The sequence below is a fragment of the Somniosus microcephalus genome, chromosome 1, assembly GCF_052327205.1.
Source record: "Somniosus microcephalus isolate GS21.2 chromosome 1, FLI_Smic_1.0, whole genome shotgun sequence".
NCBI lineage: Eukaryota > Metazoa > Chordata > Chondrichthyes > Squaliformes > Somniosidae > Somniosus > Somniosus microcephalus.
This window is the reverse complement of record NC_140987.1, coordinates 392,128,448-392,200,536: the sequence shown is the minus strand read 5'-3', so window position 1 is coordinate 392,200,536 and position 72,089 is coordinate 392,128,448. Positions and strand designations below refer to the sequence as shown.

Sequence of the window (72,089 nt, the reverse complement as noted above, 5' to 3'; positions counted from 1 at the left end):
ACCCGCCCCTTTAAGAGCCGGCCGGCGCCTGTAGGTCTCGTGCTTTCCCGTAATTGAGTTCACCTGCGCTGCGCCCGCCCGCGTCGATATTGAGTAGCGCCTGACCTTTTGTGCCTTAAGAGCACCGTGCAACGGCTGATTTAGCGCCTCAATCCCCTTTGGGGGCGATGCAACCCAATATCGCGCCAGGCGGCGATAAGTTTCGTCTGGCTATAAACTTTGCGCATCGCCAGTTCTAACGCCTCAAGCGGGGCTATACCCAATTTCTAGGCCTCAATGTTTTCAAGGGGAGACTGGATCGGCACTTGAGGGATATAATCCTGCAGGGCTACGGGGATAGAACGGGGGAATGGGACTGATTGGATTGCTCTACAGAGAGCCGGCACAGACTCGATGGGCCAAATGGCCTCCTTCTGTGCTGTATGACTCTATGGGGGATAAATTCGGTTGATTTGTGCCTCCCATTAAGAGGGCGCTAACGGGGCGCAAAGCAACTAGTGCCTGGCTGCGGCGCCACTAACACCTCCTGCGAAATTCAGTGGGAGGTTAGCGGCGGCGGTAACCGTTAGCACCCTGTGGCGCTGCGCCTCCGGCGATGACGTCATCATCGTGCGCAGCGCCCCGCTCACGCCCCGGCCGCGATCTTCAGTATCGCCCCCTGTCTTACCGCCAGATGCTACCTGCGGCCGGGGCGGTGCAAATTAAAGGGGAGGTGCCGGGCGGCCATTTTTGTTGCTGGCCGCCTGCCAGCACCTGCCCCCGTTGCTGTCCCCAGCCTCCTGTGTAGCCCCCCCACGGGGTGCCGGCTGCCTTCCGTGAGCCCGGCACTTCTCTTGAGTGCCGGGCTCCTTAGCTGGCACTCCGATCCCTGGTGGCCCAGCTGGGCCCCGGGTCGTGCTGCACTAGGCCGCTCCCCTTTAATAAAGGAAGGAAGGCCTGCAGTACTGCAGTGCGATGTGCCGCAGCGCATGGCGCTGCTGTATGTAGCGCCATGATATTCACTTGCAGCACCCCAAGAGGGAGGCGGGGCGCTTCCAGTAACGCCCCGTCTCCCTCTTGGTGCGCTACCAGTGAATTTCAGGCGCGGGGGCGCTAACTTTTTGGGGGTGCTAAAAGTAGTGCCCCGGCGAAGTTAGCGCCCCAAAGGGGGGCGCGACACAATTTTGCCCCCTATACCTCTATAAACCCGGCAATTACAGGCCAATCAGCCTAGAGAGTGATGGGGAAACCGCTCCCAACCCGCCTCCAACCAATCTTCCCAGAAGTTGGGTACCCGATTTGCGCAGGGACCCGACTCCTAGTGGCGGGAAGAGGATTATAGCCACTTAACTGTCTTATACAGGTAGTTAACAGGCAGTTAAGAGGCTTTTCCCATTTTGAGACTTCTGCTGCGGGCTTCCCGACGTCGATGAACCCCGCCAGGGTAAGTGAGGCGTGCTGTGGGTCTGTTGTAATGTTTGTGTATAGATGACAACTGCAGAAGTGGTGTGAAGGATGCAATGGGACACTGGTGAATATCAGAGGTAAGGAAATGTTGGGAAAGTCATTTTTAATGTGTTTTTCTGTAGGTGACAAGCTTTAAAGTGTTTGTGTGGCCTCACCTAATTGGGAGAAGTGACAGATTGCTTCTGTACCCTCACCTGCAGCTGCCAACTGTTTTATCCTAAGGAGAGAGTCATTGGAGAGCCTGGGTGCAAGGGCTGACCTTTGTACAGTAATTGTCAGTGTTTGACAGCACCTCAATGCTGTCAAACACTGTCAAATCATCTGCCAAAAATTTATGGTTCATGTGCCTTTAAGAAAACTGGCAGATGAAGCGTCATCAACCGACTTTCCCTTAATTGGCCAGCAAGCCCACAGGGCGGGCTTAACAAGGAAAATCAGGGGAAAATAGTGTCTGTGCATCGGATGTCGCTGGGGGCGGGACTAGAACCTGGAAGGCAGCAATCACGCCCTCAACTCCTCTTGGCAAGTAAAATCCAGCCCGTTAATCTGGGACAAAATGAATTGGCACTTATGGGTTAATTAATGAAAGCCAGCACGGATTTGTTAAAGAAAATCATGTTTGACTAACTTGGTTGAGTTCTTTGATGAAATAACAGAGAGGGTGGATGAGAGTAATTCAGTTGATGTGTATATGGACTTTCAAAAGGCGTTTGATGAAGTACCATATAATAGACTTGTTAGGAAAGTTGAAATCCATGGGATTAAAGGGGCAGTAGCTGTGTGGATACAAAACTGGCTAAGGGACAGAAAGCAGAACGTAGTGGTGAATGGTTGTTTTTCAGACTGGAGGAAAGTGTGAAGTGCTGTACCCCAGGGGTCAGTGTTGGGACCACTTTTTTTGATATATATTAATGACCTGGACTTGGGTATACAGGGCATAATTTCAAAGCTTGCAGATGACATGAAATTTGGAAATGTAGTAAACCGTGAGGAGGATAGTAACAGACTTCAGGAGGACATAGACAGACAGTCTAGTAAATTGGGCAGACACATGACAGATGAAATTAATGCAGAGAAATGTGAAGTGATTCAATTTGGTCAGAAGAATGAGGAGAGGTAATATAAATTAAATGGTACAATTTTAAAGGGGGCGCAGGAACAGAGAGACCTGGGGGTGTATGTGCACAAGTCTTTGAAGGTGACAGGACAAGTTGAGAAGGCTGTTAAAAGGGCATACGGGATCCTTGGTTTTATAAATAGAGGAATAGAATACAAAAGCAAGGAAATTATGCTAAACCTTTATAAAACACTGGTTAGGCCCCAACTGGAATATTGTGGCCAATTCTGGGAACCACACTTTAGAAATGCTTTAGATAGGGTGCAGAGGAGATTTACTAGAATGGTACCAGAAATGCTTCAGTTACGTGGAGAGACTGGAGAAACTGGTTGTTCCCCTTAGAGCAGAGAAGCTTAAGGGGAAATTTAGTAGAGCTGTTCAAAATCATGAATGGTTTTGAGAGAGTAAATAAGGAAAAACTGATTCCAGTGGCAGAAGGGTCGGTAAGCAGAGGGTAGATTTAAGGTTGTTTGCAAAATAATTTGAGGCGAGATGAGGAGAATTTTTTTTACGCAGTGAATTATGATCTGGAATGCACTGCCTGAAAGGGTGGTGGAAGCAGATTCAATAATAACTTTCAAAGGGGAATTGGATAAATACTTGAAAAGGAAAAAAATGCTGGGTTATGGGGAAAGAGCAGGTAAGTGGAACTAATTGGATAGCTCTTTCAAAGAGCTGGCACAGGCACGATGGGTCGAATGACCTCCCTCTGTGCTGTATCATTCTACGATTCTATGACTCAGTGTGTAAATTCACTTCTGAGTAAGGGACATAGGAAGGCCCTAGTTCCATCCCTGCTCTATGCTCAGTTAGCAAATCTCAGCCAGCACACCAATGGGCACCACAATTGGCTTTAGTGTCCTTGGGCTACAGAGGGGAGAAAAATCAAACCGGTTTCCCATTCCTGATCACTGTCCAATGATCCTTAGTAGAAAAGTATGTTTGTGTAAATGAACATGAGGTGAGATAACATTAGGCTTGTCTTCCCTATGTCAGTCAAATAGCCTGCTGTTAGAAGAAGAACTGGTATACATTTAATAAAAAACACTAAAATATTGATTGAAATGTGCTTGTAGGTATACTGTTTGATATGTACAGTATATGTGTCACGTAGGGAGTAGCTGCTGTTTTCTGATATCCATTGGCCCTTTTTTGCAGGAGTAGTTTGGTGAACAACATAAAGGAGCATCATTGCTGTTTTGAGAAGGGAAATGAAATTACTCAGCTTTGAAAGAGCAGAGCATCTTTTTCATTGACATGACAATGTCAAGTGCAAGTGACTCAATATTAGTTACGTGAGACGAATTACATGCTTGCAAGGATGTCATCACGTTGAATATTTTTAAACTGAATTGTAAAGTTTTTACTAATGCCTTTACAGAAGTGATGTTGTCCCTTTAAGTTTAAAAAATAAGTCACAAGAGTAGGACGAGTGATTTGGTGTAACGCGACATCCCGTGACAAATCCCGTGAATGTCTACACTTGCCACGTGTAGTGTGATTTTCTGCCTGAGGATTGCAATTTTGATTAAAGTTCCCGGAGACCGTGAAAATGACAGCTTTTAAGTGAATCTCAGCATTTACACATCACCTGCTCTAGACACAAGCTGTCAGTTAAGGGGAACAAAGGTAGGCCAGTAGGGGAATAATGGGATGTGGAGGGACACACTAGGGCCGCGATTTCGCCAACCGTGGCGAGTCCGGTCCAGCTGGAGTAGGTGGCGGCTTCAAACCCCACTCCCATCTTCATCCGCCTCCTCCAAATGATTTTGCTCTGACTGGGCTGAGAGGTTCCCGGCCAATTAGAAGGAAGCTGGTCTGATGACATCATCTGATGACTCGTTATGTGCCGGTTTCCTTAAAGGGGCCACGTCCACATTCATTTTGACAGTTGTGCTGTCAGTGTTCTACAGCATTGAGGTGCTGCAAACACTGACAAGCACTGCACAAAGGTGCAGGGCTACACCCAGGCTCTCCCATGACTCCCTCCATATGCTATGGAGGGAGTCACAGCACGTAAGGAGGTTCTCTTCCCTTCCCATGGGCGGAAGAGACCTCCCCAGGACACCAACGCAACCTGGTTGCACATTGCACAGGAGGGCACAAGCAGGGATGTCATCAGGAGGCCCAGGCTGCAGTGGTGCAAACCTTTCAATGATCACAGATCACAAAATGTTACTGCAAAGCCACACTCAACCTCGTCCTGCTGTGCCACTCATCACATCCCCATCACTCTGCCTTCGCTACCCTACTCCTGCACATCCTTACTCATACCAACTTACCTTGTACCTCCACCCATCCCTCTCTATCTACATTATCACTTCCCCATCTCACTAGCCACACCTCACATTCACCTTCATCCTAGTTCAATCATCCCAACTAACAACACACAAGGGTAGGCACTTGTGTGTTTTAGCCAATGTTCATGTGAAGTTTCTCTTAATGTGCTGTCAAACATTGAAATCTTTATTTTCAACACTTTGCGTTCTTGGACAAATTTTTGTGCACCTTTGGAAGTGGCTTAGTGAGTTGCAGTGAATGGTGAGACATAACGGTCTCCCCCACCCCCCCAATGGTGATGAGTGTGAAAGGAATGGCTTGGACATTGTAGGGATGCTTTATGGTGCTAGTGTTAGGTGGTGCCAACCTGGTGCATCATGTGGCAGCCAGGGTGTACAGCATCAAGTGAAATAAATCTGGCCATGGTGAGGCCATCCCTGGCGTCCCGGGCAGCAATGTGGTCGGGTGCTGATGCCGTGTGTCCTGTGCAGCATCACGTGATTGCGGAGAAGGTTGGTGTTGTTATTGGCGCTGCTGGTGTACCTGGTGATGTTGGTGTTGGGGCTGATCGTGGTGGGATTCTGAGGACCAAGGTGGGATTTTTTCAAGGGCACCGATGCTGCTGGAATAGATGGCAGGTGAAGTAGAGATGACAGAAGCGATCTGTTCATGGTGAGAGACGTTGCTCCAAGGGGGTGACAGTGGATAGAGAGTTTACTCCAAACACTTCCAAACTGCACATAGCTCAAAAGTGTCTTCTTTTTATTTGTTTATGGGATGTGGGCGTCGCTGGCAAGGCCAGCATTTATTGCCCATCCCTAATTGCCCTTGAGAAGGTGGTCAGCTGCCTTCTTGAACCGCTGCAGTCCGTGTGGTGAAGGTGCTCCCACAGTGCTGTTAGGGAGTTTCAGGATTTTGACCCAGTGATGGTGAAGAGTTGGCGATATACTTCTAAGTCAGAAGAGAACTTGGAGGTGGTGGTGTTCCCATATGCCTTCTGCCCTTGTCCTTCTAGGTGGAAGAGGTCGCGGGTTTGGGAGATGCTGCCGAAGAAGCCTTGGCGAGTTGCTGCAGTGCATCTTGTAGATGGTACACACTGCAGCCACGGTACGCCGGTGGTGGAGGGAGTGAGGGCTAAAAATTGAGTAGCGCCCCAATTGGGGCGCTAACTTCACCGGGGCGTTAAAAGTAGCGCCCTGGAAAAATTAGCGTCCCCTTGCCGGAAATTGAGTGGTTGCACCCCAAGAGGGAAGCGGGGCGCTACTGGAAGCGCCCCGCATCCCTCTTGGGGCGCTGTGAGTCAATATTGCGGCGTTATGTGCGGTATTGCAGGCCTTCCTCCCCTTCTTAAAAGGAAGGGGTCTTGTGCTGCGCGACCTGTGGCCCAGCTGAGCCCCCGGGGATCAGGAGTGCAGGCAAAAGAGCTCGGCACTCAAGAGAAGTGCCTGCTCTTGGAGCGCAGCCAGCACTCCGCGGGGGGGGGCATTTCAGGAGGTCTGGGACAGGAGCGCAGGCAGGTGTTGGCAGGCGGCCAGCAACAAAAATGGCCGCCCCGCACCTCGCCTTTAAATTGCGCCTCCCCGGCCGCAGGTACGCCCCCCTGACCCCGTCGGACATAGCGTCCGGTGGTAAGTCAGGGGGCGCTCCCGAAGATCGTGGCCGGGGCGTGAGCGGGGCGCTGCGCACGCCAATGACATCATCGCCAGCGGCGCAGCACCGCAGGGTGCTACCAATTAGCGCCACCACTAACCTCCCGCTGAATTTTGCGGGAGGCATGGGCAGTGCTGCGCCCGGGCGCTAGTTGATTTGCGTCCCGTTAGCGCCCTCTTAAGGCGCTAATGGGAGGCGCAACCAACTGAATTTTTCCCCCTGAATGTTTAAGGTGGTGGATGGGGTGCTAATCAAGTGGGCTGCTTTGCCCTGTATGGCTCTGACATTGGAAAGTGAACAGCTGTGAAATGATAGCTTTTATACCACTTTTGCAGCTGTCACCTATTCACAGCAATGGAGAGTCATAGAGAACCCGACCCACTTACCTGACGTGATCCCCGAGCGACGGGAACCTCGTGGAAAAGTTGAAAAAAATGGCTAGAAGGTGGTAAAATGCTGTTCAATTACCTTTAATGACCCTCTTAACTACCTCAATTGGCTGACCCGCTGCTTAGTGCCGGGTTTGCAAAGCGCAGGCAGACCCCGCACTTGGGAAACTGACACGGAGGCGGGTTCAGAGCGAGATCCTGACCTACTGTCAATCTTTTAGATTTTGACAGCGGATCCACCTCCGACCCCACCCTCTGAGCGCCAGAAAAATTTTGGCATAGGAGTGACAGTTGCTTTTCAGTTATTTAAAGGGGATTATAATATAGGAGTAACTACTAAGAACCGTAAGTACTTATCCCTAGATATCTTGCTGGAAATTGCTCTTTAAAAAAAAAACTGTCATTGTGGTAATAATTGTAGTTATAGGCTTTTCTTCATTTTTAGTAATTGAATTTTCAATCGTTAAATGCAGATACATATTTTGGTAAACCATTGTATATTTTGATATCACAATGCTTGCTGGGAGATTATATTGGTACATCTGGCTTGTTAGCTTGTTTAAGGGTTGAAGCAATTTGTTTGGTCTTGGTCCAAGGGGCTCACTTGGGTTAGTGCTGCCCAACTCATTGTTGAGATCCCTATTGCTGGATTATTTATTTTCGTGAAGGGTGGCTTAAAGCTTTTTCTAATTTCTCTTGAAGGAATAGGTATGTTGGAATGGTGTGGGGTACAGAGGCTGCCTTGCAACATATCTGCTTGGTACAAACAGAGTTGAGGAATTTACTTGTTTATAGATGGATCATAGGCTGTTTTCCATTTCCCTCAGTGGTAATGAGTGGCATTGTCAACTGGAAGTTCTAGCTTGATGGTTGGAAATATATGGATGTAAAGAGCAGTAAGTGTGATGGTGGCAGGCTTGTGAGTCTGCTACAATATTTATTATTTGCTTTTGGACTGCTGTATATTAGGGGAATCAAGGGATATGGGGATAGTGCAGGAAAGTGGAGATGAGGTAGAAGATCAGCCATGATCTTACTGAATGGCGGAGCAGGCTCGAAGGCCCAAATGGCCTACTCCTGCTCCTATTTCTTAAGTAGAATGTTATGTTTAAATTTAAGAGCTTTTTAGTAAAAGTTCTGCCATTTTGAACTAGTCAAAATATCTGAATAGTAATAGTAACAGTGGACTTGTGTCTTAGGTATTCAAACTCTGAATTCTTGTTGACTGTTAACAATTTGAAGTTTTTAAAATTTCCATTACTCTCTATGGAGGTCTTGCACCACCTGCGACTTCCAGAATCAAACTTCCTACCTCAACTTAACAAGGGAGGCAGTCGCTGAACTATGTACCAACCACAGCCCAGCACCAGGGCACACATATCACTGCCTGTGGTTATAAAGGTGACTGTGGCCATGAAGTTCTATGCCTCAGGGTCATTCCAGGCTAAAACAGGTGGCATCGGCAACATAAGTCAATTTGCAGCCCATTGCTGCATCAGGCAGGTCACAGATGCCCTCTTCGCTAAGCACAATCAATTTATTACCTTTCCAATGGAGGCAGCAAGACAAGAGGAAAGAGCTCTGGGCTTCATCAGAATTACAGACTCTCCACAGTTGCAGGGCAACATTGATTATACCCACATAATCTTGTGTGCTCCATATGAAGACACCAACATCTTTGTTAACAGAAAGGGCTTCCGCTCTTTGAATATCCAGTTGATATGTGGTCACAGGCAGCGCATCATGCAGATCTATTTCCGGTATTCCAACAATAGTCATGATACCTTTATCCTGCGCCAGTCCTCAATCTTCTCCCCTTCTCTTCTACCCAGACCATTGGGTGACAGGCTGGCTGCTTGTGGACAAGGAGTATCCCCTGACCACCTGGGTCATGACTCCTGCCAGGAACCCGAGTACAGACGCTGAGGAACGCTGCAATGAAAGCCATGCCGCAGTCAGAGCTCTGATTGAGTAAACAATTGGCATCTTGAAACAGAGGTTCCTCTGCCTGGCTAGATCTGGAGGCATCCTTCGGTACAGCAGACTACACTTCTAATGGGGACAGGAGATGGATGCTTGGTGGCCCTCCTCCTGTCTGCTCCCTACTGTTGTGTCCCAACTGCTCCTGCAAGAAGAAAGGAATTACGTCAATGGGAAGCCTGGTAAAAGAGTGTGAAGAGGTGCCTGTCAGAGTAGAATAGTGTTGCTTGTGCATGAAAGATAGCAGAGGTATGGGGAAGTGAGGGGAGTAATTGTGAGCTCAGCAGCAGGGGCAGAGTGTGGCAGTAGCAGCAGAAAGAGGTTGTGTGAAGAGTGCTGCTGTGATTGAAGAAAAGTGATGGGAAATCGGGCTGGGAAGGCTTGTGAGTGCTGTGGCTACAGGTGGTGCTGGGCTAAGCAGAGAGTAAGAGAGATGTGAGTAGGCGCTTTGCGTTAGCAGCTTTAGTCAGATTATTAATTTTCTGGCATTGCCGCCAGAGCCTGGCCACTATGCTCCTCTCATTCGCCTGCCAGGCCACCTCTGCTTGCTGGGGATGGGCAACTTGCCTTGGATCCCTTCTCCCATCAGCTGGAAAAAGCAGCTCCCCCTCCTAGTCACCACCTCCATAGCAGTCATTTCTAGTGTTGAACTGTAATTCCAATGACAGCAGCTAAAGTGTACCTCCCCTTTAAGAGGAGCAAGCTGTAACGTCCGTGTGTAATTGAGACACGGACTGCAGGAGTTGGTTATAACAGGTGTTTACTGAATGGAGGCAAAACTGGAACTACTATACAAAGTTACTACACAGGCTTATATACAGGGGTGGTCACTACTGGTACTGCAGTATACAGGGGCTGCAGAATATAGTTCCTTCTTCAAAGTACATACACTACAATTCCTCCCCTTTTAGCTAAACAGTACATAACATTAGATTAATAATTAAATAACATATTTATAATTACAGTTGCTATACACATTAGCTGAAGTTAAGCAATTATAAATTCAGTCTTTGAGGAGGCTTCCTGATTCTGTCCGGATAACGCCTCTTTGGGGTATCAGGTTCTTCTGGCAAAGTTGATTCGGGATCAACGTCGTTGTTTGGTTCATCTGCTTCCAATATCACCGATTCTGAGGTAGATGCAATTGGTACTTCGGTTTCATCACCAGGTGTATCGGATCGTGGTGTGGATTTGACGTTTTCCAGTGACTCTAGAATCTGGTCAGCATGGTGTCTTACAATGCTTTCTCCAACGTCCACGGTATACATTAGAGGTCCTTGCCGTGTGCAGATCGTTCCTGGCTGCCATTTCTCTGTGCGGTAGTCCCGGGCCAAAACTGGTTGACCTATCTTGAAACTCCTGGTTGGCCTTTCATTCATATTCTGAAACTGCCTGTTCTCCACATCTCTTCTGATGTTTGGCTTAACCAAATCCAAGCGGCATCTTAGTCTTCGATTGAAGAACATCATGGCTGGAGTTTGGTTGGTAACCGCATGTGTCGCATTCCGGTAGGCAAACAAGAAGTTATCCACCTTGTGTTGTAGGGGTATGTCTTCATTACACATTGCCTTGATAGCCTTCTTGAATGTTTTAACGAACCTCTCAGCCAATCCATTGGTGGCTGAATGATATGGGGCTGATGTGTAATGTTTAACACCATTGTTCTTTAGTCTAGTGAGCACCTGCTCTAGGTTGGCAAGGTGTTCACTATCATTTTCACCTGTCACTAGGATGTCGTCCAAGTAACACTGAGTCCCCGGAATCCCTTGCAGGACTTGTTCCATCGCTCTTTGCCATATCGCCGGAGCTGATGCTACTCCGAATACCAGTCGATTATACTGGTAAAGACCTTTGTGAGTGTTTATCGTGAGATATTTCCCAGAGGATTCTTCAACCTCCATCTGCAAATATGCTTGTGCTAGGTCAATTTTTGTAAAACGCTTCCTTCCAGATAGTGAGGCGAAAATATCTTCTATCCTCGGAAGAGGATACTGTACTGTGTGAAGGACTGGGTTCACAGTCACCTTGAAGTCCCCACAGATGCGAACCTTCCTTGGCTCCTCAGACTTATTGTTTAACGTTTTCTTCATGACAGGAACGATGGGTGTCGCCCACTCGCTCCAGTCTACCTTAGTTAGCACGCCTGCATTCTCCAGATTCTCCAGCTCTGCCTCGACGGCTGGGCGAATTGCATACGGTACCGGTCTTGCTTTGAAAAACTTGGGAATTGCATTCTCTCCTATTTTTATCGAGGCGGTTATGCCTTTAAGAGTTCCCAGTCCTTGTTGAAATACCTCTTTAGCGTTAGCTAAGATTTTTGACAATCGTCCAGGTGTGACGTCGTCATCCTTTTTACCAGCCACAGTCAGTGCCCGAATGGAGTGCCAGTCTAAACTTATCTTTCTGATCCATTCACGTCCCAATAACGGTGGTCCACCATCTTGCAGTATGTACAGATACAATTTCTGTATTTCCTTGCCGTTGTATTCAACAGGCACCCTTATTTTCCCTCTGGGGTATACTTTCTGCCCCGTATACGTCTTCAAGACAATGGATGTGTCTTTCAAGGGTATGTGTGAGAATAGCCGCTCGTAGTCTCGTCGATTCATGACGGTCAGGGCTGATCCTGTATCCAATTCCATTTTGACTTGGGACCCTACTATCGTGAGGGTGACCCAAATGGTTCGGTGATCCTCTTTTGCGATTACGTTGTGTAGTTTGAGACAGCTTAGTCTCTTGTTCCCGGATTCACTATCGCTCTTCTGGTCTTCGGAACTACTGTCCGTCATCTTTTGTACTTTCCTGTACTGTTCCTTAGTAGCCTTTTTGTTGTCGTTAGTCTTCTTCCCGGACCTGCAAACTCGTGCAATGTGTCCCATCTTTCCGCATTACCTGCATGTTTTGTCCTTGGACCAGCAGTCCTTCTGGTCATGGGTTGTTCTGCCGCAGCGATAACATTTTTCAAATCCCCGTGTCATTTCATGGGTGCCGTATTCCTGTGGCTTTTGCTGTATTTCTGCAGCTCCCCTTGCTGCTGCTTCGTACGATACTGCCACGCTGAAAGCCTTATCTAGCATCAGCTCTTTCTCTGAGAGTAACCTCTTCTGGGTTCCTTCACTCAGGAGTCCACAGACAAATTTGTCCCGTAGGGTATCTGCCAGTCCTGCTCCGAACTGGCAGTGCTTTGACAGCTTGCATAGTTCCGTAAGGTAATCAGCATTGCTCTCATCTTTATGCTGATTTCTCTTGTGGAATTTAAATCTTTCTGCTATCAGCAGCGGTGTAGGATTTAGGTGTTCCTGTAGGATATCAACAATTTCGTTAAAACTCTTCGCCATCGTTTTGACTGGAGTGATCAGGTTCCGCAATAGGCCGTACGTTCTTGCGCCCATTAAGTTTAGTAGTACCGATGCCTTTTTCTCATCGGCTACTTCATTTGCCTTGCAGTATACTTCGACTCTTTCCACATACGTGGTCCAGTCTTCTATTGCATTATCGAAGGCAGTGATATTGCCAGTCTTTGGCATCTTGGAGATCTAAGATAGCGCCTCCCGCGCTTTGCCTTCTTCCCCGATTGAACAAAATGGCGCCTCCCACGCTTTGCCTTCTTCCCCGCTGGATTAAGATGGCGCCTCCCGCGCTTTCTGTCTTTTCCGCTGCTGGTAGCGCTGTTGCTGGCGTTTTTATGCCTTGATGGCGACGCCCTATGGTCTTCGTGCACTTTCCCTCCGCGCTGCTGCCAACGCCGCTCTCCGCGGTCCCCGTGGCAAACTGCAGCTCCTCGCGGCTTTCTGCGCTTCTGATTTCTTTTATTTTAATTACTGTTCCCGTCGTCAGAGCAGACCTTATGGGACACTTTCCTCCCTCTTCTCGGGTCTGTACGCTGCCCGGCTTCGTAGCACCGGCCGCGCCCTGTGTGCTCCACCCTCTCTCTCTCTCTCCTCTTCCCGACAACGCTGCTCGGCCCCATTGAAAAGCCACCCGATCGAGCTCTAGCCCGCCGCAGCCCAGGAAGGATCAGTGTACTACCTGCCACCAGCCCGATTAGCTGGAACACCATAGACTGGATAACCAAGCCCAGCTCTTGACAGCCTCTCCTGCAAATCTTTGAATTCGATGAATCAGAGGGCGGTTGCCCACGGTCGACGCCTGTTTCTTCTGTTTGTTCTTTTCTTTCTTTTTTTTTTGGATTTCTTCCTTCTGGCCTCGACCTCTAACAACTTTGCTTCAGGGATGGATCCCCGTGAGGTGGTGCAGAACTGTAGGTAAGTTCAGATCTGTTCGTCGCCAGTGTAACGTCCGTGTGTAATTGAGACACGGACTGCAGGAGTTGGTTATAACAGGTGTTTACTGAATGGAGGCAAAACTGGAACTACTATACAAAGTTACTACACAGGCTTATATACAGGGGTGGTCACTACTGGTACTGCAGTATACAGGGGCTGCAGAATATAGTTCCTTCTTCCAAGTACATACACTACACAGGCTACCTTTAAATGGTGTCCCTCCCAAATCAGTGAGCTGGCAATAAACAGCACGAGTATTACTGGCAGCTCATCAATCATAATCAAATGAGAAATGGACTCCAATTTTGCGCGTGCCCCTCGTCGACATCATCGGGTATGTGTTACGATCGCGCGCTCATTTTGCAGCAATGTCCAGCGCTAGTTGAATTTCTCCCCCAGTCTCATGATTTGTGATCTCGGTCACTACAAAATTTTGCTTCATATATACAGTTCACCCAGAAACACAAATATCTACTATCTACACGTAAGTGGACAATAATACCTTAAAATCTAGGCTGACACTCCAGTGCTGTACTGAGGGAGTGCTGCATTGTCTGAGGTGATGTCTTTCAGATGAGATGTTAAACCAAGGCCCTGAATATCCTTTCAGGGGGATGTAAAAGACTCCATGGCACTATTTCAAAGATGAGCAGGGGAGTTCTCACTAGTGGCCAATATTTATCTCTCAACCAACGTCACTAAAACAGATTATCTGGTCATTTATCTAATTGCTGTTTGTGGGACCTTGCTGTGTGCCGTTTGGCTGCCATGTTTCCTACTGCACTTCATTGACTGTGAAGCACTTTGGGACATACTGTGGTTGTGAAGGTGCTATATAAATGCAAGTTATTTCTTTATTTCTAAAGTCAGTGACGCCCCCTTTCCCATTTGAGAACGAAGGGGGGAACCTTCTGAGATCTGCTGGTTGCTTTGTTAGATTCAAAGATAGCCTTACATGAAATATTTTCAGCATTTTTTGCATTGACAGTGGCCCATTATTAAACCAGACTCCTGGGTTTTGTTTCTGTGACTTGGGTGTGTGATGAACCTTTTTTATGTACGTCTAGAGTAGCTCGCCAGTGAACAGCAAATGTCGGGGGAGGGAGGAATCAAGCACAGGTGTGAAGACTGCTAAACTCTCAAACTGTGTTAGGATAAATGTACAGGAGAATAAGAAATTAAAGGAGTATTGTTCTTATGATAAGACGTTTGTTAAACCTTTTTTTAGAAACACTTGATACAATTACATAACTTCATCACAATGTATCACCACTTTTTGCCATTGTGACAATGAATGATGCATGGCTGTTCTCAAATATTTTCTCATAAGGATAATGTTTTTCTTAAAGAAATTGGCTAAAAGCACAGACAGATTGCTTAAGCCTGAGCTTGCAGATTTTCAAATGTCTGTAGGTGGTACTTGTAATGGTGGTTTGATTTGTTTTTAATAATTGTTCCATCTTTAAGTTCCTATTACACATACACACTACTGACAGTCTTTATTGTTGGAGATTTCTTTTTTCATCTCCTCCCTCTTTCTTATGGGGGAGTGCTTGGCCTCCACTCACTGTCTCTTCCCTGATGGCAAGGCTGAGGTCAGGAATTCCCTCCCTCGAGAATTGCAGGGGGTGAACCAATATCTTTCTGTGGCACAGCAGCCTGGAGCTCCACAGTGCAATGCTGCAGCTTGATATTTCTCATGTAATAACCCTTTGTTTCTTACATGTGTAATGTGCTTTGTGATCAGATTGAAATTATGAGAAATGAACCTCAAATAATCAATTCTAACAGCAAGAGAACTACAGACTGTCCCAATATATACATACAAAGACTGATTGAACAATTAAACAAGAATTTAATTTGGAAAAAAAAATTTAAAAAAGGAAAATTAACTAGAGGGAAAAACCGATTGTGAGATATTAAAATCACCTTACACTATTTATGTAGGCCTCGCTGATGTGATTGGTTAAAATTATTCTACTGCATCGCTGTTCACATCTGCCAATACAAATCTTCCTACCTGGTGAAAAAATTAAAACAACATGGAATGGTTTCCTGTACAATTTTTTTGAAGTAGCCAAAATGGTTATGTTAAATTTGCAGAGCTCTCTGGAACTGAGGCAATTGGAAAATTCCTCAATCTGGTGGTTATGATTTTTTTGGGGGTTAATCGGTAAATGTGGGTAGCATTCCAAGACCTCTGAGCCACAGTCTCAGCCTAATGCTAGGAGCACAAGACCAATTACCTGGGACCCAACCAGTCCCTAAACAGGAGGATACCCAGCTGAGCAAATGGTGGGAGATCTATAGGGATCAATGTCACCCATTCAGTTTCAGATAGGACAGTCTGGTTTTTGAGTGGACTGTCTGAAAAATTCTGAAATATAAAACAGGCTCCAACAATCTGGTTTATAAAAGACAAAAGCAAAATACTGCAGATGCGGGAAATCTGAAATAAGAACAGAAAAAGCTGGAAATACTCAACAGGTCAGAACTCCTGGTGAAAGGTCATTGACCTGAATCATAGAATGGTTACAGCACGGAAGGCAGCCATTCAGCCCGTCGAGCCCATGCTGGCTCTCTGCAAGAGCACTTCAGCTAGCCCCACTCCCCCGCCCTTTCCCTGTAGCTTTGCAATTTTTTTCCTTCAAGTACTTATCCAATTCCCTTTGAAAGCAGTAATTGAGTCTGCCTCCACCACCCTTTCAGGCATTGCATTCCAGATCCTAACCACTCACTGAGTAAAAAAGTTTTTCCTCATGTCGTCTTTGGTTCTTCTGCCAATCACCTTAAATCTGTGTCCTCTGGTTCTCGACCCTTCTGCCAATGGGAACAACTTCTCTCTATCTACTCTGTCTAGGCCCCTCATGATTTTGAACACCTCTACCTGAAACGTTAACTCTGTTTCTGTCTCCACAGATGCTGCCTGACCTGCTGAGTATTTCCAGCATTTTCTGGTTTATAAAAGTGTATTTTTTCTGCTGCTGTGTTACATCATGTAGAAGATATTGAGATTACCAAAGTTTCCAAAGAAATTTAATATGAAGAAAGAAAGAAGCAAGAACTTGAATTGGTATAGTGCATTTCATGACCTCAGCACGCCCCAAAGCGCTTTACAGCCAGTGAAGTACTGTTGAATGTAGCCACTGTTGAATGTAGAAAACGCAGCAGCTAATTTGCGCACAGCAAGTTCCCACAAACAGCAATGTGATAATGTCCAGATAATCTGTCTTAGTGATGTTGATTGAGGGATAAAAATTGGCCAAGGCACCGGGGATAACTGCCGTGTTCTTACTCAAAATAGTGCCATGGGAGCTTTTTCGTCCACCTGAGAGAGCAGACGGGGCTTTGGTGTAATGCCGCATCCGAAAGACGGCGCCTCCGACAGCGCAGCCCTCCCTCAGTATTACACTGGAGTGTCAGCTTGGATTATGTGCTCAACTCTCTGGAGTGGGACTCAAACCCACAACATTCTGACTCAGAGGCGAGCGTGCTACCACTAAGCCATGGCTGACCCCATAGCCATCATAAGAAGATAATTAAATACATATTTTTACTTTTTTTCATTGAGAAACTTGGTGAAGGGCCACAGCTCATAGTGCAGGGCACCAGCAAGGTTGAAAAGAATAGAAAGTGAATATAAATTGGGAAGCAGTGATGAGATGACAATAAGCTTCAGTTTTAGAAGCTTTAATATTAGAGGAAGAAGGGAATTACATAGAAATTACAACATAGAAACAAGCTGTTCAGCCCAACCACTCCAATTGGTTGTTTATCTTCCACATGAGCAGTATTCCTAATCCCATGTGCCCATTCTGTTCCCATATCACTTTATTTCCCCTTCCTTCATCCACCTATCTAACCTATTCTTAAAATTTCATATGCTTCAATCACTACTCCGATAGTGCATTCCACAGTCTCACAACCCTCTGTGAAAAAATGTTTCTCCTGCTTTCTGGCTTATATCTTGTATCTTACACCCTCTTGTTATAGACCTCTCAGCCACCCAAAACAGTCTGTTTCTATCTGCTCTATCCCATCTCTTCAATTTTAAACACCTCTATCAAATCATCCTGTAATGTCCCCTAACAAAAATAGCCCCAATTTTTCAAATCTAAGGGAGTTGAGGGGTTCCACAATTTTGAAATCATGGGGGAAACAATGACTTTAGAACAGAATCAAGCTGATGACTCCTTGCTGCAGTATGGTTCCATAATTGCCAGTTGCTTGTCCATGTATTACCCTTGACATTGAATGTTGGCATGCTTTTCAACTGAAGGATATCATGTGCAGGCCACATTGTATACTTGTGTTCATGCATGTGTGCACTTTGAGAGGGGTTACTGGATAGCAATCAGGAATGGGAACCTGGCCAATTTTCCTCTCCTTAACCCAGTGCAACTGTAGACAGTTGGGGCACCCCTTCGGCTGCCCTGGCTGGAATCAACTCGATCAACAAAGACCAGGGAAATCCCAGGTTTTATTACTTTACCACTGGCAGAATTTGGGCAATTGGGGACTAGAAAATTTGGCTGTTCGCACCTCCATTCAATCCCCACTGAAAATGCATCCTACCACGATTTTCTCTTGGGCTGTATGTGCATAATTCATTCATGTTGATTTTGAGCAGGAGCCTAATTAAACATACATCTAGCACACTAAGAAAGATCCTGCTACTTTTTCTAATGTTTGGACAGAAGTGCTGCCTAGTGGTATTTTGGCCCATTAAAACCAGGCATTAAAGGGAAGCTGGTTAAAGTCCAAGGAACAAAAGAAAACCATTTTAATGTATTTTTAAAACTATATATATATTTCAGCTAATGTTTTGTTTTTATTTTTCCAACTTGTCTTTTCATTTTGTCCCCCTGTATTTTCTGGATCAGGCTATAGGGGAATTATTATATAATGAGTTACTGCTATTACAGAAAAAACTACTGTACAAAAGCTTGTTCCAAGACTCTTGCAGGACTGTAAGATCCTTAAAGAAGATATCTGTAAAGTGTCTTCCACAATACCAGTGCTTATACTGCCTCAGAGTGTGCCACTACATATATACCAAGGGCAGCGCCCTTTGATGAGTCGCTGTTATTTTACTGCTGGAGGGGCCTTTGAAAGCATTCCAAACACAGCATTTCATACTTGAAGTGTTACAAGATGAAAGAAGGCATTACAGGGAGATCAGCTGGAACCATATCTAGTTTTGCTGAGCCTGGTGTCACCAACCAATCAGACTCTGGCACACCTATTTAGCAATATCCATGGGGAGCTGCACAGACTAAGGCTCAGAAAGAAACCAGTTGTAGAACAGTGCCACCCACTGCAAGGACACCTGCAGCCAACCTACACCATAGGATTGACATTACCAGTCAAGGCCACCAGTGACCAACGTTCCCTTTAAGCTGTGCAGCCGTGTGACCGCGCAGCGCTCTAGAGGTCCCACGCAGCCAGTGAGCCGGCTTTTAAATAGAAAATCCGCACGTGCGCCCAATTTTGAATGGCTCGCGCTGCCTGTTAAAGGGGCCGCGTGGGCCAATCAAAAATTAGAGGGAACATTGCCAGTGACTCAACTTTTCTGTCTCTGTTTTCTTCCAGGCTAATATAGGAACATAGGTATCACATGGATGTAAAGAACTCATTTAGTACCTCAGCCACACCTTCTGCCTCCACCAATAGATCTCCTTTTTGGTCCTTAATCGGCCCCACCGCTCCTCTGACAACCCTTTTACTGTGTACTGTGTACCTGGTAAATATAAATACCTGGTAAATATCCAATCTGCTCTAGTGATTAGGATTCCTGATTTTCACCCAGACAGCCAGTGTCTGACTCCCAGTATGGGAATTATATATTGCCAGCTTAGCTCAGAGGGCGCACAACCCACCTCTGAATCAAAGGGTCCTCGGTTCAAGCCCCCACTGTAGGACTTGAGTATGTTATCTAGGCTGACACTTCAATGCAGTACTGAGAGTGTGCTGTATTGTCGGAGGTGCTGTCTATTGGACGAGTTATTAAACCAAGGTCTTGTCCGCTTGTTCAAATGGATGCAAAAGATCCCATGACATTATTTGAAAAAAAGGGAGGAGGCCTGCCTCTGGTGACCTGGCCAACATTTATACCTCAACCAATTCCACTAAAAGACATTAACTGGTCATTTATCTCATTGTTGTTTGTGGGACCTTGCTGTGTGCTAATTGCCGATCGTGTTTGATTACATAACAACAGTGACTATGGGATAGACCTTGGTCGCACCCATGACCAGTGCACACCTGAACCAGGAGGCCTAAGGATCAATGAAAATTGACCTTCGGGCTTCATCAGCATACTCCGCGTGAGCTGTTGCCGCTGGTCACGTCTCTACAGGCAGCTCGCCTGAGCGAAGAGATCAATGTCTGGTCGCCAGCCATGCCGGCAGTAGTCCACAGGTATGTACTGGGAGGGGGGATTGGAGCGGGCTACGGAAGGGTGGTCGGGAGATTGTAACTCCTCTGGAGTCAGAGGAGGACTCCTGTCTCTCCTGACTCCACAGGAACGTTTCTTTTAAGAGAAAAAGATTTCAATTTACCTGTTGTTGGTGGCTGTGGGGGCAGCTGAAAAATCCTGAGCCAGGCCCGACGTTTGACCAGCTCATGGGCAAATTTCTTAATGCGGTCCTTCAACAAGCGTTAGGCCCCTAATTTCCATATTTAAGTCATCCGCTCAGGACATCTAAAAGGGCCTCACTAATTTAGCAGTGGGACAATGCCTGTGTAGATTGGGTGCAGCCAGTTCCATTTCTAAATTGGTATGTTTTGTATCTATTTTACGCCCCAAAAAAACAGGCGCAATGCATACTAGTTTCTAACCCTATGTTTTAAAAGTAATTCACTGGCTATGAAGCACTTTGGTAAGTCCTGAGGATGTGCAAGGTGCTATATAAATGTAAGTTCTGCATTTCTCTAAGTGGTACCATTGGATAGGCTTACCTTGGCAGCTTCCTTAAGATGTGACATCTTGTTTCATATCTGTTCCTGGGTCTTGTGGGTAGTACACATAGCATTGAGCTTGACTACCACCTCCTACTCAGTATGCTGCCCTCTAGTAGGCAATGTATCCTAGAGTGGCAAACAGGGCAACCCTCCTCCTATCCGCTTCAGGCACCAACGCTACAATGTGCCCCCCATAAAACAGGGGGTTCAACCACTGGCCCATATATTGATCACAGGAAATCCCGTGTAGTTGGCATTCAGCCAAAGTGATGAGCATAAAACCTGCAGCACTTTGATCCTGCCAGGTTAGCACTAGAAAATCTTCAGTGTGTCTTTACCTTTAAGCCATCAAAGGAAATGAAAATCACAACTCTTTTTTTCTATACCCATTATATTAAAGCTGGTGTACACATAATTTGACCCATTTTCCCTCCCTACAGCAAACGTTGTACTCTGTCCAAGACTTGAATGCTGCTTCCATATCGAGGGAGGCATTTTAATGCCGCTCTTGCACTCCCAGATAACACACTAGAAAAACTGTGTCACCTGACAAGCAATCTTTCTCTGCTAGTTTCAACCTCTCACATTCTTTCGTGTCTCTGTTTTCTCAATTCTACTACTGTCAGTGCTCCTCTATACTTTCCTCTTTTGTTCCTCCTAAGTGGAGATACACTAACCTACTCTTCACCCTGCAACCTCGCTGTCAAAGTTATGATTCATCCCAAAGTCCCCTACTCTAACTTGTTTTTTCCTAAGTCCTCCAAACTGTGGAACGCATTACCTCCCTCAGTTTTTCCTTCTTCCTATAATTTTCAGGCTCTTAAAACTCAAGCTAGGTATCACTGTTCACTATTTCCCGATTTGTCAGATCTCTTTTACTCTTTTCAATTTTAGCAGTGTTCTGTACTTTGGTCCTTTCGTGTTCTGCCTAAACTGTTCACTCCTCCAGGATCATTCTGGAATGCAGAGATAACCCCAGGCATCTTTTCCTCACTACCAACCATCGCCCTAAACCCCTCCCCCCGCCCCCTCCACCCTCACCTCCAACAAGTGCGAGGAACTCATGGACTTCTTTGTCACTATGATTGATGCCATCCATTCAGCTGCCTCTGCCGCATCCCTCCCTTCCCCTTTCCATCAAGCCAAATTTCCCCCACTGTTACTAAGCCCTGCCCCAGCCTGGAACTCGCATCTTTCTAAGAACATAAGAATTAGGAGCAGGAGTAGGCCATACAGCCCCTCGAGCCTGCTCCGCCATTCAATAACATCATGGCTGATCTTTGACCTCAACTCCACTTTCCCACCCGATCCTCACCATATCCCTTGATTCCCCTAGAGTCCAAAAATCTACTGGGGAGAAATTGCGTATCGTCCCGCCCACTAAATTCGGGTTTACGCCCCTGGAAGAAAGTGGAGCACTAAATCAAGCACTCCACTTCCTTCCTGGGACAGGTGTGGGGCAGATGGCTCAGCACACTGGGCCGCGTAGCGCTGTCGCGTACGAGGGGCTCTTCCTTCAATTAAAGGGAAGGGCCAAAGCTGCATACTCTGCCAGGAAAAAGCCACCTACCTGAACCAGTGGGGAGCAGGGGTGTTGTGCGATCAGCCCGCTCCTTAATCAGAGTTCTGGGCTGAGTGATCGCGGCACTGAACCCGCCAACAAACCGCAATGAAAACGGCACTTTTTTTTCACAGCAGCCGGCCACCACCCCTTTAATTTTCGCACCGATAGCAGCCAGCTGCCTGGTACGCGTCTCCTGAAGCTGTCGCTGTTATCGCCCGGCGCAGCTTCAGGGGGCGATACCCAATTTAGGGTCCGGGGCGCTACACCCGGAGATGATATCATGGTTTCTGGGCACAGGAGATCGGGGCGCAACGTTGTAGCTAAACTCCCGCTGAATATGGCAGGAGTCATTAGCAGCGCAGCGCCTGGTCACAAAGTCGTTTGCGCCCCGTTAGTGCCCCCAGGGGTGCTAATGGGAGGTGCAAATGACCCGAATTTCTCCCCCTATTTCAGCCTTGCATATTATCAATGACTCAGCAACCACAACCCTTTGAGGTAGAGAATTCCAAAGATTCACTGTAAAGTCCGCGCCTCAATAATACACGGACTTCGGGAGAACAGTTTAACAGGTACTTTACTGAACAGGAGGGCAACGTCAGACTGAAATACAGAAGCCTGCTAGGGCCTTTTATACAGGGGTGGTCACTGCCGGTACTGCAGTCTAAGACCAGTTATTCCCTTAAAGGTACATACACAACAATTCCTCCCCTTTTAGATAAACCGTACATAACATTCATTTAACAACTAAATACTAACTAATTACAATTACAATTTTCTCGGTACTATATACATCAACTGAAATAATCATTTATAAATTCAGTCTATGAGGAGGCTTTCTGATCCTGACTGGATAGCGCCTTTCTCGAGTATCCTGTTCTTGCGGTGGAGTCGATTCTGGCTCATTGTCATTGATTGGTTCGTCAGCTTCCAATACCACTGCTTCTGAGGTAGACGCAATCTGTACTTCGGGCTCATTACCAGGTGCACATGCTTGTGGTATAGGTTTGACTTGTTCCTGTGACTCTAGAATCTGGTCAGCATGGCGTCTCATGATGCTCTCTCCAATGTCCACTGTGTACATTAGTGGTCCCTGCTGTGTGCATATCGTTCCTGGCTGCCATTTTTCTGTTCGGTAGTCACGGGCCAAGACTGGTTGCCCTATCTTGAAGCTCCTGGTTGGCTTCTCATTGATGTGCTGGAACTGCTTATCCTCAACATCTCGTCTTATGTTTGGTTTGAGCAAATCCAAGCGACATCTTAGCCTTCGGTTGAAAAACAGTACGGCTGGAGTTTGGTTGGTTACTGCATGTGTCGCATTCTGGTAAGCAAACAAGAAATTATCCACCTTGTGTTGTAGTGGTATGTCATCATTATACATTGGCCTAGAAATTCGGTGGGGTTAGCGCCCAATTAGAGGCGTTAGAGGGTCTTGCGCCGGAATTATAGCTGGTAACGAAATTGCGTTGGGCCCTACCATCGGCGTTAGCCGGTAGCGCTGCGCCGGCACCGATGACGTCATCGGTGTGCGCAGCATCCCGGTTGCCGTGGTAACCCGGCCCCAAGCCCAAATTCAGTTGCGGCCGCCTCGCCCGTGGCAGCCGCAACCAACGATTGTTGAAAGGGATGTTACACACCTTTGCGCCAGTGCATAAAGGTGGAGCGGCGGCCGGCTGCTTTCCCGGCGGCCGCCTGCCCGCACCTCCCTCCCCGGACTCCTCCACCACCCCCCCGCGGCACTGATGTGTGTGGCCCGCGAGCCCGGCTCTTCCCCGAGGTGCCGGGCTCATTTGTCGGGCGAATCGACCGGCCAGCGGTCGGCTGCAGGCAGCTCCTCCTTAACAGAAGGAGGAGGCCTGCAGTACCCCAGCCTGCCGCACCGCCTCGGGTGCCGCAGCGGGGGATTAGCGCCTGAAAACTGCACTGAACGCCCATAGTGAGGCGCAAAAACCCTCCATTAGCGCCCGCCGCCGTCTGGGCCCGGGGCAACCGAATTTTCGTCGGGCGCAGCGGCATTAACGCCGGCGCAAAATTTCGGTCGCTAAAGCCCTGGCGGACCCACAACCGAATTTCTAGGCCATTGCCTTTATGGCCTTTTTAAAGGTCTGAACAAACCTCTCAGCCAATCCATTTGTGGCTGGATGATATGGGGCAGATGTGTAATGTTTCACCCCATTATTCTTCAGGAACCTCCGGAAATCCTCAGACACAAACTGTGGCCCATTGTCGGAGCAAATCTGTTCTGGCAACCCATTCCTGGCAAAGATGGTCCTTAGGACTGCAATAGTTTTCTCCGTGGTGGTGGAGGACATTTTAATGACCTCTGGCCATTTCGAATGGGCATCCACAGCGATTAGAAACATTGAGTCCATAAATGGACCAGCAAAATCAATGTGTACCTGTTGCCATGGAGATGAGGGCCACTCCCATGGATGTAGCGGGGCCTGTGGTGGAGCGTTCTGGACCTTCTGGCATCCTGTGCATCTCTTGGTCATATCCTCGATTTCTTTATCGATTCCCGGCCACCACACAAATGCCCTGGCTAGGCTCTTCATTTTTACCCCTCCCAGATGACCCTCATGAAGCTCATTGAGCACTCTATCTCTCAATTTGGGTGGGATTACCACTTGGGATCCACACATCAAGGTCCCCCGGCACACTGACAGTTGTTCTCTCCTCGGCGAGAATGCTGGCAACAGTGAGTCGCCATGTGCTGGCCATCCCTTCACCGTCAAATCATAGACCCGAGAGAGTGTCGGGTCATTTCGGGTTTCCTTCTCTATACTTGAGTTTGTAACAGGCAAACATTCGACTATGGTCACATGGAATACCTCCACAGGGTCCACTGCAGGTGCTTCTTCCACCGTAGGCAACGGTAGGCGCGACAGCCCATCAGCGTTTCCATGCTGTTTCGTACCCTTGTACTCTTTGTTGTACTGATGTGCCCCTAGAAAAAGTGACCATCTTTGCAGCCGTTGCGCCGTCATCACCGGAACGCCCTTCTTTGGGTTAAAAATGGAGACCAGGGGCTGATGATCAGTCAGTAGGGTGAATTTCTGCCCGTGCAGATAGTGTTTGAACTTCTTCACCCCCCACACCAGGCTGAGGGCCTCCCTGTCAATCTGGGCGTAGTTACGCTCGGCTGAGGTTAGCGAGCGTGATGCAAAGGCTATTGGCCTCTCTGAACCATCACGGAATTTGTGTGACAGCACCACTCCAATGCTGTAAGGTGACGCATCACATGCTAACCGAATCGGTAGTGTTGGGTTGTAGTGGGCCAATACTTCTTTTGAAGTGATTAGGCATTTACATTCCTGAAAGGCACGCTTACACTCATCACTCCATTTCCATGTTACTCCAGTTTGCAGCAGGGCGTTCAGTGGGTGCAGAGTTGTAGATAAATTCGGCAAGAACTTATGGTAGTAGTTCACCAACCCGAGGAACGACCTCAGTTGCGACACATTTTCCGGTGCTGGAGCCTTGACTACAGCCTCAATCTTGTCGGGCGACTTATGCAACCCTTCCTCATCAATCATGTGGCCACAATACGAGATTTGTCTCCTGAAGAACTCGCATTTGGGGCGGTTGGCTCGTAGCCCATATTCCTGTAATCTCGTGAGCACCTGCTCCAGGTTGGCAAGGTGTTCACTGTCATTTTCGCCCGTAACCAGGATGTCGTCCAAATAACACTGGGTCCCCGGAATCCCTTGCAGGACTTGTTCCATCGCCCTCTGCCAAATAGCCGGGGCTGATGCTACCACGAATGCCAGTCGATTGTACTGGTAAAGGCCTTTGTGAGTGTTTATCGTGAGGTATTTTCTAGATGCTTCTTCCACCTCCATTTGTAGATACGCTTGGGCCAGATCAATCTTTGTAAAACGTTTCCCTCCAGATAGTGAGGCGAAAATATCTTCTATCCGCGGAAGTGGATATTGTACTGTGTGCAGGACTGGGTTCACAGTCACCTTGAAGTCCCCACAGATGCGAACCTTCTTCGGCTCCCCAGGCGTGCTGCTCAATGCTTTCTTCATTACAGGAACGATGGGTGTGGCCCACTCGCTCCAGTCCACCTTGGACAGCACACCTGAACGTTCCAGACTCTCCAGTTCAGCTTCAACGGCTGGGCGGATCGCGTATGGCACCGGTCTGGCCTTAAAAATTTTTGGGTTTGCGTTATCTTCTATCTTTATGGTTGCCTTTACTCCTTTTAGAGTCCCAAGACCTTGTTGGAACACCTCTTCCGCGTCAGATAGAATTTGTGACAGACATCCAGGTGCGACGTCATCATCCTTTTTGTCAGTCACAGTTAGCGCCTGAATGGAATGCCAATCCAATTGTATTTTTCGGATCCATTCACGTCCCAATAATGGTGGTCCTCCATCTCGTAGTATATACATATATAGTTTCTGCGTTTCCTTGCTGTTATATTTAACTGGCACCCTTATTTTTCCTCTGGGGTAAACCTTTTGCCCCGTGTATGTCTTCAATACAATGGACGTGTCCTTTAAGGGTATGTGTGAGAATAGCCGCTCATAGTCTCGTCGATTCATGACAGTTAGGGCTGATCCTGTGTCCAATTCCATCTTTACTGGGGACCCTGCTATCGTGAGGGTGACCCAAATGGTTCGGTGATCCTCCTTTGCGATCACGTTGTGTAACTTTAGACAACTTAGTCTCCTGCTCCCGGAGTCCTTATCACTCTCCTGATCTTCCGAACTACTGTCTGTCAGTTTCTTTACTTTCCTGTACTGTTCTTTAGTAGTTCTTGTCGTGCTGGTTTTCTTTCCCGACCTGCAGACTCTTGCTATATGTCCCATTTTTCCGCATTGCCTGCATACTTTGTCCTTAAACCAGCAGTCCTTCTGCTCATGGGTTGTTCTGCCGCAGCGATAGCACTTTTCTGCTCCATACGCCATTTCGTTAGCGCTGTATTCTTGTGGTTTCTGTTGTATTTCCGCAGCTTCCCGTGCTGCTGCTTCGTAGGATACTGCCACGCTGAAAGCCTGTTCTAGCGTCAGGTCCTTTTTCGAAAGTAGTCGTTTCTGGGTTCCTTCACTCTGGAGCCCGCAGACAAACTTATCCCGTAAGGTTTCTGCCAGTCCTGCTCCGAACTGGCAGTGCTTCGATAACTTGCGTAGTTCCGTAAGATAGTCAGCATTGCTCTCATCTTTGTGCTGGTTTCTTTTATGGAACTTGAATCTTTCTGCTATCAGCAGTGGTGTAGGGCTTAGGTGTTCCTGTAAGATATGAACAATCTCCTCAAAACTTTTCTCCATTGGTTTAGCTGGGGTAATTAAATTCCGCAATAGGCCGTACGTACTCGCACCCATCAGATTTAATAATACCGACGCCCTCTTTCCATCGGCCACCTCATTTGCCTTGCAGTACACTTCAATTCTTTCCACATACGTGGTCCAGTCTTCTACCTCGTTGTCGAAAGCAGTGATACTGCCACTTTTCGGCATCTTGGGTGATTTAAAATGGCGCCTCCCACGCTTTTGCTTCTTCCCCAATGGAATAAAATGGTGCCTCCCGCGCTTTTGCTTCTTCCCCAACGGGATAAAATGGCGCCTCCCGCGCTTTTGCTTCCTCCTCTTGCTGCCACGCTGCTCCTAGCGTTCTATGGGGTAATGGCAGCGATCTGCAGCTTCGGCGCGTCTCGCTTTCCTTCCCCCCATTTAGTTTCTCTCCGCTGCCCTGTTCTTGAGCACCGACCGCGCCCTGTGCGCTCCACCCTCTCTCTTTTCTTTTCCCGGCGACGCTGCGCGGCCCGTTTTGTAGAGCCACTCGATCGAGCTTGAGCCCGCCGCAGTCCGGAAGGGTCAGCGCACTACCTGCTACCAGCACGATTTGCTGGAACACCTTAACTGGGGAGCCAAGCACAGCTCTCCACAGTCTCTCCCGCAATTCTCCGAACACCGATGAATTCTTTGGGCGGTTGCCCGCGGTCGATGCCCGTTGCTCAGACTACGACCTCCAAGAAACCTCCTCTCAGGGCGAGATCCCCGTGAGATGATGCCACACTGCAGGTGAGTTCGAACTTACTCGTCGCCACTGTAAAGTCCGCGCCTCAATAATACACGGACTTCGGGAGAACAGTTTAACAGGTACTTTACTGAACAGGAGGGCAACGTCAGACTGAAATACAGAAGCCTGCTAGGGCCTTTTATACAGGGGTGCTCACTGCCGGTACTGCAGTCTAAGACCAGTTATTCCCTTAAAGGTACATACACAACATTCACAATTCTCTGCGTGAAGAAATTCCTCCTCATCTCAGTCTTAAAAGGCCGACCCCTTATCCTGAGACTATGCCCCCTAGTTCTAGACTCTCCAGCCAGGGGAAACAACTTCTCAGCATCTACTCTGTCAATCCCCCTCAGAATGTTATGTTTCAATGAAATCACCTTTCATTCTTCCAAACTCTAGAGAGTATAGGCCCAATCTAGTGAATCTCTCATAGGACAACCCTCTTATTCCAGGAATCAATCTAGTGAACCTTCATTGCACCACCTCTAAGGCAAGTCTATCCTTCCTCATAAAGGAGACCAAAACTCTGCACAATACTCCAGGTGTAGTCTCACCAAAGCCCTGTACAATTGTAGCAAGACTTCCTTAGACTTGTACTCCAACCCCCTTGCAATAAAGGCCAACATGCCATTTGCCTTCCTAATTGCTTGCTGTACCTGCATGCTAACTTTGTGTTTCCTGTATCAGGACCCCTAAATCTCTCTGAACGCCAACATTTAATAGTTTCTCACCATTTAAAAAAGATTCTGTTTTTCTATTCTTCCTACCTCACATTTCCCCACATTATACTCCATCTGCCACATTATTGCCCACTCACTTAACCTGTCTATACCCCTTTGCAGGGTCTTTCTGTCCTCACAGCTTACTTTCCCACCTAGCTTTGTACCATCAGCAAGCTTGGATACATTACACTCTGTCCCTTCATCTAAATCATTAATATAGATTGTAAATAGCTGAAGCCCCAACACTGATTCTTGCAGCACCCCACTAGTTACAGCCTGCCAACCTGAAAATGACTTGTTTATCCCTACTCTCTGTTTTCTGTCCATTAACCGATCCTCTATCCATGCTAATATATCACCCCAATCCCATGAGCCCTTATCTTGCATAGCAACCTTTTATGTGGCACCTTATCGAATGCCTTTTAGAAATCCAAAGATACTACATCCACTGGTTCCCCTTCATCTACCCTGCTAGTTACATCCTCAAAAAACTCTTAATAAATTTGTCAAGCACGATTTCCCTTTCATAAAACCATGCTGACTCTGCCTAACTATATTATGATTTTCTAAGTGCCTGTCACCACTTCCTTAATAATGGATTCCAGCATTTTCATGGCGACTGGTGTCAGGCTAACTGGCCTGTAGTTCCCTGTTTTCTCTCTCCCTCCTTTCTTGAATAGCAGGGTTATATTTGCTCTAGTTTCTCTCCTATCTGCCTCATGCCCTCTCCTAGCTCACCTTGTCCATGAGACCCACCTCCAACGCTTTTGAACCTAATCCCACTAAACTGCTGACCACCCAACTTCCCTTCCTGACCCCCATGCTAACTGTAATTGTAAATGCTTCCCTCCCCTCGGATACTGTCTGCATCCCTTTCAAATCTGCTGTCATCACCCCCCTCCTCAAAAACCCACCCTTGACCCTCTGTCCTTGTATACTGCCCCATTTCCAAACTCTCTTTCCTCTCCAAAGTCCTTGAACATGTTGGCGCCTCCCAAATCCATGCCCATCTTGCTCACAACTCCATATTTGAACCTCCCCAATCAGGTTTTCCCCCAGCACTGAAACGGTCCTAATCAAAGTCACAAATGACATCCTATGTGACAGTGACTGTGGTGCACCATCTCTCCTCTTCCTTCTCGACCTGTTTGCAGTCTTTGACGCAGTTGACCACACCATCTTCCTCCAGCGCCTCTCTTCTGTTGTTCAGCTGCAACTGCCCTCGCCTGGTTTCATTCCTATCTATCCAGTCGCAGCCAGAGAATCACCTTAATTGAGACCCCCAAGGATATATCCTTGGCTCAATCCTGTTTCTCATCTACATGCTGCCCCTCGGCGATATCATCCGAAAACACAATGTCAGGTTTCACATGTACGCCAACGACACCCAGCTCTGCCTCACCACCAACTTTCTTGACCCCTCCACTGCCCCTGAGTTATTAGACTGCTCATCCAACATCAAGTGCTGGATGAGCCGAAATTTCCCCCAGTTAAACATTGGGAAGACCAAAGCCATTGTCTTTGGTCCTCACCACAAACTCCATTCCCTAGCCATTGATTCCATCCTCCTCCCTGGTCACTGTCTCATGCTGAACCAGATTGTTCACAGCCTTGGCATCCGATTTGACCCTGGGCTGAGCTTCTGACCCCATATCCTGTCCATCACAAAGACCACCTACTTCCACCTCCACAATGTCATCTATCACCATCCCTGCCTCAGCCATCTGCTGCTGAGAGCCTCACCCATACTGTCATTACCTCCAGACTTGACTATTCCAATGTTCTCCTGGTCGTCCTCCCACCTTCCACCCTCCATAAACTTAAGCTCATCCAAAACTCTGCTGCCTGTACCCTAACTTGCACCAAGTCCCGCTCATCCATCACCCTTGTGCTCACTGACCTACATTGATGTGTTTTTGAGGATTTTTGATTTTGTGAATGCAATTGAGATTGAAATCTCTGTCTTCCAGGCACAGGGAGTCGATCTCCGCTCCCAGTTACCAGCTGTGTGATTGGCAGAAGCTGGGGATGAAGTGCAGTGGAGCTCGGCTCTAAAACTCTGCAAGTTTCGATCTCCATCCAAATGTAAAAAAACTAAAATGTCTTCGAAGCAAATTGCATCTGAAACACAATTTTTGGCAAGTAGGATTCTGTAGTTACATTTTACTCCAAAATAAATCAATTGCATGGAACTAGTTTTAGCTGTAAACTCCTGTCCGCTGAACCTTTTTAAGGCCCGATGCTACCTTGTGCATGAATTTCAAGTTTTTCCAGGAAATTAGCTCAAATTACATATAGCCAGCTTCTGTGTAACTGCAGTTTATTTCAATGTTTCACCAAACATAAGCAACATTAAAGTTACATCTGCTACATAAAGCCACATGTACGTCAGAAAAAATACCATACATTACATTCAACAGAATATGCAACAAATTATACAATGAAAAATTTAAATATTTCACTGCAAACTGCAGATAAATGGGTCAAAATTTGTAGTAGATTTGTTGGTCACTCAATAATAAAGACGGAGTGTCCCTCAATATAAAGTGCAGCCAAGTCATTGTATTGCTGGTGGCCGTCAACCCTCTCGCCAGCCAGCTGTGCCACTTCAGTGTCTCTCATTATGAGACTAAGTTCTGGTTACTCTTCTATTCCCTTTGAATATTCTTCTTTGCTAATGTTAAAAAAACAATTGTCGGTCATTGCTGAATTTGCCATAATAGTACACGGTTTCTTCTTTTCTTCAAATATCTCCTCTTTTCCCCTCTCCTCTCCTGTCGTGTGGGGGTACCATTTCACAGGTGCTGGCAGACCACCATTAGCCTGTGCAAGTGACTATCATTTATGTGTGAGCCTACAGAATGAGTGTTGGCAGACTATTGTACCACAAAGGGCATCGTTGCTGAGTCTGATCCTGTCTTCACTGTTTAGCAATCAGGAGTATGAACCCTGGCTAATCTTTTCCCCTCATTAGTTCAGGAGCACTGAGGGTAATTGTAGCATCACTGTTGCCCTTGTGGCTGAGATCGGCTTACTCACAACAGAACAAGGATTCAACCTGAGGCTTCCTGATCTACGTGATACGGTACCACACCAGGCAGTATAATTACTCACTAAGCCTTTTGGGAAGTTGCATCTGATCTGTTTTATGTGAATGTTGTTCAAAAAATGCCACTAGTGACACATTTTGACTGAAAAATGCTTTCCGCATCACAACGATGCAAGACTTATTGTATAACTATCGCTGAAAGTATCAGCATTCCACATCTGATGTGAGACTACCTGGAGGGATAGCTTTCCATTGTTTTAGCTTCACTCCAGTTGCAGTGCAATTAGCACAAATACAACTTGTATTTTAAGTAAAATCTTTAAATTTAAGGTTTAAAGACTGCTGATTGGAGCTGTGTGCATCTGTTTAAGTACATGAGCAGAGTTCTCTTTTATGTTCATGGAGAGCAGTGCAAGTGGACAGTAGAACCTAGTGAATTATGTTCAGATTGCTCTAAAAGCAAATACCAGTGCTACTAGTCTGATACCTGTAACTGTAGTAGAACTGTTATTTCACAGACTAAGTGAGAAATCCAGTGCAGAGTGAAATGTGGGCTAATCCAATTCTGGGTAAAGTCTAAGATAAAACTAAATCCAAGTTTGTGCCAGGAAATGGATTAATCGCTCATCATTAGGGAAAGTGATTTGTTATTGCTCAGACCTGTTGAGAGAATGGCATTTTGCTCTACTTGGGCATCAAATCGCAGTGCACAAGGTGAGCATATAATTTTGTGGGATTTTTTTGAGTGATGTTGCACCACGCCAGATGACTTCCACTGCTCATGGTTGATGTAATGTGGGATTGCACTGAGCTCACTGTGTGTTCTCGGACCAGTGAAGCTACATTGCAGAGAAGAGTTAACACAAAAGTAGCAAAGCGTGCTTTCCTTGAGAAGTTGTCCATGTTTATTTATGGGATCATATCCTGTAATCCTTTAATTGCAGTACTGTATTCACTTTTTATTTGAGCATGTCTGTAGAATTTAAAAGGTTAACAACACAATCAAATACATTTAAAAAAAAATAGTAGAGATAATGAGGAAAAACTGCAAATGCTGGAAATCCCCGCCTGGCAATACCTTTCACCACTTGCCCTGCCCAGATCGTCACGGTAGCATTGTGGCTCTTATCACCAAATCACACCTTGGTCTGTCCCCCTACTCCTCTGGCACTTTCTCCTACTTTGAGCATCTCACCTTGTTCCACCCCCACTCGCCTCTCATTTAAAATTCTTGTTCTCTACTACCCACCCAAGTACCATGACAATATTATCACCGAGATATCTTCACTGCTTTCCTTCCTCAGCGCCAAGCGACTTCTCATCCTCGGTGATTTCAACCTCCATTTCAACTCATCACGCTCCTCTCCTCTGAGTTCACTGCCCTCCTACCGCCCTTAATTCTCCTTCCATACAAACTCCCCTACCCATATTCACGGCTACCCCCTTGACCTTGCCTTCTCACGTGGCCTCGCTACTCCCATTGTGTCAATCACAGGTAAGGCCACCTCTGATCGCTTCCTTGTATTGCTCTCCACTCACATCCCCCTTCCCCTTCCCAACCCTACTCCTTTAAGTGTCCGCCCCGGAAAAAACTCTCCCAATTCACTTACAACTGCACTTTTAAAATGCCAACTGTCCAGCCTTTGGCCCTCCATTCACCACGAAAGTTCTGCAGCTACCTATCTGCTCAACCACACCCTCATTTCCACCTTTGATGCCCTAGTCCCTATTAAAACCATTACTCTCTCTCAGCCTGGTCATTTCCCCTGGTACGGCCCTCACCTTTGCTCCCTTAAGTCCAAGGGATGCAGAGTTGAATGTATATGCCGGACAATTGGTCAGCCATTCAACACCAGATCTGGCTGGACCACACAAAGCACTATTGGGTCCCGCTCTCCTCTACCAAAACTGCTCACTATTCCAGGATCATCCTGGAATGCAAAGATAACTTCTTTTCTCCACTGCAAACTGTCTTCTTAAACAAGAACAAGAACTTGTATTTATATAGTGCCTTTATAGTAAAACATCCCAAGGAACTTCACAGGACTGTTATCTAACAAAATTTGACACCAAGTCACATAAGTAGATATTAGGGCAGATGCTTGGTCAAAGAGGTAGGTTTTAAGGAGAGTCTTAAAGGAGGAAAGAGAGGCAGAGAGGTTTAGGGAGGGAATTCCAGAGCTTAGGGCCTAGGCAACAGAAGGCACGGCCACCAATGGTTAAGCGGTTAAAATTGGGGATGCTCAAGAGGCCAGAATTGGAGTAGCACAGATATCTCGAAGGTTTGTAGAGCTGCAATAGATTACAGAGATAGGGAGGCGCGAGTCCATGGAGGGATTTGAAAATGAGGATGAGAATTTTAAAATTGAGGCATTGCTTAGCCGGGAGCCAGTGTAGGTCAGCGAGCCCCTCCTCTCCTCCGTCTCCTCCATCCTCACTGTTACGTCCGTGTATAATCAGACACAGACTGCGGAGAACGGTACAAACGGTGTTTACTCAACGTGGCTCAGACTGCAACTGATCTGTACAGATTACTACTCAACGTTATATACAGGTGTGGTCACTGCCGGTACTACAGTATACATGAGCAGTAAAAAGTAGTTCCTCCCCTTAAAAGGTACATACATTACAATTCCTCCCCTTTTAGATTAACAGTACCATCACAGTCATTTAACAATTAAATATCAAACTAATTACAATTAACACTTTTAACATGCAACATTAGCTGAAAATAGTCTATTTATAAATTCAGTCTTTGGGGAGGCTACCTGATCCTTTCTGGATAGCGCCTTTCCCGAGTGTCTTGCTCTTGGTGCGGAGGTGATTCTGGCCCCCTGTTGGTTCATCAGCTTCCGATGCTACTGTTTCTGGGGTAGATGCTACCTGTACGTCAGGTTCATCACCAGGTATGTATGGGCGAGGCATGGGGTTGACTTGTTCCTGTGACTCTAGGATCTGGTCAGCATGGCGTCTCACGATGCTCTCCCCAACGTCCACTGTGTACATTAGTGGGCCCTGCCGTGTGCATATCATTCCTGGCTGTCATTTTTCTGTTCGGTAGTCGCGGGCCAAGACTGGTTGCCCTACATTGAAGCTCCTTGTTGGCTTCTGATGGATATGCTGGAATTGCTTACTCTCAACATCTCTTTGTACGTTTGGTCTGAGCAAATCCAGGCGAGATCTTAACCTTCGGTTAAAGAACATCATGGCTGGGGCCTGGTTGGTCGCATTCCGGTAGGCGAACAGGAAATTGTCCACCTTGTGCTGCAGCGGAATGTTGTCATTGTACATAGCCTTTATTGCCTTCTTAAAGGTTTGTACGAACCTCTCAGCCAATCCATTTGTGGCTGGATGATATGGGGCGGATATGTAATGCCTTACCCCATTCTTTTTCAAGAACCTCCGGAACTCTTCGGACACAAACTGTGGTCCGTTGTCAGAGCAAATCTGTTCTGGCAAGCCATTCCTGGCAAAAATGGTCCGTAGGACTGCAATAGTTTTCTCTGTGGTGGTGGAGGACATTTTGATGACCTCAGGCCATTTCGAGTGCGCATCCACGGCTATTAAAAACATTGAGTCCATGAATGGACCAGCAAAATCAATATGCACCCGTTGCCATGGAAATGAGGGCCACTCCCATGGGTGCAGAGGGGCCTGTGGTGGTGCATTTTGGACTTTCTGGCATCCTGAGCAGCTCTTGGTCAGGTCCTCGATTTGTTTATCGATTCCCGGCCACCACACATAAGCCCTGGCTAGGCTTTTCATTTTTACCCCTCCCAGATGACCCTCATGAAGCTCATTGAGCACTCTATCCCTTAACTTGGGTGGAATTACCACTCGGGATCCACACATCAAGGTCCCCCGGCACACTGACAGCTGGTCTCTCCTTGTCGAGAATGCTGGCAACAGTGAGTCGCCATGTGCTGGCCATCCCTTCACCATCAAATCATATACCCGAGACAGTGTCGGGTCATTTCGGGTTTCCTTTTCGATACAAGCGTTAGTTACCGGTAGGTATTCAACTATAGTCGAATGGAATATTTCGACAGGATCCACTGCTGGTGCTTCCTCCACAGTAGGCAGTGGCAGGCGTGATAGCCCATCAGCATTTCCATGCTGTTTCGTGCCCTTATATTCAATCTCATAGTGGTGCGCCCCTAGAAAAAGTGACCATCTTTGTAGTCATTGCGCAGTCATCACCGGAACGCCCTTCTTTGGATTAAAAATGGAGACAAGAGGCTGGTGATCAGTAAGCAAGGTGAATTTCTGCCCGTGCAGATAGTGATTGAACTTTTTCACTCCCCACACTAGGCTGAGGGCCTCCCTGTCAATCTGGCGTAGTTACGCTCGGCTGAGGTTAGTGATCGTGATGCAAAGGCTATTGGCCTCTCTGAGCCGTCCGAGAATTTGTGCGACAGCACCGCTCCAATGCCGTAGGGTGACGCATCACATGCCAACCGAATTGGTAATGCTGGGTTGTAATGGGCCAATACCTCTTTCGATGTGATTAGTGTTTTGCTCTTCTGGAAAGCTCGTCTACATTCGTCACTCCACTTCCATGGCACCCCAGTTTGCAGTAGGGTATTCAGTGGGTGTAGTATTGTAGACAAATTTGGCAAGAACTTATGGTAGTAGTTTACCAGCCCGAGGAACGACCTCAGTTGTGACACATTTTCCGGTGCTGGAGCCTTGACTACTGCCTCAATCTTCTCTGGGGACTTATGTAACCCCTCTTTATCGATAACGTGGCCACAATACGAGATCTGTTTTCTAAAAAACTCGCATTTGGGGCGGTTAGCTCGGAGCCCATATTCCTGCAATCTAGTGAGCACCTGCTCCAGGTTGGCAAGGTGATCACTGTCATTTTTGCCCGTGACCAGGATGTCGTCCAAATAACACTGGGTCCCTGGGATCCCTTGCAGGACTTGTTCCATTGCCCTCTGCCAAATAGCCGGAGCTGATGCTACCCCGAATACCAGCTGGTTGTATTGGTAGAGACCTTTATGGGTGTTGATTGTGAGGTATTTTTTTGATGCTTCTTCTACCTCCATTTGCAGATACGCCTGGGCCAGATCAATCTTAGTGAAGCGTTTCCCTCCAGATAGCGAGGCGAAAATATCTTCAATCCGCGGAAGTGGATATTGTACGGTGTGAAGGACCGGGTTCACTGTTACCTTAAAGTCCCCACAGATGCGAACCTTCCTTGGTTCCCCAGGCGTGCTGCTGAACGACTTTTTCATCACAGGGACGATGGGTGTAGCCCACTCGCTCCAGTCTACCTTGGACAGTACACCTGAACGTTCCAGACTCTCCAGCTCTGCTTCGACAGCTGGGCGGATCGCATAAGGTACTGGTCTGGCCTTAAAAAATTTTGGACTTGCGTTTTCTTCAATTTTAATCATCGATGTCATGCCTTTCAGTGTTCCGAGTCCTTGCTGGAACACTTCTTTCGCGTCAGTTAGGATCTTTGACAGTCGCCCAGGTGTGACGTCGTCGTCCTTTTTGTCAGCCAGAGTCAGTGCCTGTATGGAATGCCAATCCAGTTGTATTTTCCGGATCCATTCACGTCCCAGTAATAGTGGTCCTCCATCTTGCAATACATACAGGTCTAGTTTTGGTGTTTCCTTACCGTTATATATAACGGTCACCCTTATTTTTCCTTTGGGGTAGACTTTTTGCCCCGTGTACGTCTTCAAAATAATTTTTGTGTCTCTCAAGGGTATGTGTGAGAATAGCCGCTCGTAGTCCCGTCAGTTTATGACTGTTAGGGCTGATCCTGTGTCCAATTCCATCTTTACCTGGACTCCTGCTATCTTGAGAGTGACCTAAATGGTTCAGTGATCCTCTGTTGTGATCACATTATGTAGTTTCAGACAACTCAGTTCCCTGCTTTCGGAGTCGTTATCACTCTTTTGTTCGTCTGAACTATTCTCCGTTATCTTATGTACCTTCTTGTACTTTCCTTTGGTCGGTTTCTTATTGCTGGTTTTTTTTCCCGACCTGCAGACTCGTGCTATGTGTCCTACTTTTCCACACTGTCTGCACACTTTGTCTTTGAACCAGCAATCATTCTGGTCGTGTGTTGTTCTGCCGCAGCGATAGCACTTCTCTGTTCCATATGACATTTCGTTTGTGCCATATTCTTGCGGTCTCTGTTGTATCTCTGCAGCGCCCCGTGCTGCTGCTTCATATGATACTGCAATGCTGAAAGCCTTTTCCAGCATAAGGTCCTTTTCAGATAAAAGCCGTTTCTGGGTTCCTTCACTTTGAAGCCCACACACAAACTTGTCCCTTAAGGTATCTGCCAGTCCCGCTCCAAACTGGCAGTGTTTCGATAGTTTGCGCAGTTCTGTTAAATAATCAGCATTGCTTTCATCCTTATGCTGGTTCCGTTTGTGAAACTTGAATCTTTCTGCTATCAGCAGCGGTGTGGGGTTTAAATGTTCCTTTAGTATCGTTACTATGTCTTCAAAACTCTTTTCCATTGGCTTCGTTGGGGTTACTAGATTTCGCAATAGCCCATACGTCTTTGCACCCATTAAATTCAACAATACCGACGCTTTCTTGTCATCTGACGCCTCATTTGCCTTGCAGTACACCTCTATTCGTTCGACATATGTAGTCCAATCTTTGACTTCATTGTCAAATGCGGTGATACTGCCACTCTTCGGCATTTTGGGTGTGGTTTAAAATGGCGTCTCCCAATGGCTTAAAATGGCATCTCCCGCGCTTTCCTTCCTCCCCCGCTGCTGCTGGTTCTCGTGGCAATGGCGGCACCCTGTAGGTTTCGCGCGCTTCTCCTGCGCTGCTGCCAACGCCGCTCTCGGTGGTCCTTGTGGCAATGGCGGTGCCTCGCGGGTTTCTGCGCGTCTCTCTCTCCGACGCTGCTCGGCCCCTGAACACCGGCTGTGCTCTGCCCTCTCTCTCTCTGCCCCGTCGATGCTGCTCGGCCCTTTGCTGTGCCGCTCGGTCGGGCTCTAACCCGCCGCTGTCCGGGATGGGTCTGTGCACTACCTGTTGCCAGCCCGTTTCGCTGGACCACCTTGACTGGAAAGCCAAGCCTGGCTCTCGACAGCCTCCCCCGCAATTCTCGAGTCTCTGCTGGATGACTGGGCGGTTGCCCGTGGTCGACGCCCGAGTCTCTGGCCTTGACCTCCAATCCACTGATCTTCAGGAACGAATCCCCGGGAGGTGATGCAGGGTTGCAGGTAGGTTCGAACCTGCCTCGTCGCCAATGTTACGTCCGTGTATAATCAGACACAGACTGCGGAGAACAGTACAAACGGTGTTTACTCAACGTGGCTCAGACTGCAACTGATCTGTACAGATTACTACTCAACATTATATACAGGTGTGGTCACTGCTGGTATTACAGTATACATGAGCTGTAAAAAGTAGTTCCCCCCCTTAAAGGTACATACATTACACTCACCTCTAACAACAAGTGAGAGGAGCTCATGGACTTGTTTGTCACTAAGATTGAGACCATCTGTTCAGCTGCCTCTCCCGTTTCCCTCCCTTTCCTGAGCCCATCGGGCCTAACGTCCTCTAAGTTTCCCCCCTGCCCTACCCATGAAACTTTCTCAAGTTTCTCTCCTATCTCCCTCTATGCCCTCTCCGAGCTCATCTTGTCCATGAGACCCACCTCCTGCTCCTTCAACCCTATTCCCACTAAACTGCTGACCACTCCACTTCCCTTCCTGGCTCCATGTTAACTGATAAGTTGATATTGTTAACTATTCTCTCTCCTCATGTACTGTCTCCCTCTCCTTCATATCTGCCATCATCACCCCTCAAAAAAAAAACCTTGACCAATGTTCCCCCTAATTTTTGGGGGGATGTGCAGCCCCTTTAAGGGGTTATGCAGTCCATTCACAGTTTGTGCAAAATTTAACATTGAAAAATCCGGTCCCGGGCCGCATGGCTGTGTAGCTTAAAGGGAACGTTGCCCTTGACCCCTCCATCCTTGCAAACTACTGCCCAATCTCCAACCTCCCTTTCCTCTCCAAAGTCCTTGAACATGCTGTTGGCTTCTAAATCCATGCCCAACTTTCCCGGAACTCCGTGTTTGAATCCCTCCAATCAAGTTTCCACCCCTGCCATAGTATCGAAATGGCTCTTATCAAAGTCACAAATGACATCCTATGTGATTGTGACAATGGCAAAACTATCCCTCCTCGTCCTTCTTGACCTGTCTGCAGCCTTTGACATGGTTGACCACACTGTCCTCCCCCAACGCCTCTCCTCTGTAGTCCAACTGGGTGAGACTGCACTTGCCTGGTTCCATTCTTATCTATCAAGTCATAGCCAGAGAATCACCTGCAATGGCTTCTCTTCCCACCCCCACACCATTACCTCTGGTGTCCCCCAAGCATCTATCTTTTGCCCCCTCCTATTTCTCAACTATATGCTGCCCCTCAGCGACATCATCTGAAAACACAGTGTCAGTTTTCACATGTACACTGACGACACCCAGCTCTACTTCATCACCACCTCTCTCGACCCCTCCACTGTCTCTAAACTGTCGAACTACTTGTCTGACATCCAGTACTGGATGAGCAGAAATTTCCTCCAACTAAATATTGGGAAGACTGAAGCCATTACCTTCGGTCCCCACCTCAAACTCTGTTCCCTAGCCACCGACTCCATCCCTCTTCCTGGCAACAGTCTGAGGCTGACTCAGACTGTTCACAACCTAGGTGTTGTATTTGACCCCGAGATGAGCTTCCTACCACATAGCCGCGCCATCACTAAGACCACCTAGTTCCATCTCCCTAACATTGCCCGACTCCGCCCCTGCCTCAGCTCATCTGCTGTTGAAACCCTCGTCTATGCCTTTGTTACCTCTAGACGACTATTCCAATGCACTCCTGGCTGGCCTCCCATCTTTCACCCTCCATAAACTTGAGCTTATCTAAAACTCTGCTGCCCGTGTCCTAACTCGCACCAAGTCTCGTTCATCCATCACCCCTGTGCTCACTGACATACATTGGCTCCTGGTTGAGCAACCCCTCGAATTTAAAATTCTCATCTTTGTTTTCAAATTCCTCCATGGCCTTGCCCCTCCTATCTCTGCAACCTCCTCCAGCCCTACAACCCTCCGAGATATCTGCGCTCCTCCAATTCTGGCCTCTTGCACATCCCCGATTTTAATTGCTCCACCATTGGCGGCCATGCCTTCAGCTGTCAAGGCCCTAAGTTCTGAAATGCCCTCCCTAAACCTCTATGCCTCTCTACCTCTCTTTCCTCCTTTTAAGATGCTCCTTAAAACCTACCTTTTTGACCAAGCTTTTCATCATCTGCCCTAATTTCTCCTTATGTGGCTTGGTGTCAAATTTGGCTTGATAACGTTCCTGTGAAGCGCCTTGGAACGTTTTACTAGGCGCTTCACAGGAGCGTTATCAAGCAAAATTTAAGGTGCTATATAAATACCAGTTGTTGTAAGAACATAAGAAATAGGAGCAGGAGTAGGCCAATCGGCCCCTCGAGCCTGCTCCGCCATTCAATAAGATCATGGCTGATCTGATCCTAACCGCCAATCTACTATCACTAAACCATCTCCTGAATCTAACAGAATTAGACACACGAAATAGGAGCAGGTCAGGCTACATGGCCCCTGGGCCCGCTCCGCTACCCACAGGGCCATGACCGATCCGAACCTAGACTCATGTCCAAATTCCTGCCCGTTTCCCATAACCCTTTATTCCCTTTACTTCTAGGAAACTGTCTATTTCTGTTTTAAATTTATGTAATGATGTAGCTTCTACAGCTTTTTGGGGCAGCATATTCCATGGACCTACCACCCTCTGAGTGAAGTAGTTCCTCCTCATCTCAGTTTTGGTGTAAAAATAAAATGCTGGAAATGCACAACAAGTTAGTCAACATCTGAAAAGAAAAGGTTGATGTTTTGCATGAGTCCAAAATATAAACCTGCCTTTCTCTTTCAGATGCTAATTAACCTGCTGCATATTTCCAGTAAATTCTATGTTTTTATGGGTTTTTTGTTTTCCATTTGTTTTGATGCTCTAAAAAAATGGTTTTGAAATGTTAGTAGTATTTTCATTGTTTTATAATCATTATTACTGTGCCATCTAGTGAAGTTAACCAGTACATAAACTGACATTATCAAAGGCACAAACTGATAGAAAATAAAGACCACAATATTCGGCTCAGTAGTGCCCATTGTTTGGGCTGCTAGGAGTGCCGTTTATGTTCCAAAATGGTGTCCGCGGCGCGTGTGCACACTCCTGGTGTGGGCTGCGCCGGACGCCATCTAGTGCGGGCGCAGGGAGCGTGCGCTGGAAGTATGCAGAGCAGGCAGATCGTGACGTTATTTGACACCAGCGTTGCCATTTTGGAGCTCAACACTCCAGCTAACGCCTTCTCTTAAGCTCGCAGTTCAGCAGCAGAAAGGACTCCCCCACCAGCGCTATTTAAAGGGATCATCAACTACTTGCAGGTTAGTTGCTGATTGATTTCTACTGGGTGTTGCTGTGTTTGTAGAAGTAATTGTTGCTTTGTACAGTTATTTCAAGTTGCTAAAGTCGATAAGGAGTGCTGTGGCAGGTGCAGAAGGACTTTATCCTGATTTAACAGATTCTGCACAGACCACTTGCTCCAAGACATGGGTGCACTAGTAGGCATTCCACTTGACAGGGAGAATGAGCAGAGAGGACACAGCAGGACAAGCTGCTGGAAGAGGGAGGAGGAGAAGGAGAGGGAGAAGGGCTTTCAGCAGGAGGCCATATCTGCCTAGGGTGTTCAGGGAGCAATACTCCTACCTGAATCTCAGCGAGGAACAGTTTGTCAGATGTCTGCACTTTACCAAGGATGTCCTCAATGAAATCTGCCACCTGCTGCAGCCACAACTGCAACCTCAGATCAAGGCAATGGCCGCATTGCCAGTGGCTGTGTAGGTCATGGTGACCATGAACTTTTATGAGTTGTGCTCCTTCCAGGCTGGAGCAGGAGATATTTGCAGCATCCCCCAGTTTGCCGTTCACTGTTGCATAAGGGAGGAAACTGAGGCTCGATATTCCAAGAGAGCTGAATACATTTTATTCTCTCTGGCCAGAGAGCAGCAGACGGAGCGAGCACACGGCTTCGCGAGGATTGCAGGCTGCCCCATGGTGCAGGGCACTATTGACTGCACGCTCATTGCTTGGCGGGCGCCGCATGTCAACTCTGAGATGTACTGCAACCAAAAGGGATTCCACTCCCTCAATGTCCAGCTGGTGTGTGACCATACTCAGCGAATTATGCAGGTTGAATGCCCGGTATCCTGGCAGCAGTCATGATGCCTTCATTCTGCGGCAGTCCGCTGTGCCATCTGCATTTAAGCCACCACGACAAACCAGAGGGTGGCGACTGGGCGACAAGGGCTATCCGTTAACAACATGGCTCATGATTCCGGTGCACAATCCACGCACATGTGGGCAGCATTCATACAGCGAAAGCCATGCTGCCGCACGAAATATCACCAAGCAGACCATTGGCACGCTGAAGCAACGCTTCCGCTGCCTGGACCGCTGTGGAGGAACCCTGCAGTACTCGGCAGAGCAGGTGTCGAGATTCATGGTGGTCTGCTGCATTCTGCACAAACTCGCCATCATGAGGGCACAGCCCTTGCCACCAGCCATATGGTGACCAGAGGAGGAGGAGGAAGAGGAAGGGAGGAACCAACCCAGACAGCCTCTTTTTGGCCAGTTGTCCATGACTGACCCATCTGGCTGCGATACCAGTAAACGCAACCCCAATTCCACATTCACCAACAGTCCCACATCTTACCTTCCCTCTGTCACTGGCCATCACAGCGTCCGCTTGGCCACAATGCAAAAATAAAAGCCAACTTAAAATAAACAATCCAAACCAAATTTGTAAATTAAATCATGCCATTAACATACAAATGTTAACTAATCACCTTTGTGCATTCCCTTAGTGCTTGTCTTCCGTGTGCCTTTGCCTGATCTAGTGCTCCTACACAGTGCTACCCCAGTTGCTGGTGCAAGGCTGGTGGAAGACTGCTGACTTTCAGTGGAGGAGACTGCAGATGGCCTTGGAGGATGACCTCAAGCAGCTCTGGGCCTAGAAGGCCCGGCTTCGGACTGCACCATCTCGGCATGGGCGGCAACAGTGTGGGCTGGCTGGTTGACAGGCAACAGCAAGGGCACTGGCAGAGGTGAGAGGATGAATGCTGTCATCTTGAGAGAGGACAGCAGGTTCGTGCACCATGGTGCCACTGCTTTCCCCGGGGCGGCGCCTCAGCAATCCCAGTAATCTGTTAGAGGACAGATTGCTGGACTGCTGTGAGACTCTGCAAGCCCCTTTGAACCCTGGTAAGTGCAGACACGATGGCAGCAGTCTGAGCTTGCGTGGCAGCAAGCTGAGCCTGCATGGCAGAAGTCGGAGCTTCCATTGTTGCACCCAGACATTGGGCGGCTTCTGCTTGTGCTGCAATGGAAGCTGAGACATTGGCCAGCAGACACTACATCATGGTTGGGTCCACAAGTGTGCTAAAGGAGTTGGCCAAAACTTCCATGCTGGAAAGGATGGACTCCAAGCTCCGTGCAAAGCCCTGCGCCAAGTTGGTGCCGGACTCCTCCATGCTCCTTGACATTGCACACAGGCTTTCTGGCAGGCCTGCCAATGCACCAAGCATTTCATTGTGCATACCCATCAGCCTTCTTCTGTAGCCTGCCCCATCGAAGTGCTCATCGGAGTCTGCTGCAGCAGAACTCATGTGCAACCTCGCCCTCCGGGGAGCTGGCACCCGTGCTACCTTTGCCCTCTGCCCTGGCTACAGGCCACTCGGGCCCAGTCACGTGCAGATCCCGTGTCTAAGCTATCCTCTAAATTACGTGGAGTGTCAGTATCTGAGCTGTGGTGGCTGTGAGTGTGAAATCAAGTGATGGTGCTGTGTCTTCAGCATCACTGCCTTCTCCCTCTTCCAGTTCCTGCTCCTCCACCACTGCCTGGCCAGGTTGCAGTTCATGGGTATCTGAAAGGAGAAAGGTACAAAGGGTAGGGTTGTGGTGAGGGGAGTGGGTGAAAGCAAGAGGTGCCTGCTTACATCATCTGCAGAGATTGTGGGATGAGGGGGAAGTGGGATGTGAGAAGGAGAATTAGGTATGAGCATACCATTATATTTGACTGTTTCAGCCCCGCCACAGGCTCAGCGGAGGCAGCTCCAATGATGGTGACCACCGTCTCCTCAGTCGGGTAAGGACATGCAGCCGTGCTCGTCCCCCGCCGGTTAGTTCCTGCTGCCATCAGTTATGCACCGACCTGTCCTGCAAGAAAGAGGGAAGTGTGTCAGTGAATGTGGTGCAATGTGTTTGGATGATATGCCTGTCATGGTTGAATAGCTTACAGTGTTTGCAAGCTGTGAGATATGGGTGTGAGATTTGCAACAATGCTAAGTGTGTGAGGGTGAGGTGAAGCTATGAATGTTAGGTATGAGTCCTGTTTAATCAAAATTGTTGGTAGGTGAGTGATAGGGGGTGTGGTGCATTGAGTAGTGTGTGAGGCTAGTGGTGCAGTTGGTGGGATATGGCATTTGAAGATGAATTCACTGACATGACCACTCGTGTGAGGTCACTGAACTTTTTGCAGCATTGCATCCAGGTCCTTGGGGCTTAGCTTCTGGCATTGACTACCACGGCTACCTGCTCCCACTGCCTTCGCAATGTTTGTCTGGTGGGCTTCCTGGCCTCCTGTGGATAGAGGACCTGTCTCCTCCTGTCCACCTCCTTCACCAAGGCCTCCAGTGCAGCATCTGAGAACCTTGGACCACGCTCTTTCCCCTGTTGCACCATAACTCAGTGTTCTTCCAGGTCAGACTCTCTTCCTTAGCCACTTCCAGCACCTGCTCCAGCCAGAATGTACCTCCCCTTTCAGAGATGCAGGCTAGCTTTAAGTAACTGGTGCTAGCCTGTCACAAAATTTGCCCCCTGCTAAGGCGTGCAGCCACTCATCAGTGTGTTCAGCACTGGGCTGCACACTAAAATTATTTAAATTAGCAGGCAGCACCAATGTTCCCTTTTTTTTGGATGCATGGCCCCTTTAAGGGGCTGTGCAGCCCATTCACAGTTTTGTGCATGCGCGGACCCTTACATTGAAAAACCCGGTCCCAGGCTGCGTGGGACCAGCAGAGAGGTGAGCGACCATGCACCTTATAGGGAACATTGGGCAGTATGAAGTTTGCATGCTCCCTGCATCGGACTGAACGGGCACGGACGAATCGCACATCGCGCTACCCGCGCCCGTTTTATGGGGCTATCGAATTTAGCCTTCAAAATATTTTAAAGTTTTAAAGCTTAAAAATGGGTACTTAAAAAATGCTTATGTAACAATTTGAATGTTCAACCCAGTTGCCACTGTCACTCCCCTGGGGTGATATGGAGCATAGTTGTGTTCCCTACACTCCCTCCTACTGAATGTGCATGTCTACATTGGGGGGCATGAACAGGCAATTAGGTCTCCCATTGAGTGTATTTCCGATACAATAGCAAAATACTGCGGATGCTGGAAATCTGAAATAACAGAAAATGCTGGAAACACTCAGCAGGCCCAGCAGCATCTGTGGAGAGAGAAACAGCGTTAACGTTTGATCTAGTTTGCACAGTGTAATATTAATAGGCCAAGCAAAATACAACTTGTATCTATTGGTTCATTTTGGCTTTAGTCATAAATATTCAGTGCAGTGTGCACAAAATGGTGCCCTCTTCCTCCAGCGTGTTCATTATATGCAGACAGCACTATTAACATTTCCAAATTTCTATCAGAGCCAGTGGATGAGATCCAGTTTCGATGTAAACAGGAGTTCAATTGACCAATAAGTGAAAAAATTGAAACATTCATCTCCCTCTCCAGTGTACATAGTTTAGACCTGAAAGATCACCTGTTTAAACGGTTGTGGAGTAAGGGTGGAACAAATGCAGCTTCTTTTATTATTTTAAGTTGGTTAGTCACTTTGCCTATATATACATGTGGTGAAGTATGGTTTGCAGATTAATCATGGATCACGCCTGTATTCACAGGTAAATCAGGCAAACGTTGATGACTTGTAAGTATTCTAACAACAGTCAAGCATGTATAAAGTTTGTGCAGTGTTGTGATGTCAAAACTGATTTGAATGAAGTTAAAACAGTAATTAGGGTCCCACCAAATTAGATGCTCTTTTTTCCAATTAAATGATGACCTGAAGCTTCTAATGTATGGAAATAAATATACATTTTACAATAATTTAGTAAACTTAAAACCAACCTACTCAGTTTTTAGTATTTTAGTGGCTTTGTTGCAAAAAAAGCCATCACCACAGCAGCAACAACAACAACAGAGCTGTTTGACATGATGTGAAGTTGACAAGTTCCCTTTTGAAAAGGGATATGGCCATTTTAAACGAAGTTTAAAGGGGTCAGATTCTGGATTTAAAAGGGCAATGCCAATCTTCTCCAGTAATCGTGTTAAATTTGATTCCACATAGATTTTACCCTTCAGTAAGGTTTTTAACTATACAACTCAATTGAATTAAATGTGAAATGTTCATTTTGGAGTATTTTAAGTTACAGTTCAGTTGATATGTTTTAAACTAGAATGAATATATTGTGCATTTCCCCAGCATCATAAATTATTCAGCTCAGCTCTGCCCCTGACGTCCCAGTTTAGTACTCTGACCCCAATTAGACATGCCTGCGCAACATGTTAGTGGCAACAGTGTGACAAGTCTGAGTGTGTTAGAAACATAGCAGTGGAACAGCGATGACACTTGGGGGGCCAACAGGGATACAAGTTTCCGTCTGTCAATCTGTCCGCTTGATGGTTCTCGCTGATTCTAACTTTATGTTTGACTGTCTACGGTTCTTTCTGTTTGTGTGTGTGTCTCTTCTGTCTGTCGCACCCCTCCCATTTCTATCTTGAATTCTGTCTTTTGCCATTTGCGATTCTTTCTTTCTCGCAATGTATGTTCCTTTCTCTCCCTCCCTCCGTCTGTGTTCCTTTTTCTTCCTCCCTCTATGTTGCTTTCTCTCACTCTCTTCCCTTTTAACTTTTGTCTTTAATTCTCATCCCTGTTGTTCTTTCCTTTGATTCCTTCTGTTTGAGTTTCTCTCTCACATACTCTGACTGCCTCTGAATTTACTCTCCCATTTATCTTGTTTTCTCATTCTTTCTATTTGATTGTAATGTTTTTTGTTTCTCTCTCACTCCCGTCCATACCTCTTCTCTCATTTTAACTTTGTGTTTGTCTGTGTGTGGTTCTCTCTGCCTCTTTCTCTCTGATTGCCGCCATCTCTCTCTCTGTGACTCCAACTTTCTGTGTCGCTAATCAATTTTTATATATCTCTCGCCATCCCTTGCTCTCTCTGACTTTCTTTGTTTGATTATTTGTGATTTTCTCTCTTTGCCATTGTCACTTTCCTTCATGTCTTTTTTTCTCTCTGTGACTCTAACCTTCTGTCTGTTTCTAATCTTCTTTCTCGTATCTTTCCCCCATCTTTCTTGCACAAAAAATCTTTCTATTTGGTGGTTTGTGATTTTCTATCTGCCTCTTTCACTTTCCCTCCATTTCTCTCCACTTCTAATTTTCCATCTCGCAGTCTGTGATTCTCTCTCTCATTTCCTTGTCCCTTTTTGGTATTCATTTCATCAATATAGAAGATTGTTAAATAAAATGAAGAGCATTAACAGATTAAAAAGAAATCAGGAATCTCTTGCCAATGCCTAAGTAAATTTATTCAATAGGTAACTGAATGTGTAGACCAAGAAAGTCCCAGGTTTAATCCCCTCTCTGTGCTTAGTTACCTGATCTTCATGATGTTGGTAGGGGTATTATAATATGGTCCAGTGTCCCTGGGTTAAGGAAAAAGAAAAATCAACCAATGAACTCCTTATTAAAATCTAGCAACCCATGCGGAAGTGTATGTAAGAGCATCAGATGAGGATTGGACTTTTGAAGAAGAGAACGTCTATTCATTTCTCACTATGATCCATTTTTCTCAGGATAGAGTTAACCAATTATATCTTACTTTAACTGATTAATGAATTAAGTGCCACTGTTGTCTTGAACCATTTTAATTTGGAAGCTTTTCCCCAAACTCCCATAGACATTGGGTGCAGAGCTGGATTTGAGCTCTGAATACTCCAGGAAAAGAGTCAAGAATTCAATTTGCAAGCCATAAATTTCTATCTAGAAATGGAACCCAGTTAATCACTAACTCTTTGTCAAGGTCCACAATCCCACTATTTCTCTTCCTGTCTAACTTTACATATCCACTTCCAGCAATTTGCCAATGCAGGCTGTGGATGAAGGCCCAGAGCCACAGGCAGCAGCACATCTGCTGAGGAGCACTGCTGTGGGGAAGCTGGCTCCTGAGACACATTATTGGGACAATATTACAGAACTGCTCTTCGTGGCAGGGAGCCTCACCGCCTGGCAGCTTATATCAGAACATTGTGGACTGTTCTCCATAATTTTTCCACCATTAAAATTAATGGACGTAAAATCATACAGGTGGGTCTGTAATTCTACTTGCGAGAACTATTGAAATGGTAACTACTGGAAGAATGAAAAATGACAGCAGAATGGCAATTCTAACACAACTATTACAAGAAAGATATTCAGCAATTTTAAAACGGTGATTCGTATGGGTAAAGTTTTACATGACAATCACACCTATGAAACTCTGAAAATAAAATAAATGATTATAGAACTTGTTCATCTGGAAACACCTTTCAACTTTCAGACTCCTGCTCTGTTATACATGGGAATCCTGCAAGAGGTGTGCTTCAATTATGGTTTTTACAGAAAGGGTGTTTTATAAATGTTTGCATCAAGTGTGAGAGAAAGAGAGCCATAACTACTACTATGTGTTACATCACATGCTGTGGTACATCTGAGGTGGTCTGCTGGTCATTCTTAAATATTAAGCAGTTAAAAGTATATAGATTTTAACGTGCATGCTATTATTTTATCAGGATCCACCAGTCTCCTACTCTTTAATTATTCTTTCCCAGGACCTACACACCGTGGAAACCCCTTTACCTTTCTCAGTCTTACCTTGGCACTTCGACCAGCTTTCTCCATTTTTTTTGCAGAATGAATATAGGATGTCATACTGGCCGGCATTGGATTGCAAACTTTGATGAGTGAGTTATGAACCGGTAGTTTATTGGTGACTGGCTGCCCATGATCCGAAAATGTTCATGTTACACGGATGCTGAACGTACTGTGGAGAACACCTGGTGGCTCAGTGCCTCTAAATTATCTGCAGAACTAAGTATAGTGCGACACAAGATGGTGAATGCGAGCAAGTGAGTGAGCAAGAGTGAAGTTCCGAACGGGGAGGGAGGATTGATATCTCAGGACTTAAAAATGGAGCACTGCCTTGAATTCTCTTCCATGCACGGGGTTCTGAAAAACTTGTCTGCAGCTCTGCAGAAGTTGGTGATTAAGGTGTGATTTTTCCCCCCCAAAAAAAGCTTGGCCATCCTGAGCTATTTCCGATCTCCGGGCAAGGAATGGAAGACACTCCAGTGTCTGGTCCCGCTCAGCTGGGATCCTCTGCCCCCCACAAATCTCCCCAACCCCCCAGCTTACCATTTTATTGCAGTGAAAATATCGTGACTGGCCACGAAATGTAAGATTTTTTTGCCCTTTTTTTTAGGTTACTGCATTACTGATTTTAATGAATGCTACTTTAAAAATTAATTGAGGTTGGTATTTTAACAGTTTATGGGCCCCACTCGGTCAGACCACTCTAGTTAAAAAATGATTAATCCACGAGGTGGGATTTTGCAACAACAAAAATGCAAACCGCCAGGACTGTACCTCGTTGCGAGGGCAGCGTTTCTTTTTTAAAAAAGAAAAAAAGTGATGACAAGACGCCGATCTGACAGTGGCTGGGGTCTGGGTGAGAAGGGACATTGCCCTTTTAAGGGTGGAGGAGGTTGTTGATACAGATGACGGAAATTGTGTTACAGGGCGGCGGCGTGGCTGCGCAAAGACACTCCGGGGAAATCTCAATTTCTTCACCAATCACCCCCGACAAATCTATCTGGCCGCTCTTTCTGCTCGTCCCCGAGATCGCCAAGCCAGCCCGGTCAGGAGTGGGGAGTGGGGGGGTGGGTGGGGGGGACGGTGAGTGCTTCAGTAACTAACAGGCCCCGAAGGTAAGACTGTACCGGGGGTTTGGTGGTGGTGGTGGTGGGGGGAGAGAGAAAGATCGGGTTTTTGCTTTGTTTCTGATGGTGATGATGGTTTGGGGGATCGCACGGAGAGGGAGCGAGAGACTGGGAAATAGATGGAGCGCAGTTGGCCGGGAGCGGAGCGCAGCGCAGGGCAGGGGTGCGATCCCCAGGCAGCCTCGGCTCACACACACACACATCGCGAACTCCGCCTGTCTCTGCCACTAACACCCGAGCGCAAGCACTGTCCCTGCTCGCCGGCACAGCCACCCAGCCAAAGGGGCAACTCTCCCAAGTTTGACTGCTCACTACCAGCCCAGCACCCGGCACCAATTTTATTTTAATCCCAATGGACCAACTTCGGCCTCGTTAAAAAACATTAAAAAAAACCCCACCACATCGGATAACTTCATAGTTTAGAATAATTTTAGGTGGTGTTGGAGAAATCCGTCATTCAGATTGTACAAAGTTGTGAGAATGTCCTTTGGCACCCCCCACCCCTCCCTAAATTTAATATATGGCTTCAGCAAGTGTGACGGCGAATAACACACAGCGATCCCGGGCATCGATCAGATAAACTCCGAATCAATACAGTCAATCTAAAAAAAAAGTTGGTGTTAAGAGGGCCCGAATCGCGTAAGTGGGAGAGTCGAATGAATGGATCGGGGACAAATGAGATCTGCTGGGCAGGGACGATGTTATCTCTTTGGCAGGGAGTGTACTGTACAAAGGGCAGGACTGTTCAGCCCACATCGCCATACCCTAAAGAGGAACCTTCCATTTTTGTTTTACTGTACTGGCTCACCAAGGTCACAGGTTGAAGCATGTGAGTGAGCAGCTCAATGGCAGGATGGCGAAGTGTGCATTGAGTATTGCATTGTATGTCGAATATCAGATAGTTGGCAGTAAATTACTAGGTTGTATTCAATCCTCTGACCCTGGTGACATCATAAACCGGGAGAGCCAATTAGCAAATATTAACCGGCACCAAGGATTGACTTAGGTCGGTAAACTCATCACTGGCTGTTTCTCATAAGTAATAAATACTCTAGCTTTAATCTGAAATCAAACTTTTGTTCTGGACTTTTCCTACAGCTCTGTCATGGGCTCCCTAGGTGCAGTAGAGAGGGTGTAAGTGAAAGGGTAACCAGGCTGATTGCAATATCTGACCTGAATGTACACCACCTCATATTGGGCAGGTTCTTTAGTATTTCAGGAGTCCTTTCAGCACATTGTCAGTAAAGAAACTATTTAAAGTAGATAAACATGTGAAATGTTGCAGACACACAGCAGTTCCGTCAGCATCTGAACGAGAAAGTTTGGTTGACATTTTGGGTGGAGAGCCTTTGTCAGAAAAGTTCTGATGAAGAGTTGAACACCTGAAACTTTAACCTGTTTGTCCACCTTCAGACGCTGTCAGACCTGCTGTACTTTCCCAGCATGTCTTTTTATCTCTTTTATCTCCATTCAGTATACATGTGAGTCTCAGCTGGTTTTTGGGCTGAAGTTTGCAAGATTGGTCAACCCGTGAAGCAAAACCATATAAACCTTAGTAAACCAGACTCGTCATTTTTATAGTATCCATTTTAATTTCCCTGATTCTTAAAACGATGGCTGGCACTGCATCAAAATATGCAGCAAATAGTGACTGATGCCAACCGTCACACAACAGAATTACAGGTAGAATATATCACCTCTCTTTTCTGATGTTCAAGTGTGAGAAATGCTCTCTTTGGGGGGAAAGAAGACAGGAGTATTTAGTATATCTTATAATAAAGGTATAATGTTCTGATTTGATCATTAACACAAAGTTATAAATTACCCAAATTTGTACAACCTGGGTGTTCTAGCATATACTGGCAAGTTCAGAAAAAAAATTCTAGAAAAAAAGTACAACATATTGTCCAGTATACAGACTTATAGAATAGTACAGCACAGGAGGAGGGCCATGCGGCCCATCGAGTCTGTGCTGGCTCTTAGTTACCTGACAATTTAAAAAAAGGATTTTGCATGTCCCTAATATTTTAGCACTTTTTTAAGGTGCACTAAATTTATTGTGATAAGGCTGGTAGTATTTCATCAGTTCTCAACTTTCTTACCAAAGATTGGCGTTTGTGCTCACAGCCTGCTAACCCTGGCCTTCCAACTGAAGGAAGATGTGTGATGGTGCAATGGCTGCAGATCAATAGATAGATAGAAAGAAAGAGCTTGCATTCATGTAGCACCTTTCACGTCCTCGAGACATTCCAGGGGGCTTCACAGCCAATGAATTATTTTGAAGTGCAGTCACTATTATATAGGCAAAATCAAGCAGCCAACTATCAGACAAATGACCAGTTAACCTGATTTTGTGGTGTTGGTTGAGAGAGAAATGTTGCCAGGACATCTGCTCTTCTTTGATTATTGCTATGGCATCTTTTACGGCCCCCTGAACATACAGACAGGACCTTGGTTTAATGTCTCGTCGGAAAGATGGCACTTCCGTCAATGCAGCGCTCCCTCGGTAGTATCTGCTTAGATTATGTGCTGAGGCCACTGGAGTCGGCTTTAAACCCCAAAATTTCTGACTCAGAGGTGAGAGTACTCCCACTGAGCAAAGCTGACATTATTAAGATTCTTTCACATGTCGTTATATGCTAGTGATATTTCTAATCGGGCCTAGGACCACTTGTGGCGTTTTCCCGTTTACCTGCCACCCTCATCTGTGAGCATGTCTATTTGTCTGTGAACTTAACAGTTGCTGGAACCAGGATAAGAGAAAATGCCCTTTACATTGATGCTGGGAGTGTGGGACAGTGGCACACAAACAGAGACCTGCTTCTTCATAGCGCTGCTTTCCAGTTTTTGGTGCAGCTTTGTGCCTTCATCCCATTGAATTGTTTTTCACTTTCCTTGCCTGCCATCTCTGTTCAGGGAGCACATTCGGAAACTCAGAGCTCATGTTGTTTATTTGTTGTTTGTAGATGGAAGGAATATCATGCGCTTGCTGCTTAAGCCACACTATCAATAGAATAGTGAGAGAGAGAGAGAAACACAATTTAAGAAATTTACAAACATACTTGTTTTATGGTAGATCTGTAAGCAAGATATCGCTCAGGTTATGGCCCTTGACTAGAAATAATGAGTACCTTTGCATTACGCCCTCAATTTCTGGTGGTTGCTGTTAATGCAGAACAAGTTAGCATGTGATGATCAGAGGAGAAGTTATTTTCCTGGTGGTAGCTGGAAATTTAAATCTGTGCGTTCAAACTGAAAGTGGGATGGGGCATATATGGGGCAATACCTGGAAACCATATATAAAGTTTAATTTCTATCTTGCACATAGGTGACGTGAGTATAAAGCAGTGTTCATGTAATATTTGTGTTGACTTTTTTGCTAAAGTTAATGAAGGTAGGAATTTCACATCTTAATTATTTTACAGCAGTTTTTCTCCTATTCTCCAATGTCTAAAAGGTCCATCCATAATCCAAAAGTCCATCTAAAGACTATAAGTAGTTAACTCTTTCAGGACTGAAATAAACATTATAATGTTTTTAGGTGTCCGAGTTCCAATCATTTTTTAAATTGAGACAGCATGGTGAAGACCAAGGCAGATAGTGCAAGACATCACCAAGGGTGGAAACAGTAGGAGAGAAGATAAGGTAAATCAAGAAATAATTAGGTGACACCAAGTTGAGTTTTAAAAGCCTGTAGATTCTAGGTGTAAGGGAAGACTGAGGAAGGTAACGGATTTTAGTTTCTGCCTCACGGGGAAGAATGTGTTAGGGTAGGAGATTTTGCAGTGAGACTCATTTTCAACAATGTGAACATGCAGGTAGGAAGAAGAGTTTGTAGAACAGCATAATTGCAATTTATGAAGAACAAGTGAAGGAAGTTTAGAGCAGCATACCAAAGTGTTATTCTGCTGGAATAACCTATAAATGCCTTGTGCCCTCACCTCAATTCTTGATCTGAAAAGAGATGGGAACTTCAGAATCTAATGGGTTAATACAATGTGCCCATGTGCTGTGACAATGTGTTTGTATGGAAAGCCCACAAAGTGAACACAGTTGGAATTTTGTAAACGGTGTATAATTTTAATATAAAGTTGTGGATCAATCATTTCAGAGCTGGAAAAATGCAGATTACTTTCAGGAAAGTCTGGTGAGTTTTTTATACAGTAATATTCAAATACCCTAATTTGCAATTTTGTGTAAAATGTGAAACCTGTTTTGATCCTCAACTATAAAAATGAATTTTGTGGCCGGTAATGTTGTGATATAATGTTGTGCTCAACAGTGACATTGTTGGCCAGTTGGAGAACTGCAATAGTGTGTTGTGTTTAATATAGATTTCTGACAGACGCAGAATAAGACGAGTATAAAAGGAGCACGGGATAAATTTTATAAAGAAAAATAGAAAAGAAAGAAAGGATTTGCATTAATATAGTGCCTTTCATGATGTCACAATGCCCCATAGTGCCTCTCGGATAATTAAGTGCTTTTGAAGTGAAGTCAATGTAGGAAATGTGGCAGCCAGTTTGCACAAAGCAAGGTCCCACAAAGAGCAACAAGATAAATGACCAGATCATCTGTATTTAGTGGTGTTGTTTGAGAGAGAACTATCGACCAGGAGACCGGGGGAACTCCCTTGCTCTTCTTTATAAAGTTCCATGGGATCTTTCACCCGAGAGGGCAGACAGGATCTCAATTTAATATATCATCTGAAAGACAGCACCTCTGACAATGCAGTACTCCCTCAGTACTGCACTGAAGTGTTAGCCTAGATTATGGGCTTAAGTACCTGGAGTGTCGCTTGAACGCACAACCTTCTGACTCAGGTGAGAGTGCTACCATTGAGCCAAGTCTGATACTAAGGTCATTAAAGCCAACTGACGACCCCTAACTGCTACCCTGGCTGAGACCAGCTAACTCAACAAGACTGGGGCTCAATCTGGAGACTCTCTGGTCTGCCTTGTCTTAGTACTACACCAGGTGATGCATTTATCCCAAATGTTATTCAGGGAGCTCATTTTCCTACTCTTTGAATTAAAAAAAACATAATCAAGCTAAACTTGGTATTTGTGTTGCTTTGTAAATGTGTGCTGAAGTTGCTTGTGTTGTATGCTGAGAATTTGAGGGGAGGAAGAGAATAGGGAAAGAGTATTTAGTTTAGGTTTTGAGTTACACAAGGGGGTGGGGGAATTTTAACATGAGTGAGTGGGTGGGAGTGGGTGCAGATGGAGGGTTAAATGAGCAAAAAACCAAAGTGTGTCAGGAAGCCGGCTCCAACCTGCCGACTTCCGGGTTTTACTGAGGCGGAACAAGGGGCGGGCAGCCAACCTGCAACCCAGGAGGAGGGATGGCATTTTAAATATGTTAATAAGGCTGGAAGCCTCAAATTTAACCTGCCAAGCTCCTGTATTTTGGCTGTGCTCGTAATCTGTTCAGCAAGACAAACACACCTTTTTTTTTCACTCCTCATCTGCTGGCTGCATTAGAAACTTTGGTATCTTCAGTAGGTTAAGGATTTTGATTATACTTAAAAAAAATTCTTGAACTGTAATATTAATTGGGACGTGCACGGAGGTTTTAGAAATTTTTAAATTTCTACTTTTATAATTCACATTGATACTGCTGTGGCAATCATGATCCCAGATGTTCCGTAATGGAAACCAACCCGATCAGGACAGGGGAAGTTTGTGGGGGGCGGCGGAGTTTCGGACGGACTTTTCTTTTCACCTGGATCCCCACCCAGGAGTCAGCCTGATTGACAGGCTTGGCTTCCAGTCGGGCAGGGAGCACTCCGGAGCAGACCGCAGCCCCAGGTAGGGAGCCTGCAGCTGCTGGGGGGGGTCAGATTCCCGATTGGGGGGTCTTTGTATGGGGGGATGGAGTCTGATTCAAGGCAAGAGGGTGAGCTTGGGTAGCCATAGGGAAGCACTCCTTCTCCTCTTGGCCCACGAGCCTTCTCCACAGAGCTGTCCTCGCCTTACTTCAGCTGCTGGGTTTTCTGAGGCCTGGGAACATAAGAACATAAGAAATAGGAGCAGGAGTAGGCCAATTGGCCCCTCGAGCCTGCTCCGCCATTCAATAAGATCATGGCTGATCTGATCCTAACCGCCAATCTACTATCACAGAACCATCTCCTGAATCTAACAGAATTAGACACATGAAATAGGAGCAGGATCAGGCTACACGGCCCCTGGGCCCGCTCCGCTACCCACAGGGCCATGACCGATCCGAACCTAGACTCATGTCCAAATTCCTGCCCGCTCCCCGTAACCCTTAATTCCCTTTACTTCTGGGAAACTGTCTATTTCTGTTTTAAATTTATGTAATGATGTAGCTTCTACAGTTTTTTGGGGCAGCATATTCCACAAACCTACCACCCTCTGAGTGAAGTAGTTCCTCCTCATCTCAGTTTTGAAAGAGTAGCCCCTTATTCTAAGACTATGCCCCCTAGTTCTAGTTTCACCCATCATCAGGAACATTCTCCCCGCATCCACCCGATCCAACCCCTTCACAATCTTATATGTTTCAATAAGATCGCCTCTCATTCTTCTGAACTCCAATGAGTAGAGTCCCAATCCGGCTGGCCAGGGTTAAAGTTCAACCTGATGTTGCCAGTCTCATTATAATACTTAAATAGCCACCTCGGAGCGAGTTGGGTTAAAATTCACCCCTAAGTGTAAGTGAGTGTCACTATTTTTATGTTTAAGGTGCTTGGGGTTCCACTGTTGGAGTTGGAACCCCAGTTGAAGTTGATGCCCCAACCTACCAGCAAATACGTGGTTTGATTTAGGCTGTTTTTAGCTCATTTGCTATTTTTCTCTTAAAACTTCTTCAGGAACAAAGTACAGGGTTTAATATTCCAGTTTAATGAAACAATGTCTACTTTGTGTAATTTGTAGACTTTTCAACAATATGAAATACATTAGGAACATCAAGTGAACAACATTTTTTTTACCCTTCATCCAGCACATAGATGTTTGGAACTTCCCTAACTCATTTTTCCTTCCCAAATGTTCGAATGACAACTGTCTTGTAAGCACTGGGAGGAAAAATGTGAAAGTATGTTTTAGCTGAATCTTTTGCCTTATTCAAAATGAAAACTTTCATTTCCATCCAAGTGCAAAATAATTATGTTTTTATGTTGTTTGTAGGCTAAGAATCCCAATTTAATTGAGAGATTACTTAACTGGGTGATTTTCTTTCTGTTGTTTTCAATTTCCTCCCCTCCTCTCCTGAAGCTGCTGATTTATGTTGGGGTGCTGTTCCACGAGCGGCAGTTGTCCTCTGGTCCCTCTTTTAAGCCATCATTCTCCATCTGTGAGCTTGGACAGTCAGCAGATTTTTTGTGGGAAATAACCCATTTCACTGTGATACTGTTTCATTGAACTGGAATATCAAAATCTGTTCTTTGATCTTTAAGAAGTTTTAAAAGAAAAATAGGAAGTGAGCTAAAAACAGACTAAAATCAAGCCACTTACTTGTTGGTAGGTTAGAGTATCAACCTCAGCTGGGGTTTTAGCTGAGCTTGATTCTGTTCTTCCCAATGTGCACAGACATACACCTTTCCAGCAGAGGTCACTGGATAATGATCAAGAACAGGGCACCCTGGCTTATTTTTTTCCCCTCAGGCTTAAATTTTCTATCAATAACTTGCTCAAGTTAGTTGGCAGTGGAAGGGTGTGAGCACTTACTGGTGGAGGTTGTTGCAGCATTGATGTTACTGTACTTTTTTTGAAGTATGAATAAGTCTTTCATGACATTTTCCTGTATGCCCTGATTTACTATTTTTCCAGCTGGACAACAAAATCAATTAATAGCATGTTTACGAGAATTGGACAGTGTTTGCAAAACTTTTCTTGTACATAAGTAATTCAGAATCAACTGCAACAGATAGTCGATTTAAATAGGAACAGATGTTCTTCTTTCCCCCCACCTCTCTTTTTAGAACCCCAGTTGCTGCTTCCCACTGTCACCATTTCACATTCCCCCTGAAAGGTGGGCCACAGAGATCCCTGTGACTGCTCTTTACAGTTGTCCAAATGGAGACAAGTTGTTTTTTATGGTGGTTTTGATCCTGAACTGTGGTATGTGTGTGTGACTTTTGCGAGGTGTTTATCTCTACTAATTTACTCTCAGCTGGGAATGTGGGTGAGCGGTTAGAGACTGATGCCGAAGGAGGAGGTACAAAATATAAGTTGTTGGCTCTTTTCTCCCTCCCCCACCTCTGGCAAACTGCTTTATTATACATTGTCCTCCCTTCATGGCCCATCTTATTACCAGATATTTTTAATTGGAACAGTAGGATCGGCCTGACCACAGATCATTCCACACCCATTCTGTGATTGGCTGATAGGAGGTACGAGTCACATGGAATAAGACATGGTGAAATGGAATAATTAACAGCCACAACATAAGTTATATTGCGCCTTTCGCATAACAAAATTTCACAAAGTAGAATATGAGGGAAACAATAGATGCCAAGCAGAAAGTAGGGAAGACGTTGGGTGAGGCGATCAAAGCCACAGTCAAAGTATTAACGCTAAGAGGTGAGTTTTGAAGAGGCCTTTGAAAGTGGGATTTGCTTCTGCATCATACAATCAGCATTGCTAAAAATTGTCACGATTCACCCAACTAAGTCAAATGGAGCTGACTGGCAACACTGGGCCTCCGAGTTAAACGTACAAACCGCTGGTACAAAAATTGTACTATCTGTGTGAATATGGCTCTTCTACTTCCTTGCAGATTTAAATTAGACAGTAGAGGGCTCTGTTTATTAGTATTTGCTTACAGCTTCTAGTATGAAAGCCTTTAAATCACTGAAATAAACAAAAATTTTGATTATGGCTCACATTATCCTCCTTTTTTTATTTGGAATGAGTAAAATGTTTAAACATTTAACAGCCCAGTATTTCAAAAGACAAATGTGATGGATCATGGCACCCGTGACCTTTATTTGTGTTTGATGAGTAGCGGCTGGTACACAGTACATGTCGGAATGCTATATTTGAAGCATATTCTACCCAGTCTTAGTGAGACTCCTGCAACTGGTGCTGCACCGCTACAGAATACATGCTAGGGTATACCCTTGATTTTTTTTGCTATAAAAATAAATTGTTTTTGACTTTTTTTACCCTCAAACTAAGACAGTGGGTATTCTAACACCTCTGCCCCTTTTGTATGTAGTAGCCACAGCCAGAATACTCCTGGGTCAGGTATAGTTGGAGCAAGATGTAGATTCAGCAAAAGGTTTAGGTCTTCAGGTGAAACTGAGCACCCTGTTAGTGAAAACAAAAATCACAAAATTACTATCACATAATACACAATCATAGCAGCAACAACTTACTTTTGCATTGCACCTTTCACTTAAGCAGATTCTTTAACATACAGAGCAATTACACTCAACTGATTATTACTAACCCCTATTCGAACAGGAAACCAATTAGATGATAAAAGCCTAGAAATGACTTTTGACGATATTAGTGGACAAATGGTTAACGCATTTATATGAAAATTCTCTGACCACAATTTTATTGCTACATTAGCCAGTTTTATCTTGAATGGGTTGTGAACATCTTCACTAAACTAGCAGGCAACGAAGTTTATCAGCACGTGAGGCTAATATCTCTAACAGTAATTTCTAGGCTACCCCAACAATGTATATTAATCAAAGCACAGAAGAACACCACATACTGTACTAGTGTGACATTTTTCATTTCCCAAACTATCTATACTTGCTCTGAGTAAGGCTGTCAGCAGTTTTGCATCTGGTGTTGAGCCCATTAGCAACTGAGTTGAGAATGTTTATAAGCGGGTTGCATTAAAATCCAGGTTTGGAGCTGAAAGGAAAGCGAGGTGTATCTTCAGTTTTGCATTAAGCTAAAGAGAAATATTTGGACTAAACTTTTGATTTATAATCTATTTAGTAAAAGAATTTGTTTTTAACTTTAAAAACAGAGGAAAATATACCATAGTGTTCTAACTCACTTATGACATCCAGATCATCAGATGAAATTCAGTCCAGATAAGTGTAAATGTTGCACATTTGAAGAAAAAAGTGGATGATATGCAAACTCTGTGACAGGTTTTGGAATGGGTAATGGTAAAGCTGAAAGAGATCTAAGGGTGCTAGTAGGCTTGGCATTTGGTACGTCCAGTTACTGTGGAGCAACAATCAACAAGCAGAATGCTGAACTACATAGCCAAGTCAGTAGAATGCAAGTCAGAGGATGCTATTTTTAGGTAAACTCAAAGCAAGCTGCTAGATATTATCTTAGAATCATAGGGCTGGATTTTCCCTGAGAAGGCGGGATGGCGGTGGGAGAGCTGATTGGCAGTTTCCGGTCCCACTCCTGTCTGCAGCTCCTCTCAAAAAGATTTTCCGTAGATTGGCCTTGTTAAGCCCACCCTGCGGGGTTCCTGGCCAATTGAAGGAAGCGGGTCTGATGATGTCATTTGATGACGCGTCATCAGCCGCTTTCCTTAAAGGAACCACGGCCACATTGATTTTGACAGTTGTGCTGTCAGTGTTCTACAGCACTGAGGAGCTGCAAACACTGACAAGCACTGCACAGAGGCGCACGTCTGCACCCAGTCTCACACATGACTCTCTCCATATGCTTATGGAGGGAGTCACAGCACGCAGGGAGATTCTCTTCCCTTCCCATGGGCAGAAGACACCTCCCCAGGACACCAACACAGTCTGGTTGCACATTGCACAGATGTTGTCAGGATTCTCTGGCTGCAGTGGCACCAATCTTTCAATGATCTCAGTACATCACAAAACGTTACTGCAAAGCTACACTCAAACTCACTGTGCTGTGTCACTCATCACATCCCCATCACTCTGCCTTCCCTACTCTACTCCTGCACATCCTTACACCAAATTACCTTGCACCTCCACCCATCCCCCTCTATGTTATCACATACTCATCTCACTAGCCACCCCTCACACTCACCCCCATCCTACTGCAAGCATACCAACTAACCACACACAAGGGTAGGCACTTCAGAGGTTTAGCCAATGTTCATGTGAAATTTCTGGTAATGCATTGTCATACAGTGAAATTATATTTTCAACACTTCACCTTATTGGACAGATCTGTGTGCACCTTGAGAAGTGTCTTACTGAGTTCCAGTGAACGTTGAGACATAATTTCACCCCCCCCCCCCCCCCCATAGTGATGAGTGTGAATGGAATGGCTTGGACATTATAGGGATGCTTTATGGTGCTGGTGTGAGATGGTGTCAACCTGACGCATCATGTGGCAGCCAGGGCTAACAGTGTGAAGTGAAGTAAATCTGGCCATGGTGATGCCATCGCTGGCCTCCCGGCCAGCAGTGTTGTCAGGGGAAGATGCCCTGTGTCCTGTGCAGCATCAGGTGATGGCGGAGAAGGTTGTTGTTGTTGTTGGTGATGTTGATGTGCCTGGTGATGTTGGGGCTGATAATGGAAGGATTCAGAGGACCAAGGTATGATTTTTTCAAGGGCACTGATGTTGCTGCAATAGATGGCTGCTGCAGGTGAGATGTCACAAGCGATCTGTCAATGGTGAGAGAGGTTGTTCCAATGAGGTGCCACTAGATAGAGAGTTGGCTCTAAACGCTTGCAAGCTAAAGAAATCTCTGTGTCTTACAATGCAGTAACCAACAGTTTCTGAGCTCTGAAACTGAACATCTGCAACATGGTATCCTTTATACTACTTCTGCAGCTGTCAGGTTATCAGATAAATCAAAGCAGACTCAACTCACGCCAGGGTGAGCTGGCGTGTTCCCCGAGCAGCTGGTAACCTGTGGGGGAGCACGTAAAATTGCAAGGTAGGCTCAAAATAGCATTAAATTGGCTGTTAACAGGCTATTTAATGATCTAAATTGTCTCCCCCGCCGTTTGGTGTCGGGTCAGTTCTGCGCAGACAGACCCGACACCTAGGAGACTCATGTGGAGGCGGGTTGACAGCAGGTTTCCTACCCTCTGCCAGTCTTTGCTATGTTGACAGTGTACCTGCCTCCAAACCCGTACTCTGAGCGCTGGCAAAATCCAGCCCACAGAGTGATACAGCACAGAAGGAGGCTATTCGGCCCATCATGCCTGTGCCAGCTCTTTGGTAGAGCTATCCAATTAGTCCCACTCCCCATCTCTTTCCCCATAGCCCTGCAAATTTTCCACCTTCCAAGTATTTATCCATTTCCCTTTTGAAAGGTTATTATTGAATCTGCTTCCAGCACCCTTTCAGGCTGTGCATTCCAGATCAGAACCACCTGATGCGTAAATTCTTTTTCCTCATGTCACCTCTGGTTCTTTTGCCAATTACCTTAAATCTGTGTCCACTGGTTACTGACCCTTCTGCCACTGGAATCAGTTTCCACCTTAGTTACTCTATCAAAACCCTTCATGATTTTGAACCCCTCTATCAAATCTCCCTTTGACCTTCTCTGCTCTAAGGAGAACAACCCCAGTTTCTCTAGTCTCTCCACGTAACTGAAGTCTTTCAGCTCTGGTACCATTCTCGTAAATCTCCTCTGCACACTCTCTAATGCCTTGACATCCGCCCTAAAGTACAGTGCCCAGAATTGGACACAATACAACCAGCGTTTTATAAAGTTTCAGCATAACTTACTTGCTTTTGTAAGTTATGCTAAACCTTAGGAGCCCGTATGCCTTTTTAACAGGCTTCTCAACCTGTCCTGCCATCTTCAAAGACTTGTGTACATACACCCCCAGGTCTCTCTGTTCTTGCACCCTCTTTAAAATTGCACCATTTACTGTTTGTACAATGTCCTCAGCAGCATGTTGCAAAGTGAGGAGTAACATTGACAATGTAGAATAATTGACAGTATAAACAGACCAATTTAACTTGTTTGTATTTAGGCAGGAGGAGGTGGGATGGAAAAATGAGGGGATGTCAGAATTTCTTCTGAGCTGCTATTGAAGGCCTTCATTAATGGGGGTGAGGTGGTATTCACTGCCAAGGCTACCTCCTTTCATGGGTTTGAATACTGCCCTTTGTGGGCCTCCTTCCCATGGGACGTAAAGGTTGGGCCCTCCTTTGCATGATTGTAGACAGTAACGACTCAATTGAAGAGACTTTAAAATTGTGAGCTCGTTCACATTAAGAAGCACCAGCATCAGAAATTGCAGTGAGCCACATGGTTAGAGACACAACATGCCTGTTGTGACGCTTTCAGCTGCCGCAGCAACACTGAATTTTGCCTCCCTGCATCAGAAGCAGGCTGCCTATAGAGGGTGCTAATGGTGCATGGAGCCTTAATATATATATAAATATATATGAAGGTGCATGAAGGAAAGTTGGGTGGTTTCTTGGCAATATAACATGAGTGAGTTTAAGAACAGTTCTAGTATTTTCCAGCCCCTAGTATCACATTGGGAAGTGTAAGTGGGAGACAGGACAAAAGATTCAAGAGGTGTGACTGTTAACACAAATAGTTGCAAAGGAAGTGTAGAAGAAATGTTGACATTCTGTGGAATACAATCCCTCTGTCTATAGATGGCACTGTTGTTTGAAGCTAAGTTTGTCAACAATTTGCTATCAAGATGGGGATGATTGTGTGTTTAACCCAATCCAGAATCGTGGCGTAATCAAGGTCTTCTCAATTCAGGTAGTGACTTCTTATTTGATCAGTTGGGTGTATATTTTGTCAGTGATTATCAGAATGATGCGGTTGCCATGTTATTGAAGCTTACTGCTGGTTTTGAGATAATGATGAGAAACTTAAACTTAAACCAAATTTACATATGTCCTTCCCTTGTATTACTATCAATAAATCTAATTTGCCAAAAAATATCTTTGCTTGCGATAACTGACAATAGATACTTGCTATACTGCTCTTTAATATAATGTGTTCTCTTTTATGGTGTAGTTGGTGCATGGGTCCCTCTAGTGACGGATGCAAATTCATACAACTCTCACTATTATATACCCTTCTCAGATTTTTAGGTAGTGCTTAAGGGCTTTACTGTATTAGGCAAAGAATTGATTCTTTGGGATTGTGATAGTGATTCGTGCTTTGGTGAAGAGATGTATGTAGTGAAGATAGTTTTCTCTTTTTTTAATTCAGAATACTGTAAATAGAAGAAATGTGCTGTGATGTTGAACAATTTTGTAACTACTTCATCTTAATATAAAAATGCACACAAATTTTGCTTTAAAATATTGTACTCAAAAACAAGGCCCTGATTTTAAATCTAACCCGCCCGACAGGAACGGAGCATGTGAGCCATTAAAATCGAGAAAATTGACTTATTGTTCCGCTCCCGCTGGAAATTCACTGGCTGCCATTTCTACTCCGTCGCTGACTGTGGTCAGAAACACATCCACTGGAAAGAGGCGGGTGCCTCATGAATTACATTCAAATAGGGGTCCGATGATGTCATATCCACCCCAATGCAGTTTCAACTGCGCAGGTCAGAAGTCCCGCCCAGCAGCCAAGTTGCTGCGTAAACCTTAGCGGCTTCACAAACTGACTGACATGATTGCAAGTTGCGATTAAAGGGGCAGTCATTTGGAGGCACTCCGGTCATTAGGATCTGTGTGACAATGTGAATAGGGCATTTATCATGGGTGCTGTTTTTGGCTCACACCTTTGGATGGATGAACAGTTGGAGGAAGAGGAGCAGCAGCCTGAAGAACCAGGACAGGTAGCAGCTGGGCCTGTTAGAAGACAGCAGGTGAGGGGAGCTGCTTGTAGAAGGTCTTGCCCAGCGCATAGGGTCTACAGGCCAAAACGTACTTCCTTGGATATTACTGAAAAGGGGCACAGGAGGAGGCTGTGCTTCACCAGGCAGGCTGTCACTGTCACTGTCACTATGCAGCCTGTTGCAGCAGAACCTGCTGCATTCTGTACCAGGAAAAGCTTGGCCAGTGGTCCTTAAAGTCACCACCACCCTTAACCTTTTTGCCATAGGCACCTTCCAGGCTGCTACAGGAGACAGCACCTACATCTCCCAGCCTGCAGTGCATAGCTGCGTCAAACAGGTGACCAATGCCTGGCTTACAGAGCAAAACAGTACATTATGTTAGTGATGGACGCCAACAGCAAGAATGAGAGAGCTCTGAGATTTGTAGGAGTGGCTGGCTTCCCTCATGTCCAGGGCATAATGCACTGCACGCGTAGCTATCGGCATCAGAAAACTAAAACTGATTATCTGGTCATTTATTTCATTGCTGTTTGTGGGACCTCACTGTGCATAAATTGGGTGTTGTGTTTCCCAACATTACAACAGTGACTACGCTTCAAAAATACTTTATTGGCTATAAAGCACTTTGGGATGTCCAAAGGTCATAAAATGCAAGAAGCTCTTTCTTTGTGACCACCCGATTTTCCTGATCCTTGCCCTAGGGAATGATTATTCCCCTGGGGCAAAGGTCAGGAAACATTGGGTGGATATCTGTATGCCAGGCCTCTACTCACCTTTGCATTGCCTTGGGAGCTGGCGCACAAAGCTGGCATTCGGGACTTAGAACAGGACCCTCCTCAGATTGGAGGGACTGAGTGATTTGACGGCAGGATGAAGAGGAGCCCCAGTGTAAAGTTATTTTTTAACTTTGCCAGGTGATCTTGGGGCTTTTGGTTACTGCTTTCCAGTGGTCAGTGTAGTGTATGTACTTGCAGAAGGAACTATATTCTGCAGCCCCTGTATACTGCAGTACCAGTAGTGACCACCCCTGTATATAAGCCTGTGTAGTAACTTTGCATAGTAGTTCCAGTTTTGTCTCCACTCAGTAAACACCTGTTGTAACCAGCTCCTGCAGTCCGTGTCTCAATTACACACGGACATAATACTGGCGACGAGCAGATCCGAACTTACCTACAGTCTGCACCACCTCATGGGGATCCGTCCCTGAAGCGAAGTTGTCAGAGGTCGAGGCCAGAAGGAAGAAGGAACGAAAAAAACAAACAAACAGAAGAAACGAGCGTCGACCGAGGGCACCCGCCTCTGATTCATCGGATTTGAAGATTGCAGGAGAGGCTGTCGAGAGCGGGGCTTGGTTATCCTGTCTATGGTGTTCCAGCTAATAATAGTCAGGAATGCAGCCCCTGTTTTCTATATTGGTTTCCGTTACTAGGCCCAGCCAGAGGACGGGCCTGTGTTAGGGGTTCCCGCTGGCAATGATAATGGCTTGGGAAAGGAAATTTAGGTGCCTCTGGTCTCAACAGATGCAGCGCACTTTGGGTGTGTTCTTCCTTTCCAACGCCATGGCAGGGGATCACAAAAGTAGGCCATGGGATCTTTCTAAATAACATTTGTATTTGATTCAGAATCTGTTAATTCAGGGTGCTGGGGCCAATTGTAGCATCCCAATGACTGCCCAAGCTGATATCAGCTAACTCAGCACATGGATTAATCTTGAATTGAAACTTTGTATCAATAGTGAAGCACGGGAAATGCCCAGATTGTTGCCTCTAACCGGGTAGTTGTTTGTATAACTGTGTGTGGAATTAAAAAGAAAAGCTGCAAATGCTGCAAATAGCAGGTCGGTCAGCATCTGTAAATTTAAAAAAAGATGCATTAATATCTTTGGATGTAGACTCTTCATCAGGACTGAAACCTGAAATATAGCTGACCCTCTTGAGTGACGGGGGAAAGAGAACAATGGGTAGAAGTCAATAATCCACCACAGAGAGGAGTTAATGAATTAGATGGCCAGTAAAAAAGTTCTTTGAAAAGCTGGCAAGAAGTAAAAACTGGTGGATGATCGATGAAGATTATTTTGGTGAGTCTATTAAAAGAGCAAAAGGTTTGAAAATAATGAAGTACGGTGGTGAAAAGGCTTGGGAAAGATACGTACATAAAAGCAAAAAATTGGAAGAAGTAAAAAGGAGGAAGCTGTAAATGCAGGAAACCTGAAATAAAAACTACTGGAACCACACAGCAGATCCAGCAGCAACCAAAAGAAGAAGGCAAGGCCAACATTCTGGGTGAAGCCCCCCCTCCACCCCTGCCAGAACTGTGTTTTGATAGAAAGTCAAACTATATCACCATTCTCCCAGATGCTGATGAACCCTCCATACAGCTCCAGCACACCCTGCTTCCAAGAAAATGTGGGGGATAGCTGAGGTCTGAAGTTGCTAAACTAAGTATTCAGACCAAAGGGCTGCAGGGTGCCCAGGAGCTAGATACAGTTCCTGAAGCTTGCATGGAGCTTGATTGTAACAGTGTAGAAGGCTAAATACTGAGAGTTCAAAGTGGGAGTGGAAGGGGGCGTTGAAATACCTATGGGCAGAACAGAGGCTTTTTGGCCAAGTGGCCACTGGATCCAAATTTGGTTTTCTAGTATGCACTGTGAACAGTGAATACAGCATGGTAGATGACAAGAAGTACACATCTTGTCTCAGATGGAAGGAATATTTGGAGCTCCAGACAATGGAGTTAGCAGAGATGAATGAACACGTTTTGTGTCTGCTATGGCTCCACGGGAAAGCGCAAGATGAAGGGAGCTGGCAGTCCGGTTGGAAGATAAATGAACAAGGGAATGGTTTCTCTGGAAGGTGGAGAAGAGAGGGGTGGGGAAGGTGGTAGGATCATGCTGTTGGTGGCAGAAATGGCAGAAAAAGATATGGTGAATACAGAGACTTGGATGGTATTGTGAGAGGAGGGTGAAGGGGTGAGAGCAGGTACAGACATGTTCTAGGGTCCAGCCCCTGACATGTTGTATTAGATGACAATTCAAGTGCTGACTACCGTTTCAACACCTTTTTGAAGATTGTGCATGCTCCTGAAGAATTTCAGAATAAGCTTTGTGGTGAACATGAACAGAATTATAATCGAACAGTGAAATGATGCCAACAAAAAAATATCAAACTGAAGAATGATATAGGAAGTTCGAAGAATGAGAAATGAACAATGTGGGCCAACTAGATCCTACGAAAGTTGAAACCGTGCTTAAGATATTTCCTACCACTGAAAAAATAACATCAAAAATCCCACAAGCCACAACCTTACTTATCAGCCTTCTGTGTGACACTTTATCAAATGTTTTTGAAAATCAAGATATACGTTATCTACTGACTGCCATCATTTATCAACTTTATAACCTCTTCAAAAATATGATTTGATATTGCCTACAAGAGGCATGAGGAGATGCGTCTTGCTGATGTATTAGAAAAAAAAATGTAACTCTACCTCACCTGGCCAGAAAGATTGACAATGAGGAAGTCATGTCAATTGATTTATATTTGGTAGCAGAAAAAGAGATAAAAGACATTGGTGTACTACAATACTTATTCCTATTTGAGGATCGAAGGACCATGATTCAGCAAGTTACTCAGTATCACAGGTGAATTAAGCATACATGATGGATTGATATTTAGAGGTCGAGGTAGTTATACCAATGTAAATGAGGGAAGAAATGAAGCGCAGAATTTACCTAATTGGCCTTTGATGAACAAGGACATTGAGACATGGATATCTATGTGTGATATATGCAAGTAGTTTGAAGCTAATCAGAAAAAAAATCACCAAATATCAAAAAGGCCCTGGAAGAAAATAGGCTCTGATCTTTTTTGAAGCAAATAGAAGAGATTATCTCTTATGTTCTGACTATTACTCTGATTTCCTTGAAATTGACAGACTGAATAATATTGAGAAAAAGGAAAGAAGATGAAAGTTCAGTTTGTATGCCATGGCATTCCAAATTAGGTTGTATCAGAGATTGGAATTCAAAGAGACTGTACAATAATAAGTTTAGTTACATCCCCAGCTTACCAAGGCATCTGCAGTCAAATGGCATGGCACAAAATTCTGTTAAAATTGCAAAGGCAGTCCTATCAAAAATACAGTTTGGCAGAGACCCTTGCCGTACTTGTATTGACTGGTCCAACACACCCGGTGAGATACTGGACAGCTCACCAGTTCAAAGACTATTTGACAGACAAACCAAGATACTCCTCACTACAGGAAGCCAACTTCTGAAACCAAGGCTAGTAAGTGATGTAAAAGAGAAGCTATTTGTCAAGGAGGCGAAGAAGGCTTGGCTCTATGATAAAAGTTCGAAAGAGCTTGATAGCTTGGAGAAGGAGTTATTGTCAGAATTCAACCACAGCGAAAGGAAATCAATGCCAGCAAAAGTGCAAAAGCAAGTGAGTGTTGGATCCTACAACGTAAGAAATGAGGATGGAAAGAGCTTTAGGAAGAACTGGAGACACTTGTGGAAAAAAAATTAGAACAATCATTTGTGGAGTGACCTGTGAATCTGTTACACCCCCCCCCCCCCATAATACAAGTGGAGCTATCCAGGTAATCCACAATCAAGAACTATAACAGCCATAATAACAATAATTTGCATTTATATAGTACTTCTCATGTTGGCAAGACATCCCACAGTGCTTTACTGATCAAGGAATGAAGTGGACACTGAGCAGGAAGAACAAAAATAGGTAGAACGAAGATGAGGGATGGGGATGAATGAATGGTTCAGTAGAAAACTCTTTAGTAGGCTTTTGAATGGACAGAGGGAGGAGGTAAGGCAAATGGAATTTGGGAGGGAGTTGCAAGGTCATGGTGTCAAAGGAGCAAAATTGTTTGAGTGTGAAAATAGGCTTGAAGGAGGTCACTAAGGGAGGGTGGGGCAAATCTGAAAGTATTTAAAGACAAGGATAAGTTACTTGAGAATCTTTTGTATGGGCACAGGGAGCCAGTGGAGCCTAGTGAGGATCAAGGTAATGGAAGTGTGAGGCTTTGAACAGGTAAGGAAATGGGCAGCAGTATTCTGAAGTTGTTTAGGGTGCAAGCAGGGAGGTTGGCTTGGCAGGCATTAGAGATATCAATTCTCGAGATAATAAAGGCATGGATTCAATTTTTGTCGGCAGTGGAGTAACGCAGAGCAGAGGAAAAGACTGTTGCCGGTCGTCAGCAAAATACAGTACTGACCCAGACTTAACCCAGAACAACAGTAGGAGCCTCATAGAAAAGCCTACCATTAACACCACAAACAAGTCTGCTAACCTAACAACAACACTGAGCAGCACAATTCAAATAATAATAAGGATTTCATATATTAGAGACTCCACGATTGAACATTTTGTAGTTTGTAGTTGATAGCGTGTTCTTGTGTAATAAGTTTATTTTCATTTGAGGAGGGAGGTGTAATGATATTGAATTGAAAAATATTGACAGGGTGTTCCCAGCCTATCTCTGACCTGGCAGTTTTTTGTATGATTGACAGCTGCAGTATAGAATTAAAATGGATGTGTAGTAAAGAGCACATTTATTTAGTGCTCAAGTCTTTGTCGTTTGATACAGATTGGCTTGTAATAACAAATGTTACAGCACAAAGAATCTAACCTGAAGCCTTCTGGTCCGTCTGCTTTTTGCAAGCATGGTTGATGCCCTTACCCAGTAGGCCATTAGGGGAGCTGTTCTGATGGTTTCACTTGGAAAGTACAGATCCTTGCAATTCATAATTATTTGAAAGAAATAGAGTTTTGATGTTGTTTTCTACTTGCTACCATCTCTTCTGTATGTATGTGATCTTCAAAATATGAAATTACATCTTTTTTGGAAGCTAACCTAACTGCATACAGAAGGCAAGATGTATTGCTATACATTCTGTGTATATATCACCAGCTGGCAAATTTAGATACTATGAGCTACTTAAGAAAACCAGTGTCTGCCAAAGAGATTTTGTTGGAAAAAGAATTTATAATTTAGACTATATTTGCATATTAGCAAGACTATATTGTAACTGGAGTTACTGACTACAGCCCAAGTTACATTTGTTGAATATGCATATAAGTTCTTACTGTGTCTAGAGAGTGAATTCCAAGCTGACATACAGGGCTGGATTTTGTCAATGGAGGCGACTTGGAGGCGGGATTGCTGCTTGTCGTGTCAAAAGTCCCACCTCCATCCTCGCCTGACCATTCAGAGGGATTTTCCCCTGATTGAGCTTGTTAAGCCTGCCCGGCGGGCTCAGTAAGCCAATTAGGGAAGAGGTCACTGACAGATCGCGTCAACGTCAGACGTGCTATCTGTCAAGACTTCTTGAAAGAAGAAATGACAGCGTTTGACAGCTCTGTGAAGCTGTCAAACACTGACATTCTCTTGAGTTTGGTTTGTTTTTGTGGTGAGGACTGAAAAAACATTGTAAAAAAGTAAATTTCAGGGGCTAAAAATTGAGTAGCACCCAACTTCGCCGGGGCGCTAAAAACCCAGAAAAATTAGCGTTCCCGCACTGGAAATTGAGTGGCTGCGCCCTAAGAGGGAAGCGGGGCGCTACTGGAAGCGCCCCGCATCCCTCTTGGGGCGCTGTGAGTCAATATTACGGCGTTATGTGCCGCAGCGCCACATGCTGCGGCACGTCACGCCGTGGTATTGCAGGCCTTCCTGCCCTTCTTAAAGGGGAGGGGTCTTGTGCAGCGCGACCTGGGGCCCAGCTGGGTCCCCGGGGATCGGGAGTGCAGGCAAAAGAGCCCGGCACTCGAGAAGT

General features: G+C 45.7%; 1 long non-coding RNA gene across 1 annotated transcript; it reads right to left on the bottom strand.

The window, feature by feature from the left end:
- Positions 1-30,729: 30,729 nt before the first annotated feature.
- Positions 30,730-49,837, bottom strand: LOC147125099 (uncharacterized). The gene is made up of 3 exons (XR_015081379.1): positions 49,526-49,837; positions 48,271-48,318; positions 30,730-31,095 (listed from the first exon to the last, which is right to left on the bottom strand). It is a non-coding gene; the product is annotated as an uncharacterized LOC147125099 (long non-coding RNA).
- Positions 49,838-72,089: the final 22,252 nt, after the last annotated feature.